Raw genomic sequence first — 69994 nt, 5'->3', positions numbered from 1 at the left:
GGAATCCACTGGACTAACGGATACCTTGGAACTTCTTTATCATTTACAACTACCCATGGCTTTCAGGAACAGAAAGATGAAAGGAAGGGAGGAGAGCAAATATTTTAAAGCTATGACCTGAGAGTTATTGTACATCCATCTGGAGTTACTTTACATCACTTGGTTAAATACACCATTACCTAAAAATCATGTATATATGTACTTGGTAAGAAGTATCAACTGAATAAACGCTATACATAAACAAGTTCTCATCTAATTATTTTTTGCTAGCCTCATGTTCTCTTCTTATTTAGTAAAATCAGGAAGAGAAACACTGCTGTTCTTTGAAAAATTAATCTGTTAAAATATTGACAACCCCGATGTTTGATGTAGGAGTCTACAAGCAATAATTTTAATTGTCACCAAAGAAGAACAAAAGGGACACATCATCTGTGGTAAACACCAGACATTGTTGCCAGTAGGGTTGAACAAACTATCTGTATGATGTTGTACAGCAGTTAACGTGAAGATCTCATCAATGATGGAGATAAGAGACACTGACCCTTGAGGATTCAAAGAAGCATTTGATAACAATAAGAAGAGCTTATCTTGCCCATCTTAGTTATACTTAAAATGTATTTTATAGGAATTTGATTTATACTGATTGAAAACTCATCACTTCTTGTATGTTGCTGAATAATTAATGCTGATTATTTTAGTCTCAGCCCACAGACTTCAAAGATAAACACATTGCTCCAGCTTGCAGTATGGAACCAGTATCACTTGATTTTGTCACTGAAGTATCAGGAAGTGTTGTAAATGACACAGACTGCCATGGCGAGGTATTCCCAGGATCCGGTCAGCACTGCAAGTAAACCTAGGTCTGATTTGCAGTCTGGCAGCAAATTTGCTGAGAGCAAACCAAATCTCTGAAATTGCCATGGCTATAAAGGAGAAAATGTGCCAGTAGAAAAAAGCTGGATAACAGATTTGGTAAGAAATCATAAAATGACAATTAAGCAACGCTATTGCAGAATTGTAAACACAAGTGGCCAGTATCATCATATCCTGTTTAGAAAGGCAGCAAAAGTCATAGTTAATCATTGCATAGTTAATTATTCTCCTCATTCATCTGGGGGTTGCTGAGGCAGCAGCAGCAATGCTGTTCCATATCAAAGATTTATTATTGTTCAGACCACATTCTAAAATCTCTTGATTATCCACGTGCAGCACGACTTATTCTTTCAGCTAATATTTGTGCTCTTGGTAATAGGATAGTGCAGCCATGGATCGGAAGAGGCATTTTAGATCACTGATTTTATGGTTTCCATCTAGGAAAAGTAATACTAAAAAAGCTTTAACATTCTTCACATTTCATTCTTTCAAGCCATCTAAACCAAGAATCACTTTTGCCTAAGTTTTTGTCTTTGCTCTTCTGGGTAGCCCCAAGATTTGCACATGAAGGCTTGCCAAGCCTCTGATAACCAGGTATCTAGAATTTACTCTTGTGGTCTCAGCACAGCCATCTAATACTGTTTTAAATGCAACATGTCCATAAAGAGCCTACAGATACCACCCAAGACCTGCAGAGCACACATGTCCTTTTGGACAGACAAATAAAAAATGGCATCTCCCCTTAAAATTGCTCTCTAACACTCTTAGGCAGCTCCATAAAGTTTCTGTAGTGGGACTGCATGTTCTTTGCGGTCCTTATTTCCTCCACTAAAAAGGAGGTGTATTATTGTTGGTATTTAATAATTTTGGGCTGTACTTTAGTTTCCATGTGCCTGTTCCTCCATAGGAGCTGGGTGTCCAAACTGCCTGTAGAGCTGGTGGAGATCTCATCCTCGGTTCAGGTGCCTTCAAGTGGGCATCTTGTTCAATTTAATCTACCCTGTGGAATATGTTGTGCCTCATTTGCTGCTCCAGAAGGAAAAAGGTCTCCCACACACACACACACACCCATGCACACCTCTACAGACATGGGGTTCAGGGCAGGGGTCTCACGTACAGGAGATGAGCTGCTGAGGCTCAAGGTACACTCATCTTCTTTAAACAGATAAATATTGATTAGATATAGATATAGATATAGATATAGATATAGATATAGATATAGATATAGATAGATAGATAGATAGATATAGATATAGATAGATAGATATAAATATAGATATATCGAAATAGATAGATAGATAGATAGATAGATAGATAGATAGATAGATAGATGACATAGATATATAAAGATATAGATAGATATATGAAAATTCAGCTCAGCTCAGAGGCATGAGGGGCTGCAGGAGATGTTGGCAGCTGCAGATCTGCTCAGCTGGCACTTCTGCTCTTGACTCCCAGGATAAACCCAAGAGGCTTTTTTGAGGAGGTCTCCATTGGTGGGAACACAGCTTCATGAATGGCACTGACTTTGGGAGTCTGACTTCTGAAACAAATGAATCCCTTTCCTGAATCACTGTGATATTTGGCAGGTATGAATGGTTATAGTGACACTCACTTAAGGAGAGGGTCACACATGGATGTGATGTAGCAATAAAAACAAAACAACCACACAAGTGGAATGCACTTTCTGACTCTTTCCGGTGAACTGTCAGCACTTTTGTCCCTACTCATGTGACTGCTAGAAGAATAGAAAGGAGAACAGCAAATTCAATCTGAAGAGTGGTGTGAAATACCAAAATAAGACTTCCAGAGAGCAGAGGAATGATTGTGATTTATAAGCATGTATCTCATTTTTACTGGAGGAAACAGAGACCGATTACAAAGGATATCCAGATCACTTTAATGTTCTCTCTGTCATCTTTTCACAAAGCATGCAATTTCCAACCCACTGCAATCAGTGAGAATCCTTTCACGGACCTGAACAGGACAAAAGTTTTTATCATAATAGAAGGCACTTATGCATGGATATTTAGAGATGATAGCCAGATGTGATAGCCAGTCTTGTCTTTCTTACATTTGTTCTGGTTTTCCTACCATTCCTTTTGGTCAGCAACTTACTAGCAGACTTCAGAGATTGCTTGACATAGTTTGACATTATTTGATTCTGCCTGTATTTAACAGCACTCTGCGGACAATATTAACTGTACTTCGTGCTTTTCCCTACTTTATTTGTACAGCCTTATTTAAAAATAAATGTGAAAAAAAATACATGAAAATTTGTACAACTTGGAATAAAAGTTACAGAGTCGTAGCCATTCAGTGTATCAAAAGGGTTAATGTTTGCAGTATGCGTTTCTGTGTTTTTATTCTCAACTCTACACTAAGTTTCCTTTTGATCCCTAGATTGCTTCCTTGTCTTCTCTGAAGTGCAACCTTCTCAGGCAGGTCTAGGGAATTCCTCAATGTAAACACTCTTTTTCTCTTTAGAAAACGGACATTTTTCCTTACCTGCAAATCACAGATCAAGTCAGGAGAGGATGTTTTTCCAGTATCCTCTAACTGCTTTATTAAACACCGCTCAGAGTATTTAAGGATTGCCATCTAACACGTGAAATGCAAGTTGGTCCGTCCAGGCTTTACTCATTATGCAGCTCTTGAGGCTTAGAGGGATTATCCACCAGTTCCTGAGGAAAGCAGCTCTTGACCACGCCAATTTCCAGACCAAACAGCACCGTGGAAAATTATGTTCTCCCGTGTGTTTGGTATGTCTGCTTCCCCTGGAAGACACAAAATAAAAACGGATCTTTCAAGAGTTAAGTTTTAATAGAAGTGAAGAGCTGTTCATGTTGGTTATTGCTAATTTTGTCCATCCGTTCAGGATGGTAAGAGGAAGGACTTGGAGCTCCTGAGAGCATTCAGCTGTTTATTGCAATTTGCAGAATGAGCCGTCAGATGGGAGAGCAAATGTTTACGTACGCAGACAGGTACAACAGGCCGTTGCTGCATTTTGTAACTTCATAACTCAGCTTACAACTATTTTCTGTTATATATATTTTTAGGCTGTGTTTAGTGGAACCTGCAAAAAACCCACGGATTATTAAATGTGGTAATATTACTTGTAAAGTGTTTCCCTATAGAGAAAAGACTTTTGTACTAGACTGGGAGAGGTTTGTCTCCCAAAAATTATAATGCCAGAATTCAATTGAGATATAGGTAGGTTGTCATAACATAATTGTTTTGACTTCGTACTCTAATTTCTTATTTTTGTAATCCTCGAAAAATATTGATTGATCGATCAATCTATTGACTGGTTGCAGAAACCTTTGAAATGCTTACCAGGCTGGCTGAGAATTCACAAGCACACCGCTCTGCAATGTGTGCACAACCACGGCTGCTGAGGCTGCTGTGAATGTGCAGGAGTTTTTCACAGGTGGTGGGCTCCTCCTGTCCGGCACAGCCCTGAGCACAGAGGAATTTGGGAAGGGATGTTGTGATGCCTGTTTGCAGCAGTCTCCAGCCCGGATTAACCCTGCTCTGACGGACAGGTCCCTGCAACGTGCTGGTGCCCGCAGGCGGCAGGAGAGACCCGGGCCCCTTTGGCATCGTTCCCAAAAAGGCCGCAGGACAACGGGAAGGTCGCTGTGCCCCGGGCGGCCTTTGCCGCGGGCTCTGAATTTGGGCATTGCAGGATCTCTCCAGCAGGTCCCCCGCCCTTCTCCGCAGCCGGCACGGAGCTTTGCTGAGAAGGCGGCGCTGCCCGGGGCTGAGCCGAGCCCTGCCCGCCCGCTGCCCCTGCAGCCCCGAGGCCGCCCGGCTGCCGCAGCAGGAGCCGCTCCCCGCGGGCCGGGCCTGCTCCGGCCCTGCAGCAGCTCTCAGGAGCGCCGAGCGCAGCACACGGCATCGAGCCCGAGCTGCTGAGCTTCCATCCCTGCACCTGACGCTCCGGGGCAGGCTGGGATCCGCGGGCCGGAATGAGCGCAGCAGCTGGGACGCCGCTTTTATCCGCGCTTGGGGCAAACGGGACCGTAGGAAAAGTGTCACTGGCAGCTGTCATTTGTTTGGCCGCTTGGACCGTGAGGAACGCATTTGTTTCTAAGCGCAACCTCATTTGGCTGCGCCATTTCTGGGAGATACAAAAAGTATTTTACATGAACCTAAGAAAATAGTTTGGGTGTTATCTGATGTGGACATGATGCTACATGTACACAGTCCTTATTTTACATACCAGTGGCCTGCCTCAAAGAACCTATGACTTTGCAGATATTGTTTCCATAATTTTGTATCTTTCAGAGGAAGCAGCACAGTTCATCTGAACTAAGTCCTTCCTTACACTTAAGAGAAAAAACAGGTTGTGTGAGAGCTCTGCTAGCTGGGAATGTGTGAAGGGAAGCATTTAAGACACTGCTATGGAAAGTGCAGGCTGTTTAAGCACACGTTAGGGAAAAGAGCTAGTATATATGCTCATTTATGAAGATAAGTACCAAAATCTGAATTTTTCCTGTATTATACTCAGCCCCCAATATGTTTTGGAATTGTACTTTTCTCTGTATCCTTTCATGCAGGCGTCACTGGCAGTGACATGTTCTGTGCTCAGTGCTGCTTTGGCTGGTTGGTTCGGGGAGATGCCTTTAGTTTTATGGCACACAGGGGTCTAAGGAGGGTGTGCGGGTGTCCCTGTGCTCTGGCACCAGCTGAGGTGCAGGAGCACTTCCAGGGCTGCCTCCAGGTGTGATGAGCTGGAGTTAAAGCTGTGCCTTCTGCTGAGCAGCTGATACGACCTCTGACCATGAACAGCTGGGCCTGATATAATAAATAGAGGTCTCTTCCTTTCTTACTAAGACCCAGAGTCTGATAAAATGGGTTCTTCATCCTTCTGAGACCAGTGAATACCAGGGTTCATTTCCACAAATTCCCTGCTTTATCTGCTTTATACCTGCCAGCTACATGAGCCGTAATATCCTGCTGCTCAGCTTCCTCCAGAGACATGGTTGCTGCTTTGTGTGAGGAGCTGCGAATCTTGACTCCATGTTTCAGAAGGTTGATTTACTATGTTATGATATATATTACATTAAAATGATATACTAAAACTATACGAAAAGAATAGAGAGAAAAGGATTCATCAGAAGGCTAGAACGGACAGCAATGGAATGAATAACAAAAGCTCACGACTCTCAGAGAGTACGAGCCAGCTGCACCTGTGACTGGCCATTAATTAGAAACAACCAACATGCACCAATCACAGATGCACCTGTTGGTAAACAATGTCCAGACCACATTCCACAGACATCAGATAGTTAATTGTTTACATTTCTTTTCTGAGGCTTCTCAGCTAGAAGAGGAGAAAAATCCTAGCAAAGGGTTTTTCATAAAATATCATGGCTACAGAGAGAAGCTCTCATTTCTTTGGAGAAGGGCTCTTCACTAACAGTTTGACTCACAAGTGGCTCACTGATGTCTCTCTAACTCCCAAGTCGTTTCACACCTACAGTTGCCTTTCGGGGATATACCCTGATGCTCCTTTGATTTCTGTGGGATCCTCTTTGCCTACCACTTTCAGGAATGAGTTAGAAGAGGCACATAAAAGATTCAAGGTAAGGACTTCTGTTTTCTACTTCATCCTGGGTCATTTCATTTGAAAAGTTTTCGACTTGGATTTTCAACAGTGAATTGCCATTGGCCCAGGCTTCAGGATCTCTCAGCACACTCCTGTTTTCAACATGGAAGTTTTTACACTCCAAAATAGTATCTTTCACTGAATTTTACTAAAAAATTGAATGGCTGAAGAACCCTCCACTTCATGGTTTGGCTTCATGAAAATTCCATATTGATCCAGAATAAAGTGGATTTATTTGGATACCCCTGAAAACTCCATGCCTTCCTTCTCCCCTTCCTTTGCTCAATGCAAGGAATATCACATTTCTTATGTCATGATATTTGCTGCCAAGGTCTTTGTTTGAAGATCACGCATTTAGTAATGTTATGTTAAAATCATCTGCTCTGGAATCCCTGCCCAACTTCAAAACCCACACACTCCATTTTTAACTCCAGCTGCACCAGACCTAGACAGCTCTTTCACCTGCTTTCTCGGTTCTAATTGACCAGTCCTTTCTCTCTTTGATCACCGATTTGGTCCAACAAGACTAAAATGCAATCATCCTTTGAAACATGGTGCCCTAGTCGGCATATTTCATGTTTTCCCATTTATTAGGTATCAAGACTTAATTCTGACATGGAATAAATACAGACCTTCAGCTTTAAGAGGCAGAGAACATGAATTCCATTCAAATTGGCTCATATTAATATTTATTTCATCTTCAGAGTGACTCATTAACTGTTTGGAGTTTGGATAAGCAATTAATGTGTCAGTGACTCTGACAGACAAGGAAGAGATGGTTGTGAGCACGCAAATAATGGCTTGCTTAGCCATGCAGCATTCTCTGCAGTTTTAAAGAGAATTTCATTACATTTTGTGAGCTTTAAAGAAGCAAACGGAGGACAAAAGTCTTTAGATGTTTGGAAGTATCATGTAATTTTGCAAGCGTTAATGTGAGAATCTACAGAGGATCCAGCTTAATGATACATGTAGTTGTGGATTTTTTTTATTTGTTCACAGGTATGTTTGTGTAAATAACCACATGTAAAGGAATGTTTCTAAGGCTTTACAGGAATATATAAATCTGATGTATATTCATGCTCTAAGTTCTACATGCTGTGGAAAGAACACAAATGCCTATACAGCATGATTTCCTTCTACAAAACTCTTTTCCCCTACTCATTTCCAACTTGTTCCCTGCTCTTCTTGGGTCAGTCATGGTCTCGATACCTGTGCATTATTTGCTGCCATTCTACAGAACCCAGTGGAGATGCGTGGGCTGCACAACGATGGGTGGATTTCTCTATTTCCACACCTACATATTGTCATGGATTTAATGCTGCTTCTGCTCCTGAAGTCTCTCTATGTCCATTTATCTACTGCTATTGCTCAGGGCGCAGCGTACCTGGATCTTTTCAGCTGCAACAGAATTGTCTTAGCAAACATCAGTGTGAATGCTGTGCAGGTACCCTGTAGTAGGGGTTTAAGAGAGCTGCATCATACAAAACAAGAACAGTGTGCATTTTTAGGAGAATCTGAGGAAGAGGGGAATGTAGTTCTTGCACACTGGACAGCAGCTCAAAGCGCCTATTGTTACAGAGCACTCTGTAGATCGTCCTGTGCTCCTTTGTGCTCGGCCTGAGGTGCCACGTGCTGGTCTCTGGGCTTGTACGTAGCCGAGAAGATTCCCATGGAGGGCACTCTACAGCTTCATGAATGCACAAGAACTTTGGGACACAGTTCAGCCTCACACACTTGCAAAACCCCCAAACTAAAGTAAAACACCACAACAAACCAAAAAGCCCCACGCAAAACAAGAACCCATGGAAATGTGTTTACAAGTTATAATCAATTGTCTCGTGAAACCTCCGTTCTGTAAGCTAAACCACTGCCAACGTTCAGACAGAAGGACAAAGGGAGGTTTTAGCAGGCCTGACGAAGTTTTGGTATGGATGGAGCCTACTGTCCCCCCATGAGAGCCTGCTGGCCCTGCCTTTCTGTGTGGATGGACGGCACACCCCGGCCGTGCGGAGCAGCCTCCTGTGCACCTGCAGTGGGCTCAGCAGCAGCTCAAGCCACCCTCCCCCTGCACTGCCCAAGGGCTGCTCTGGCAGCGTCCTCAGCTCTCTCTCGGCCCCTTTCCCTCCGTGCTGCCCTGGCAGCTGAAAGCCCAGCTGGCCGAGGGGGTGCCTGAGCTGCCAGCCTCAGCTGGGTTCTGCTGCTTGAAGACTGGAGCTGCCACGCTGGGGAACCCACAGCTGAGAGCTTCACTGGAGTGCAACAAACAGAGGGCCTGACAGGAGGGAAGGGGCCCTGAGGTCAGGCAAGAGATGAAGGAAAAAGGGAACGGAAAAGAGAGAAGAGAAAATTCACAGGGCTTGATACTTAAATCTACCCTGCAAACTTTGCACACAAGTATTGTCCTGGATTCCCAAAAGATCAATGGTGTCTGAGTTTATTATTAAACAAAAGAGATGAAAAAGAATATTGATTAGTTGTTCATTGGCTGTTCTGGGCACTGACCATGTTGGGATCTGAAGGAAAACGGAGTCTGTGACCATGATCCTAAAAAAAGATACATATGCATATAAAAATGTGGGAATCAGAAACACCACATAAAAAAGCAAAAGATCAAACAAATTCTGGCATTTCCTCATGTTGAAAGTAATGAATCTGTGCTACAAGTTTGCTAAAGTTCCTGTAGGTACGTGAATATGCAATGCAAGCATGAAAAACGTCAGAATGGCATTTTCAAAAACACTACACCTTCACCGTGTGCTAACAGTTTTCCAAACAGTTGGAGACAACAAAAATATCAAAATATCCAAAAATTCGGGAAGCTCTCAGATCCTTTCATCTCAGTCTAATCCTGAAAGAAAATCTAAGTTATGTGTCTCCTGAAAAATAGGCATATTTACATTCTAGTAAATGAGACTTTTTTTCTTTTTTTTCTTTTTTTTCTTTTTTTTTTTTTTTTTGCCTAACACTGGAAAGAAAGCAAGCTCTTTCTTGTGGCATAGAATGGTAGCAGAAAGAGGAATTTAGGGTATTAAGACTGTATTAAGAGCTTCATTTTTCTTACTTTTTGCTGGAATTGCCTAACTCGAAACAGCCAGAATTGCTCTAATACACTGAATGTCCTCAAAGAGAGTAAGAAGGACAGGAAAGTACAGGTCAGTCAGCCTTGCCTCCATCCCCTGGAAAGGTGAAGGAGTAACTAATCCTGGAAACTGTTCCATACAAATGGAGAAGTTGATTGGGAGTAATGGTTAACCTACCTGATGCCCATGCTAGGACAGGCAGATTGATGGAAATGGGTGGAGCAATGGATGATGCCCACCGCAGCTTTACCCAAGCCTTTGAGACACTCAAAGCCTACAGCATCCTTAAACACAAACTGCCAAAATGCCCAGACAGGAAGGCTGAAAAACGGATGAGGACTGTCATCAGTGGCACAAAGCAGAGCTGGAGGCAAGTCGCGTCTGCTCTGACGCCCAGGGGCTGCTCCTGGGGCAGATACTCTTTGATGTCTTCATTCACGGGGCCGGCCTGGAGGAGCAGTTTACCCTCAGCAAGCCTGCAAACAAAACAGAGCCGGCAGGAGCAGGGGATAGCCCAAATGCTTGTGACATTCAGAGGGACCTCGGCAGGCTGAAGAATTGGCCTGAGGGGAATCTGATGGAGTTCATGGAAGAGAAACGAGAAGTCTTGGAGCTGAGCAGGGATAACCGCAGGCATCAAGAGCTGCAGGAGGCTGACTGCCTGGGAAGCAGCTTCTTTATCTTCCTTGCCTTGCTGGTTCGGGGCGTGCTGCAAAGCAAAGGCAGGAGGACGATGGCAGCCAGAGGCAGAGGGGGTTTGCAGCTGGCCGTGCCGTGCGGAGCCCGGCCAGCGCCGGGAGCCGCCCCGCCCGCGCTGTGCCCGCGGCCCCGGCTCCGCCGCGCTCGTCCCCGCCAAGTCCGGCCCGCGCCGGGGCCGCTGAGAGATTCAGCTTCGAGTTGTATTAGAGTGGAATCCATTCACTGAAGGTTTCTGGTGCAAAGATTGAGGAAAAAAGGAGAAAAGTTTAATTTCTGAAAGCCATTTAGAGTCCTGGAAGCCTTGTCTAGAGATCTATAAAGCTAAAGCCTCAGAAAACCTGAACCTACAACATCCCCAAATGGATTGATAAGGTATGGTGGGCACACCTCTGCTGTTTTCAGAGTCAATGAAACTGACAATGAATGTCTGGGAATTAGGAATGCCAACCCAGATTTTATCTCCATTACTCTAAGAACACCTTAATGAGGCACTTCAGGAACTGAGCACTAACATTTTCACTCTGCTCTATTTACTTTGCATTTGAATACAGGCTGGTAGGAGAAGAGATCTGACTTTAATTTCTCCCCAAGTTACCTGTTGCACTTTCAGGTTAGGAGTACATGTAAAAAGCAGCTAATCACTCCATCTATCCATGAATGTTCCACTGCTGAACTGACACACAGAAACATCCTTTTTCCTCTTTGTACCTTCCCAAGTGGTGTCTTAACTAGCAGGAGATTTGTGTAAATCACACAGAAAATCACCAAAACTTTTGAAATTAACACTCAATTCCATGATAAAAGCTTCTGAGAAAACGCTTGACAGGATCACTGAACAAACTGAAACTCGGAAGAGAAACATGCATTTTAGCACTGATCAAGGGGAAAGAAAAAGAAATGCTGTAAAATTTCCAAGTGGAAGATAAGGAGAAAGACAGGAAGCACAGGAAGAACAAGGCCCTGTCAGATGAGCTGTGGAAGGTAACTTTGTGCCCCAGCTCTGTCAGAGGACGTTCCCTGTCATTGGTGCAAGCAGCTGGAGACAGAAATACTGCTTGATTTGGGGGCCACAGTCTTGGGAAGTGCAGAGGTGGTTCAATAACGTGACATGAGGGAGTTCCCCCAGAGCAACTGGGATGCCTGAAAGAAGTGAACAGCTCACCACAGCCCGGCCCCTCGGCTGCTTTTCCTTCTGACCCTCCTGGGGAGGCTCTGACATTTCCTCTTCCCTGATGGAAGTGCAGCTGCTGCCAAGGGAAACGTCCCCATACTGACTCAGTGTTCCCTTTGCTTCCCAATGTCCCATCTGCTGTCCCTGTCCAGGAGAGCTGCTCTGCCCGGGAGGAAGAGACCGAGGGAGAGCCTGGGAACATGGGGGGCTGCAATCCCTCCTGATCTAGTTCTGTTTGTGGATGGGTACAATTAGACTTGGATAGTTACAAGTGTAGGGATATTTACATACATTGACTGATATTTGTATAGACATCTGTCTATGTGTATTGTTATATTGATGCATGTAAGTTGATCTGTTTACATCTGTAGTTATATTTACATACTTGTACAGTTGTGTGGCTGTGTAGTTTTATTGCTGGGGTTGTATGGATTTTTTTATTGGTCCACTGATATTTGTATATTTATAGATAGGTTTGATATGTGTATATTATATATGTCATATATGTAATGAAATATGTAATACATATCTACATCTATATATTCTTATGGATAGATATGTATTTACTTCTACTTAAATATATATGGAGTTGCATAGTTCTAAAATTGTATTTATTTAGTTCTGGATCTGAAATTCTTTAGAGAGGGATATTGATGTTTCTGTATTTGTATATGGGTTGTACAATTGTAGTAATAGGTAAAAAATTTAATTGTTATACTTCAATTCATATTTGTGTACAGTGAGTTGTACAGAGTTGCAATAAAATATTTTTTTTAACTGAAGTTGGTATTTGTATATATTTACAAAGCACAATTCTCGCAAAAAAATTACATTTTAAACTTAAATTGATATTTGCATGTTTATACATTGGCAGCACAAGTGTAGCAATTTAAAACAAATTTCATTTTTAAACTTAAGGTTTTTTGCATATTTGTACATTACTAGTGCAGGTGTAACTATTTGCAAGAAATGCAGTGTTTCTATTGAAAGAAGTGTAGATTTGTGCTGCCCAAAGCCAGGAGCAGATGGAAATGCTGCAGGATTGGGCCATGGCCAGCACATGCCCCACCTGCACTCAGGCTGGGCACGGGCAGCGCAGGTTTGGGATGGCAGCAGAGCCACACGTTGGCTCAGCACTGGCTGCCAAGGCCTGCTGAGAAAACTCCGGGACTCCACTGAGAGAAGAACTCCAAGCAGGAGCCACCTGGAGAGGACAAATCCACCCCCCATCCCACGGGCAGCTCTTTAGGAAGAGCTCCAAGTGTCCCCCTGAAGCTCATCCCAGAGCCCAGAAGCCAACAGGGATCCTGAGCCAGCTCCGCTGCCTTTGGCAGCACTTGGGCAAATGAGCTGCAGCAAGGGGGAGGCAGCAGTGACTGGGACTGCTGCAGGCTGGGGATGAAGGAAGGGCCACGGACACAAGTGCTGAGATGCTCCAAAATCCAGAAGGAGGCTGGAGAACTGGGAAGGAACAAGTTCTGAAGGCACTGAAACGATGGAAACCCCTTGTGTGAAGTTCCCTGAAGGAACTCCCAAGGACACGGATGCTATAATGAGTAGTACCAGAAGACACAAATGCAGTAACACCAGGAGATGGTCTGTATGACCCACAGGCAATGGCTTAGAAAAAGACCAAGTCTATATTTTATATCTTCTGTTTATTATAGTATCTATATTAAAATATATAATATGTAGTATATAGATGATGAATTACATTTATCATAAATTCATATGTGTTGTGTGATACATTTTGATATGTTTTGATAAATATTTTTATTTCATATAGTTTTGATATATTCCTCCAGCCTGGAGAGTGAAGATGTACAGCAGTCCAAAACCTTCTGCCCACACAGCAGTCAGCCCCGGCTGTGTGCATGCACACCCACCCACTGTCCTTGCTCTCCTCAGCACTTCAGGGCTGCTGTTTGCACAGAACTGGGATGAATTTAACTCAACAGAGCCACAAGTGGGCTGTCCAGCTTGTCATGAACACTCATGTGGCAAGGAACAACACAGAGCTCTTAAATCACATTATCACATGTCCTTTCATTCCTGCTGGGCACTGAGGAACTCTCAAAAGCACCAAAGACACAGAAAAGAGGTGAAAAAACTGGTATCATGCTACTGCTGGTATCCTCATGGAGGAAAATCTGTTGGGTTTCTTAAGGTTTCCAAAAACTAGGAAAAAATCCTACTGCTCAGCACCAGTAGCTCAATTGTGAATGATTTTCTTGACTTGGCAAAGCTAGGATGTCAACAGTGGACTCCGTCCTTGGTTCAAATCACCTGCCCTCACCTGCAGACAAAAGCACCACCACCAGCAGAAGCTACATCACTCAATTTTCTCAAAAAGTTGGGTAACATTTTTGAGAAGAAAGAAAAACATGTCAGACTCTGTGGATTAATGACAGGACTCTGTGAAACAGTTGCAAAGCAAAGGGCAGCAGCTTCTCTCTGGGACACTCCTTGTGCTCCAGGGCAGCCGGGCTGTCCCAGCTGCCCAGGACCCGGCGCTGAGTGAGCTCTGCAGAGCTGCACAGCGGGGAGGCAGCTTCGGGCACCTCAGCCCCTGGCCAGGAGTGGCTTCTTGCTCTGGAGGGCTCCCTGGGGGCAAATGCAGGCTGCTGGCCTTCTGCTCTTGGCCCTAGCCTGGCCTTGCAGGGCTAATCCTGTTCCCTGTCTCAAATGTGCTAAAGACAGACTTGTTTGTTTCCAGCTCTGCACAGCATTGATTTGCACCACAAAATACTGAAGGACTGAAGGCCAAACTTCAGACCCTGGCTGAAGCCTCAACAACAGAACCTGAGCCAAAGCTGCCTTCTAGGTGACCCTTCCAACCAAATGTGCTGTGTATCTGCTCCTTAACCAAGTATTGCTATCAAAAGGATCAATGCATCCATTCACTGGGGAAACACGTCTGCACCTTTCTGCAGTAGGAAAATGGACAAGGCCACACCTGGCCCTGGCTCCTCCTTGAGCCCTGGGCAGGCTCGGGGAGAAAACCAAGAGGAGAATGAAATCAGATGTCCCCCAGCAGAAGCTGTCACGTTGCCTGTCCAGCACTGTCAAAGCCGGGCTGCTCTCACAGCGCAGTCGGAAGCCTCGTGGCTGGCAAAGGTGGAGGCTCCGCAGGATTTCCCAGTTCCCGGCCGTGGCTCTCCAGGGCTTGGCTGGGACAGCTTCCCCCAGCTGATGTGCGGCTCTGGATGAAGGGGAAAGCATTGGGGTATCTGCTGATCTATCTTTCTTAATCACTAGAGGCAACCTTTTGTAATAATGCTGGGGTGCATTGCTTGGCTTCTCCTCTTCTGACTTTCTTGCATTTTGCATTACAGTAAATGACACTATTCCTCCAGCTGGTGTCTGTGTCTGCATCTCTGACCCTCCCCACCATCAAAACAAACACACAGCCAGTTTAGGACCAGACCTGCCTCTCTGCCAGCCCATCTCTTGGAAAAATCCCTGATGGCCATCTCTGGAAAGGAAATTCTCACTTGGCAACTTCCTTTTCTGCAGGTGGGTGAGAAAAGGAGCCACTCCCAGCTCTGGACACCTCTGGAAACCAGCTGCTTTCAGCAGTCACAGCCCTGAAATATCAACCTCCTTCCTTAACCTGACACTGGGAGCTCCCACCAAGAGGCCTTTTGTCCAAGGATGCCCACAGAAGAGCTCGAGGAGGGAGCAGTTTGGAACACAACTCCTCCAGAGTTTAAACCTGCCTTTACCTAATGAGCACACACCAACCTGTCCCAAAGGGAAAGTAGGCAGGAAAGAGAAGTGCCTTTCCCACAACAGCAAACATTTTGATTTCTTTTGTTCCAGCTGGAGAGTGGAGAGCATGGCCTACACCTCAGTTTGGGAAGGAACCCTGGGAATTGGCCTGATCTGGGAGCCTAGCAGAGGGAATTTTCCTAAAGACGTAGAAAAGATTCTCTGGAAGCAAAAGATTATGACAATATTTCTGCAGGGAAAAAAAAAAAAAGGAATTGAAGCATTTCAAGAAGTTCCCAGACTGAAATTTGTGTCCCAACATGACAGCCCCAAAGTCTCTGTGGTGTGTCAGGAAGCTCAGGAATGAACCTGCAGGGCTTGGATAAACATCATTGGTGTGCGTCCCCCAGAGCACAGGCAGCTCCCCAACAAGACTTCAAGGCTGAGGGACAAAGCTTCCCCCTTCAGCTCTCCACAGCAGCTCTAGGGAGTCTCTCTCCATTGCAAGGTCTCCTTTGTCAGTCTACAGTGACAAGAGCTGGCTGCAGGAGGCATTTGCATTGGAACTCTCCCCAGATGGGGGGAAGAAGAGGTGATTCCTGAGGAAAGAAACATGCGACACCATCTGGGAAGACACCAGCATGAGTCCCCCACAACTCTAGGCCATTAATTGGTGCCCAAAAAGTAGGTAATAAAACAGTGCTCCATAGTGTGGGGCCCATAGGGTAGGTATTGGTTTGTTCATCACCAGTAGGGAGGGGGATAGCTCCACCACAAACTCACTCGCCTGTTCTTCACACAGTACTAGTTTTATACTTCTTTTTTTTTTTTTTTTTTCCTTCATGGGCACATTAAACTTTCCTAACCTTCATCTTGTAGCATATTTTCTAATTATAGGATTTAAAAGCCCTCGTGGCACACTTGCAGTTTCTGCACGAGGTGGTCATCACTCTCCTGCTGGTCGTTTTGGATGAAGGCTCAGAAGGCTTCCTCGGGCTTGAACTTCTCACCTCTCATTTCTGCACAGTCTACATGATTGTCTGCTCAAACACCAAGTGGTTACCATTTGCAGTTAGCTTGCTCTGCTAAATGTGCTGATTTCTAGAAAGCGCTTCATTCCCAATCCCTGTTACAAAGGAAATGCTTTTTTTGGCACAGCTACAGCTTTTAGCATAGCTCAAGCATTTCCTCATTGCCTCAGCACCAAAAAGAAGCAAAGTAGGAGGGGGCAAACCAGGGACGGTGATGGGGCAACATTGTCTTCTTGCCCAGGCATTATAATTCCTTGGGTAAAGCAGCATCCATCCATAGGCCAGCACTTTAGCTTGGATGACAATGCTGACAAACCTGCTGCCCATCCCTGCTGCTGTAGCTGACTCGAAATCATGAGAAATGTGCCAACTCTGCCAAAGACTGGCAGACACGGTGAGATTAAAAGGGCCAGTCTGCTGAAAAGGAGACCAAATGAATGTTTTCTAATGCCCCCTTCTCATCCTTTCCCCAGCCAAGCCAGAGCAATGTCCTTCCTCTCTGTCACCGATGGTGACCCAGGCACGGGATGCACAGTGGGGACAGAGCTCGCAACTGCTCCCAGTGCCTTCGCCACGGGCTTCCATTGCCCTGAAATGCCGTGCCGGGCGCTGCCCTTCCGTGCCGTGCCGTGCCGTGCCGTGCGGAGCCCGGCCAGCGCCGGGAGCCGCCCCGCCCGCGCTGTGCCCGCGGCCCCGGCTCTGCCGCGCTCGTCCCCGCCAAGTCCGGCCCGCGCCGGGGCCGCGCTGGGCGCGAGCGCAGCGCCCCCCTCCGGCCGCGCGCCGCCGGCGCAGCCGCGGCCGTTGCGCCGCGGGCGTTGCGGCCACAGGCGGCGATCGGAGCCATGGCGGAGCTGCCGCTGCCCGCCGGGCTCAGCGCCAGCGCCTTCCCCGCCAAGCTGTGGCGCCTGGTGAACAGCCCCCGCGTCCGCTCCGTGCGCTGGGACAGCCGGGCCCAGGGGCTGCTCGTCGACCGCTCCCTCTTCGAGCGGGAGCTGCTCGGCCCGGGCCCCGCCCCCGGGGGCGGTGGCGCTGGGGCGGGGCCGGTGCCGCGCCCCTTCAGGGCCACGCAGTTCAGCAGCTTCGTCCGGCAGCTCTACCGCTACGGCTTCCGCAGGGTGCCGGGCTGGCTCGGCGCGGCTGCGCCGGGCGATGCCGGGGGCTGGCTGCACTTCAGCAGCCCCTGCTTCCGCCGCGACCGCCCCGACCTTCTGCTCCGCCTCCGGCGCCGGAGCGCGGCCGACAGGCGGCGGCCGGCGGCGGGCCGGGAGGGCCGCAGGCGCCCGCCCTGCGGCTCCCGGCAGCTCCCCGGGGCGCGGCCGCCGCCGGACGGGCGGCACGGGCGCGGCCGCTTCCAGCCGCTGCCCCGGGAGCGGCCGCCGCTGCCGCCCGGGCGCCCGCCCAGCGGCTTCCTGCTGCTGCAGCGGGAGCGGACGCTGCCGGACGGGCGGGAGCTGCGCAGCCCCCGGCCCGGCCGCCTCCAGCAGCGCCCCGGGGAGCGGCCGCTGCTCGCCCGGCGCCCGCCCTGCAGCTTCCACCTGCTGCACCGCGACCGGCCGGTGCCGGCCCGGCGGGAGGGGCCGAGCCGCTTCCAGGAGCTGTACGGGGAGCGGCCGCCGCCCGCCCAGCGGGAGGTGCTGGCGATCCCGCCCTGCGACTTGCTCGGGCTCCACGGGGAGCCGCCGCTGCCGCTCGGGCGGGAGGGACCCCCCAGCCGCTTCCAGGAGCTGTACGGGGGGCAGCTGCCTCCTCTCGACCGGGAGGTGCTCCGGCTCCAGCCCTGCAGCTTCCAGCAGCTGCACAGGGAGCAGCAGCCCCAGCCCCCGGCTTTTGACCCACGAGGTAGGAAAAGAGTTGTAGCCTTGTTTTTCCCAAACGTACTTAAAAGTGACCGTTTGAAGTATTTTTCCACAAGGCTCTGTCATTCTCAGCCAGCAATTGTCAAGCCTATTAGGAAGGGGAACCTAGAAGGCCAAAAAATTCTCTGCCTTTTTTTTCCTGCTTGCTGCCTGTGATGTTTGATCGAAGGCAGCAATAGAGCTCTGTATCCCAGAGCCACATTATGGAGCCTGACCAATGGGTTTGGATTCTTGCAGCCACCCCAGGCACTTCAGCATCCAGTGCTCCACCTGGCACTGCTGGTGCAGCATTAACAGCCTCCAGCTCAGCCCGTAACACACCTGAGGAAGAGCAGTCACCAGCAGTGGATCTTGCCTTTGCTGTGGAGCAAATGATCCGGGAGATCAGGAGATCCCTATCTGAAAGGTCTCCCTCTGCCCAGGTAACTCCATTGGAGGGGAAAGGAAGAGGCTGGGCTTACATGGAGAAGAAGAGAAACTTGCATCCCTGATGTGATTCCAAGAAAATACCAAATGATCTTGAGTTTTCTTTCTTTCCATTGTTCTTTCAAGGGCAATATTAATGCTGTGCCTGAGTCTTCAGGAGGTGAGCCTGTGGACAGAGCTGCAGCAGAGGAAGCCTCATCTGGCACGGAGAGCTGCAGGAACAGTTCCCCAGAGCCCGAGGAGCCTGGTAAGGACAGAGCCCCCCTTGGTTTAGAGAGGTGTGAGATGGCTGCTCTGAGCCTGCCTCTGGCAGCAAGGGAGATGAGCAGAGTTGAGCTCCTGTCTGCAGGGCTGGTGCTTCCTGGTGCCTTTAGTTCAAATCCTGCACGGGCACAACCTCCCCGAGCCCTGCCCTCCACGCTTCTCCAGAGGCTCTGACACTGAGTCCTCTGCTGTGGCAAGGGAGCAGGGAATAAAGCTGACCTTGTGGGAGTTGTGTCACCAAGCTGGATGTCCCAGTTTGGTTCATAACTCAGCCCCACCAGCCTTCAGCTTCAGCCATTTCAGTGGGGACTGAGGTCTCTCTGTCACTGAGACTGTGTTTCAAGCTCAAGACTTTGCTGAGACTTTATCAGGATACTTAAACACTTTACACAGTTCAGTTTTGAACACTTGGAAGGATCCCTGTTCTTTAAAGAGCAGGCTTCAAATTGCCAAGTGAGAGTTTGCCTTTCAGGCCATCTTTTACAGTCCCTTGCAGAAGGACAATTGGTGCTCAAGGAACATTTGCACAAGGGCCAATATTGACTCAGTGTTCCCTTTGCTTTCCAGATCACATGTGACCGACCTCTCCAGGAGGGCTGGCCTGTGTGGCAGGAAGAGACAGAGGGAGAGCCTGGAACATCGGGCAAGTTGAATTCCTCTGTCTCTAGTTATATTTATAGATGTATATAGTTATCTTTGTTTATCTAGGTAGTCGTATTTATAGATTTATGTGATTATATTTATATATATAGATAGAGATCTGTACAGTTAATTTATTTTTGGTTTTACTGGTATATCGTTATAGCTTTAGATATGTTGTTGTAGTTATAGATGTGCACAGTTGCACTTATACCTGTGTATAGTTACATTTACATATATACATTTGTAAATGCCTATTTATATTTGTATATGGGGGTTTAGCTACGTAGATTGATATTTATATACACCTTTTTTTAACCTCTTGCCCTGTTCTGCTTCCTCGCTCACCTCTTGCTTTCCCCCTGTGCCCCCTGTGTCCCCTCTCCCTGGGCTGGGTCCGAGCTGGCGGCCGGGCCGGGCGCAGCAGCAGTTCCAGCCCCGGGTGTCCCTGGAGCGGTGGGAGCTGCCGGTGGCCCCAGGCACTGTCCCCTGAGGAGCTGCTGAAGGACGGTGAGACTGAGGGGGCTGAGGGGGCTGAGGGGGCGGTGGTGCTGAAGGGACAGTGACCCTGAGCTGCTGCTGGGGCTGAGGGCTGTGGGGCAGCCCAGGGCCATGGTGGCACTGAGGTGACAGGCAAGTGGCACAGGCTGAGGGGGTGGCGGGTCTAAGGGGACGGGATGGGTCAGAAGGGACTGAGAGGGGTGAGAGGACTGTGAGGGGCTGGAGAAGCTGAAGGGGGCTGGGGGTTTGGCGAGAGCATGGCGGGGCTGAGGGGATGGAGGGGCCAGCAGGGAGCACAGAGGGCTCCGGGACTGCAGCTCTGCCAGGCCTTGGAACCAATTCCAGAGCCTCCACTTTTGCCACAGCTGCAATGACCACAAGGACAGCTGGAGACTGCCAGGAGCCAGCAGGGAGAAGCCGAGGGCCAGCAGCAGGAGCAGTGAGCGGGGCCCTGCTGCTGCCAGCCTGGAGAGAGCCCGGGTGAGGCCCCAGGGCTGGGGAGGCAGGGTGGGGCTGAGGCTGGCGTGGGCTGTGGCCGTGGGCCCTGCCCGTGCTGGGGCTGCTCAGTGCAGCTGCCCCGGCTGGCACAGGGGCTGTCCTTGGGCAAGGCAGCTGTGCCGGCAGGGCCCGGGCGCTGTGCCGGCTCTGCCGGGCTGCCGGGGCTGCGGGACGGTCCCGCCGCGGCTGCGCTCACCACAGCCCGGCCCGTTCGGCTGCTTTCTCTTTCTGACCCTCCTGGGGAGGCTCTGACATTTCCTCTTCCCTGAAGGAAGTGCAGCTGCTGCCAAGGGAAATGTCCCCATACTGACTCAGTGTTTCCTTTCCTTCCCAGATGTGCCATCTGCTGTCCCTGGCCAGGAGATCTTCCAAACTTCATCTGCAGGCTCAGAAGAACCGGTGTCCTTTGGCCACCCTCAGTTCCCTCTGAAGATGGGATCACCTGCAGAGCAGAGGGGACCAGCTGCAGCTCCAGGCCCAGCTCTTACCGGTCACAGCTGAGCCTGTGGCAAGCTCCAGGAGCTGCTGCCATCTCCCTCCCTGTTGGTAGCTCACTCCCTCCAGTCCCCAGGCCCTGCCCATCCACCTTTTTCCCTCCCAGCTCACCCCTTCGCTTTACCTTCCCTTATTTATTAAACAGTTTGGCTTTTTCATTTGACTCGTGGATCTGTCCATGGAGCTGAAGCAGCACAAATTCTGAGCCTGGGGACACGCAGGGCCCTACTGCCGTTCTCTTCTACGCCGTCATCTGTGCACGGGCAGGAAGGAACAAGGGTAGCTCAGGCTACAAAGGTCCCTGTCCTGCTGCTCCAGTTGCACAGCACTGTGGAGTTAAAGGTGGTGCTGAGCACGCTGAGGGGAACAAGGACCCTGGGTTTTAGAAAAGCCAGCTTGAGTATGCTCTTCCATGGCAAGCATCCACCAAGGGCAGAGGAGCTTGCGATGCTGGAAGTTCTCACCAAGAGCTTCCTGAAAGTACAGCAATGCTCCATGCATACACAGGGACAGGAAGAGGGCAGAACCAGAGACCATGGTGGCCTAACAGTGAGCTCTGGGTGTGACTCAAAGCAAATGAAGCAGCAGCAGAGGCGCGAGCGTCCCAGTGGCCACAGCGCTGTCAGGCAGTGCCTGCAGGCTGGGTGCGCTTCTGGCAGCTCTGCTCTCCCCACAAGTGAGGAATTGCAGCCCCTGCCTCAGGCCCAGTCAGAAAGCCAACCAAGTGAGACCAGAGGCAGGGGACCTTCCCAGCTCTCTTGGGCATGGCTGCAAAACAGCCACTGCGTCTTCCTGTGCCCGTGTTTGGGGTGTGCTGAGCCCAGAGCCGGCCAGCTTGTGCTCTGCTGTGCCAGGAGCGCTCTGGGCGGGCAGAAGTGCTGTGTGCACAGCGCAGCGTCCTGCAAGGGGCTGACCAGAGCCTCCTGCGGGAACAGGGCTCCGCTCCCTGGCTGGGAACAGCCTGCTTTTGCTGCCCTGAGCGCAGGCAGGAGTTCAGGCACGTGCAGAGGCAGCGGGCAGCTCGTGTTTGTAGGGGCCCGGGGCTGCGCGCCCAAAGCGACGCGTGGGCGTGGGGAAGGAAGTGACACAGAGCTGGGGGAGGGAAGATGAGCTCGAGCTGGAGTGCCTGTGCTGCAAGGAGCAGAAGGAATTCAGCCTTGCCAGGGTTTCTGACATTTGTGTTGGTGTTCCCTGGGAAATGCTGACATTTGGGGAAGTGCCTTTGGAGGAGAGGAGCTTGATTCTCAAGGCAACTGCTTCCCCAGGAGCCCCCAGTGAGGTAGGTGCAATTACAATCTGCACCCCAGCTCATGCTCAGTATTTACTACAATCTTAAATAACAATAAAGTCAAACACAACAGATGACTGATGTTCCTACCTTCTGCTTCCCAAACACAGCCAAGGGTGGCAGCAGCTACAGCTCCATTCTCCTGAGCTCACAGCGCAGCGCAGCTGCTCCAGCCACACCAGCACGGGACTGGCCGCAGGTTGTACAGCCCGTGCCTGAGCCAGGATCAAAGCGCGTTTCCTCTCAGGTAATGGGAGCCCCGCGCTCTTCCACAGGAGAATGAATGTCAAGAATGCCAGAGCAAATTGAAGTCTCTTGAGCCTGGTGAAGGTGAAATCTGCTTCTGTCCTTGTATAGAGCTATGGGTTTGTTTACATGGCTTCTCCTTCCCTTTTCTGCCTGGCTTTCTCACCTGCAGTTTTCCATAGAAAAGTGAAGCCATAGGTGGAATAAATAGACTCCACAACCTGATGTAGTTATGAAGTGGGTCTGTATTGTCAGCACCGGGCACAAGTGAGATAGCTCTCCTGAAAACTTGTGCCCTGAGCCCTGGTTTGAGCCCCATCTTTTATTCACAAAGGTGCTCCATATACATGACATTCAACCCCTGGCCCTGCCTGTCCTCGCCTGGCATGATAATTAGATCCATGCCCTTCTGAGCATGCCTTGTTCATGGTGGGGGTGACATAGGAGTCTTTGGTGGTCTCTGAGGCTGAAGATTGTGGTCATCCGTATGGCTGAACTTTTCAACTTTTCTCCTTTGTGCGTGTGCTTTGGTCCCTTGGTGCTTATGTGAGTACGTCTCTCAGTCTTGATGAGCTTGGAGAGAGAGAGGAGCCCTTTATCTGGGTTTCTGCATCCTTGGTCTTCTCCCAGTATTGTTCTTTATGCAAGAAGCTTCTAAAATTGGCGTTTTTCTATTCTATAGAAAACCTCTATAGACAGAGGTTTCTTAAGTAAATGGTTAAAATTCAACACATAATTCTGCAAGCTAAAATTTAAATGCTTAATTCATATTGCTAACTCAAGGGAGTTCCAAAAATCTCTCTTTCAAAAGCAACAAACCTTTGAAAGGTTAAACCTCAACATAACTGTGATCCTCAATCAATACCTCCATCTTCCACTTGCTTAAACTCTCTTTGTCCTGGGCACTCTGTATGGCCTTTTTCCTGGAAGCTCTCTGGCTGTCTTGAATGCTTATGGAGTAAAACGTAATCCCTGATCTATTTTCAACTCTCTGCACAGACAGAGACTGCTGGAAGGGAGGTAGGACTGGTATTGGGGACCTGGCAGCTTGTCCAGGAAACAAAATGATTGAAATTATGGCAATGTGGACAAGGCATGCAAGTCCAGGTGGTAAGCTCAAACATGCAAGTACTTGCAGTTTCCCCTCAGTACTTGACAGTTTAGGGGTATGGTCTCTTCTTATTTCTGTCTCTTAATCCTCAATCCTTGCCACACTCCTTCAACATCTTTTGCATTGTGATCTTCCATGTTTTCTCCCTCCCTTCTTCTTTCTGTGACTTTCTGTACACGCCAGACAATCTGTCATACACTGTCAGCTTGCTCAGTCACCCGAGCAGTGATAATGATGGTGTAGAAATTGTAGTGGCACAGTAGGCAAACGCGTCATGCTTCTGTGTGCCCTCTGCAGGCAAAGCTGCTTCCCAAAGCTTCAGTCAAACTTGGAACAAAGGCTTGTCACCACTGCTTTGTTGTGGTTTATGCATTGATGGAGCAACACTTCTGTCTCAGCCCGCTTAAGCCACTGCAAAGCTGGAATTGTTGCTTTAGCAGCAGATGTGATGGCAGGGTTCTTACTGCTCCATAGTAAGAACTCTGCAGTTCTTCTAGAAGAGGTTTGTGATCTTTGTGCAATAAGAACGATGCCTTAAACTGCTGCAGTGCAAGTCATGCACTCATGAGATGTGTTTTCAGACACAGGTATTTCTAGATATGCCTAGTGAGTGGCCTCCTGGGGAGCAGGGACAAACGAGGAAGGAAAGTGGGCTGATAAAACATGCTTCTGCTTCAAAAAAAAGCCATGACTTCCCTTCACAGAGAAGGATATAAAATTTTTCTTGATTGGCCTGAAGGGAATAAACAAGTCTCTCTATGTCCTGATCTTTTACTAGTCTGAAATTGTTCAGAAAGGTTGTAATTTTTTTTTTTTTTTTTTTTTTGGGTTGGGGGTTGGGGTCTGCATTTCAAGCCTGTTCTCCCAGCAGTCAGGGCCCTGCACAGCTGCTGTGGGTGGGGCAGGTGCTCAGGTAATTACCAACAGGTGCTTGGTAATTACTAACAGCCAGGTGAGAAGTTGGCTTGTGCCTGGTTGAGGGCTTGAGGACTGTGGTGAGAGAAGGGCCAGGGAGTGGAGTGGAAAATACTATTTACACAAGCAGGTATAGGTGGATGTCTGGGGTGTAGGTGGGATTTAACTGGTTTTGGTACTGCATTTATGAAGAATTGAACATTTAACTCTGAGATAGGACTATTTAGTTGCTACTCTAAATGCTGGGTTTACTGACATGGAATGTAGTTTCTTTGTATTTTGCTCTGAGAGTGTCTCAACAACATTGAAGTCCAATTACAGTCATCATAAACACAAGTTAATATCTTCCTTTTTGTTGCAAACAGAAGCTGAAAGGCCCAATGGATCTTGCATTCAGTAATGTACACATTTCTAAAAGAAGTGGCTCTCTCCTGTTCCTGTGGCTGGCTGGTCTCTTCAGGCTAGAAAAACATTTCTGGGAGCATTTTCTTGCTGCTCCAATATCTCTATGCCCTTGGAACCTGATGCAAATACTGCATGTTTCTAAAATTATCTCTAGGCCCTTCCATTTTCTACTTTGCACCTGTCACCTAGGGGAGAAACCAGTCTGATAAGGTTTTATTTTTTGTAGGCCTCTCAAATTGCAGCCCATTGTATTTAGCTGCAAAATCCTAAATCATGCTATCAGGATACCTGAAATGGACACTGGTAGAGAGTAAAAAAACAATGCCTGATACAGATGCTATCAACTATTTTTAGTTCCTGACAGTCCAGTATTGCCCTTACCCAAGGACTGTTCTTGTTTTTTTCTCTTTTTCTCAGTTCTCAGTTCTGTGATGGCTGAGAAACAAAAATCCCAAGTAAGGGTATCCAGAGTAGATGGACATGATGAGAATTCGGGGCAAATTTGACCATACACTTGCCCTCCTCCATGGAAGATTGTAGTGGTGTGATTGCAATCATTTCTGCTGGTCAGTGTTTTTAGTGTTAACACAGCTCCCCAGGGAGCCAGCCAGATTTTATGACTCTCTTTGGAACTGAAGGAAAAAGAGAAGAAAATGTGTCTGTGGTGTTTTCCTGCAGCAGTTCCACATGCTATTTGTGGCATGTAACAATTAGCTTCCACACCTAGGAACTGCTTGTGCTGCAGTCTTAAGTGTGCTAGCTGTGAGAGCTGCTTCTGGAGAAAGGTGATTTCTATTACTGCTGTGTAAATTCTTCCTCCAGAATGAGAACAACCCAACAACTTCCTAGTTGCTTCCAGATGGTTGCATAAGGGTTTGTATTTGTACCCCTGTTCTTGGATGTTTGAATTCTGTAGTCAAGCTACCCAAAAGGTCCAAGAGCTGTATCCAAGCAAGGGTGTGTTTGGATGGTGGTCTGGGACAGGGAGTATTCTCCTCTGTAGTTAAAACTGGCCAAGTTTAAGCTTTTTAATTGACAGGCATTTTTAACTGGAAAAATAACAGTTTTTGAAAGAGAGAGTTTTGAAATCCCCATAGTACATAATGCAAACCTAGAGCATATTTTACAAGCTCACTTTGGGAACTGCTTGCAATTCAATGTTGCCTCCTGAGGTCTCTCAAGTTGTGGGTGTCTTAAAGAAGAAGAGAAATAGGAATTTACGAGAGTGGAAACAGAACTCCAGAACTTTTCACTACACCCGTCCTGTACCGAAGTGGCTGTTGTGAAAAATACAGCCAGCCCTATGAAACTTAGCAGTGTGAAGAGACTGCTGCACAGCATCAGCTGAACTTCAGTGTGTCTGAGCCAGTACTGCTGGCACAAATGCCGCCAGCATTATCTCTGCACCCTGGGACACTTCCCAGTTCCTGTGCCTTGACACTGCTTTCCCATGGGGCTGGGGAAGGAGTTTGGCTCTATGAACTGGCTGGTGCTGTGAAACAGGTCCATTTTTGCAGATGAGGTGATGGTGTGCACGTGTCCACATGTCTCCCTGCCTTAGTGCCCTTTGTGAGCTTCTTACTTGAGCTGGGATTTGTGGAGCGGTTAAAGCTTGCTGCCTTTTATTTCTTTGCTCCTATTCAGAGAAATGAGTTGTTGAAGTCCCTGAAATGTTCTGTTTTCATCCTTATGCAAGACAGTGAGGAATGCGTTCTTTTCATCCCTTAGGTAATTCTTTGCTTTATTACTGCATGCAGTGAGATAGGATTAGTGTGGGTTACAAGCAGTAAGAGAATATGGAATCAGACAACAATAAGCACAAGTGCAAAAGGTAAAAATAGTCTCAGGAATTAACCTAGTAGTTTGAGATTTCTATGAATATATAAAACACTTGCAACAATGCTTAAATCTCTTTTTCTTTCTGATAAAAAATGTATTTTCAAGTATTTTGCATACGGGATTCCCCTGGGATGTAAGAACTCGAAGCATTTCAAGTCTGCAGCTTCAGGAATGAAATAAACTTTTGACTCAAGTTGTCAACCTGAATAAACTCTGAACTACCCCACAGCAATTGCAAGTTATAGCTAATAATGATGGAATAAAACCACAATTGCTCTTTTTCCTCTTAGCATTTTCTCCCTGGTCCTATAAAGATTGGGTTTGTGCCTTGTTCCTTAGTTTGGTTTCCAAACCATTCCATGTCCTCAATAGATCTGGAGAACTGCCTCATGCGTAGGTCTGAAGAATCAGTTTTGAATCTAGGAAATTAAAGGAAGAATTGCACTTCATAAGCTTGGGCTTCTGGATTGAAAGCTTTAGATCATTCAAGTAGACATTGCTGAGTGTTCAACCTGGTCTGGCAGGCTCCTCTCTCTGAAAGGTGGGCAACTGAAACCTCTGTGTTTGCACAGAAAGGCAAGTTATAGGATAGCTGGGAATTGGCTCTGGCCAGCTGGTGTCCCAGGTGTCATCTTTAATAGTTGTTTTCTTATGTTATTAGTAACCAGGCCATTAGGCCAAGCACCTGTATTGTTTGGGTTTTTGGTTGTTTGTTTTTTTTTTTTTTTTTTTTGTTTTTTTTTATAATTTTTAAAAATTATTTGAGGGTTGGTCTGTTTGGTTTTGCTTCTGTTTGCTTGTTTTAGTTTTGGCTAGCTGCGTTGGCAGGTGGCTGTGAGTGCACTGTAGTACCCCCAGCGGCTGCCCAGCTCTGCTCTATTATGTTTCTTTTTCTTAGCCAGGTCTCATAAGCCCTCAAAAGAAATATAATACAGCCAAGGACAGCTTATGTATTACTTTGGGGGCATAAAATTAGCAGGATGACTTCTGCAGCAGTGTTAGAAACAAAAAGGTTTAATAAAAGGCATAATAACAAAGAGAAAAACTCGAGCCAGGTGCAGAGGTCTGCTCCTGGTAAAAACACCTCACAAAAGCACTTAGCTCTTTTCTCTTCTTTTTCTCCCTGATGGATCAAGCAGGACTTTTTGGCTTCTATCCAATTAGATGTCCTCAAGTATTTGGTGAAGTCCCTGAGGTCCCATGAGGTGGCTTTTCACCTAATCCTTGAGAGAAACTTTTGGCCTTCTTTCCTTTTTTCGGGGACAAAGGCTAGTTTTGCCACTCTGCCATTAGGGTGCACACTCCTACAGACATGGCTCTGTTTTCTTTCTTGCTCTCTTACCTCTGTGGCACTCAAAGCCATACTTGCTATTGTAGTCATTAGCTACAAGGTCCTGCTAGGATGGTTGACTAATTCAGGAACAAACAGCCATGCTGCCATACCAGGGACACTGCTCTGGAAATGGGCAGAAAGAGAAACCATTCAATGTTTTTCACTTTAGAAATGTTCCATTGCAGCTTTATCTGCAGCAGAGTTACATTTACTGTACTGTCCAATACAATTCCATGTGTCCAGAGCTAACTTTAATCACATAATTTAGGAGTGTCCAGCTGTAAATCTCACAGCCATGGGATCAAAAGTCCTTTCCATTTCTGGTTAAGTGGCTCTCCTTTCTGGGTCTGGATGTACACCCAGTCTCCTGAGTAGTGAGGACATTCTTGAACATTCAGGCTTATTAGTGAGACCAAAACAACAAACTTGCATGATGATAAAAGCATTTTCTCCTAAGGGTTACAGATGCTCTAGCAGCAGCATTTCGGCCTCCAGCCTCTGGTGGCAGACAAGGCTCAATAGCCAGGGCTGCCAGAAGGAGGCAGGGCAGGAGCAGTTTGCAAAGCTTCCTTAAGAATCCGGGGAAACCGAATCCCCATTTAATCCCCATTTTCTTTCCAGAGAGCCTCTTGGGATATTTCAATCCACCACCTTCTATCAACAACCATAACTTTTTGGAGGTGGTGCCAAGATTTTGTTTTCTCAGTTTTGATCCTTAAATGTTGAAATAACTTACAACAACACAGACGAAGGTCAACGGGCTTCAGCTCTTTCTCATGCATTGCTTGGGGTTCTCTCCCCTGCAAGGGGTCCAAACTTGTCACATCACAGGTTGTTCCCCGGGCAAAAGACTAGGAATTTTCACCATGTGCTTCCTTCTCCAAAAGTTCTATTTCATTCCCCCAAATCCAAATTCGCAAAACATTCTCCATTTCCCTTTCTTTGCAATCATTGCTTATTTTCCCGTGTAGTTCAACCACTTCTGTTGCAGAATGAGGTAGCACTGCCAGACACTGCATCCTGATAAGGGAATTCCTTCTTTATCAGTGAGCAGGGCTTGGGATGAGGAGGGAAGAAGATTGGCTTTGCAGAGCCGAACCTCTCCTCCAGGGAGCAGAGGAAGGTGACATCATCTTCGGGGCATCCTACCTCTGTATTTTATAGGGGCTGGCGGAGTTTAGAGTGAGGGGCGGGGTTGGACTTTGAGGCATTAAAGCCCTCCCAAGGGCTGCAGGGCTGACCTTGCAGTCAGGAACACCCTGCTGTTCCTGGAGTCTGGAAAACACTGCTTCCAGACCTTCCCCAGCACTGTTAAATTGCAACTCTAAACCTCTCTGGCTTTGGAGGAACATGTTTAACTGATTTCTCATGGTGTGGGGGCTGGCTTCACCCTGGCATTCAATTCCTGCTCTGGCCTCAGGCTGGCTATTGTTTCAGGCTCTGAGGCACTTTGCAGCTGATGGGCACCATACAGCTCTGAGTCAAACCTCCATGCATATGGATACCATGCATGGTCCTTTACTGGGAGTTTTTAATTTTCTTCTACCAAATTTCATGTTTCTCCACAAGTAACTGTGGATGGTGCTAGTTCCTCTCCATCCCCATCTCTCTTTAGGGCTGGACAAGCTTTCTATATAAGCTTTTAGCAAGTGCGTCAGTGGAGAGCAGTTCAGATCAGTTTCTGCGTGGGATTCTATTACTTTTCTGCCAGAAAAGAGCAGCTTTGACTGAAAATTTATTTCTCCTTTGTTATGTCATGAACAGTTAATGCTGTATAAAAGGCCCAAGTCACCTCAAGAGTACCTGGCTTGCTGTGCCAATTAAAATGCAAGCATCCAAAAATGTTGCTCTGTGAGATACTTTAAAAGGACTTCAACTTGTTCATGTACTCTAAGTTAGAAAAGCAGGAGAAATACCGACGAGATGTTCTCAAGAGTTCGGAATAACATAAAAACCCTTGACTGGCAACGTTTGAAAATCAGAGAACTTTAAAGGCAAAAATAATTTAGAGCAGGATTCAATCAACATAAAACATTCCATGAAGGATTAACTTAGCCCATTCAACTTATAATCTCTGCAAGTTAATTTACATTTAGATTATTAAACCTGTTAGATTTTAAATTATTCAAAACTCTGAGAGGAGGGAAAAGGGAGAAGAAAGAGAAAGAGAGAATGACAGAAAAGAACCAACATAGCTATCACTCCAGGTTCCAGTGGTGTTCAGCTGATAGAAATTCCAAGAGGAGGTAGGGTCAAGACATGTGGTGGCCACATATCCCAAGGTAAATAGCCTTTGGCTCTCCTGGGGCCTTCCCCCACATGGGGCTCCCACTCACTTGGCCATTTAGGCGCTGGGTTAGGGGCTCCAGACACAGGTGTGGAGCATTGCCTCTGGTGTGCCAGGGATCAGCAGCCACTGCTGGGCTGGGATACAGGCCTGGGGGTGTGGGGTGTGCCGAGTGGGGCATCGCCTCACCAGAGCAAGGCTTGATCTGCCCCTTTCCCTACATACAAGCCCCTGAAAAGTGTTGAGCCAGCACTCTCTTCTAGTCCCTCACAGCAAGGTGTCTAGGTTCCTGTGCTTCTTGGCTGTCAAGACTCCACAGATTTGCAACTGGATCTTAAGAAACTTGGACATCTATTCCTTCCAAAAGCGGCTGCATGAGGGTTGTTTATACTTTCTAAGGCATTCCCTCCATTCTATGTCCTCTTCTTGAGGTGGTCCTTGTAAAGCCTCTCCTCTCTCCCCTTCTCCATGACAATGGAAAGGGACAATGGAGAAAACAATCGATGAGAGGTTAAAACTATTAGAGTTACAGTGTAGTGAGGAAATAAAAAGCAGTGCACAACAATAAGAAGAAAATTGTGCAAAAGGGGTACTGGCTTATGCAACAAAGGTGAAGTGTCACATGGGGCTGCTGAAACAAAGACAGGATGGCGAGGGCTTACAGAATGGTTCTGATGGTAGATGGGGGCTGCTGGTGCTGCCTGGAGCAGCTGTGCACCTGCAGTGGCAGTTTCCCGCTCCCTCTCTGCAGCAGGGATGGTGGCAGTGGTGATGGTGATGGGTGTCTCTCTGTCCCTGCAGAGCTCTGTTTGGCACTGCCGCTGCCATCAGTCTGCCACGCTGGGCATGTGTGTGGGAATGGGATCTGCCGCTTCGCTGCCTCTTCCTACCACCCTGCTGGGCTCCACTTGGCTTGGCTGGACTCACTTGGGATCAGTGTCACCACTCTGGCTTGCCTTGTTCTGCTGGAGCAGAAAAACAGTCCCACATGCCACCCTGGCCCTGATGGTTTCAGCTGTGTGTCAGAGCTGTCATTTCCATGCCACCCATCTCAGCCCCATCTCCTAACAAATACTGTGGAAGGACAAAAATGGGGGAAAAAATGGGGTGGTGCTTTGGTCCCAAGGCCTCCCTGCTAGAGTGAGTCAGACAGAACAATCCTCCTTGCATTTTCTGTCATGGCATTTCCCTGCTGAAATCACACCCATGGCTATGATGTAAAATGTTTTGAATATATAGTATTCAATAATATAATATACATACATACATACATACATATATATATATATTTATGTATAGAAAGATCCATGACCATGTCTCTGTACCTAGGAGAAACCTCTAAATGTAATTAAAGCAGTGCTTCTTCTCCTTGTTTTCTGATTTCTAGAACAAAGGAATAAGCCTTCTGGCTTTTGCTCATCAGCAATAGTGGCCAAAGACCACTAATGTGGTTCCTCACATCCTGGTCCCTTCTCAGTGCTCAGCTTCTCAGTGTGGGCTCCAGGGGCTCAGTGTGTTTCTACTCTTAGATGCCCTGAGCAACAGGTGATGGACTAGGAGGGCTTTGTGTGTTGCTTTGTAACAGAGGAGAACTTTGCAGGCTTTTTTTGGCATTAGGTGTAGAGAAGGTCTGGTTCTGTGCATGAATTCACAATCCAGCCTAGGGCGGCCGCTATTGTGATGTCAGCGGCCGCATCCCGGCGTTGTCAAGGCAAAGTTGCTGTGCCGAGGCCCAGAAGGGCTCAGTGTGCAGAGCACCTCTGTGGCACTCTCACTGCGGGCAGAACCTGCTGATCGACGAGGTCTCTGCCAGCAGGACTCAGTATTTTTGCTTTTCCCCACAGGCATTGTCTGCTGCAGACTTGAGCAGCGCTGCTCAAGCCATGGAGGGAGTGTGTGCTGCAGTTTGCACAGCTTTTTCCGTGGCTTATTCTGGGTACTTTCTCACCCACCTGGCACGTAAGTAGATATTGCAGCATATGGAAACCAAAGTGCCACCAGGAGGCCTTTGGCTGGGTAAAGCCACTGTCAACAGCTCCAGCCAAGAAGGGGGTGTCTCTAGCCAGCGGGGAGTGGGCAGCATTTGTAATGTGGCCTGCAGGGGTTCCGCTTCTCCCGTGGCACAGCCTGTGGCAATGGAGTCTGGAGTCCCCTCAGTTTGCTGGCTCAAGGAAGACAACTTCCAAGATAGGAAGAGTGGGAGAGCTTGTCAGGAGTCCTTGTAAAAGCTGTGCACTGCTCTCCAGGACTGAGGGGAAGTCCCTCAGTTCAAGCCTTCCTATATGCATTCCCTCATCCCAGCATGTGCCTGTGGAACTTGACACTTCCTGCACATTAAAAGAGCCATTTGTTCTGTAAAGAAATTACAGAATCAGCTCGGAAAAGGCCTCTGAGATAGACATTTCAGAGGAGTTCTTGTATGCTCCTGAACACAGGAGCTGTTCCCTTGCTGTGTCACGATAGAACTGCCACCATGGCTAAAGGGCACTTGGGTGAAGCTTTTCTGGGGAAAGGTTTTCAGTGAGCTCATGGCAATTGCTACATGCAATCTCTTGAGAAAACTGAAGCACAGGAAAAGGAGGAGCTGTAGCTCCTGCTGGGTGGGGTGGGGCAGAAGCAATGGGACTTTCTCAGTCCCAGGTTTCTATGGGTTGAGTGGCCAAAGAGGACAAAAGGTAGACATCAGGCAGTATTTTGTGCTGTTGATGTGCTTGCTGTGTGACACAGGGGTTGCAGCTGGAGTGATGTAGTGAAAGCAGAATGCTCTGTCTTTGGGTTGACTTTTTGGTGGGCTTGCCCAGCACAGGCAGTTTTCTTTCAGCATCTGGTTGTTTTTCCCTTGTGTGTTGCAGGTCACATCACCCATGCCTGGAGAGAATCCGGTCTTTGGGTGAGTGGGAAAGGAGCCTCTGGCCTTGGGAGCATTTGACAATTGTGGAGCAAGCTGTGAGCTGGGCCTGTTGCAGTCCAGTGCCAGCCTGGTTGCATGAATGAAAGTACAGTCCAGACTCTTTGCAGCAAGAGCAGCAGCAGCAGGAGGAGCCTGGGCTGTTTTCTGCAGTTCCTTTTCAGAGCTTTTAAGCAGCTGGAAGTGGGGTTGCCTGGTGCTTTAAGCCATGAGAGAATTTCACCTGCACAAGAGAGTGCAGTCCCATCTAATTGTCCCATTTTACTTGAGTTGGAGCAACTTAGAATCCCATTTCCCTACAGATGATTTCTCCTTAGTGCATCTGGGTCTAGAGCTGAATATAAAGAAGGTCATGTGTCCCTCATGCTGCTGTCTGTCTGCAGAGCCCAACACCAACCTCGGAGGCTCCTCTGGCTATGTGTCTTCCTGCGGAAAAGGCCAAAGAGGAGGAAGATGCTCCCCAAACTGCACCTGCTGCCACTGCAGGGCCTGAGCATCCAGCATCAGTAAGTGGCAGCTCTGGGTAGTGCTGTGGCTACAGCAAAGCATAGCTGCAAGTTTCTGATCAGACAGCACCTCCCGTGCCTGGCTGAAGATGCTGAGGGCTGGAATCATTCCAGCCCTTCCCCCAGTCAGTTAGGCTTGGAAAAGGGGAGTGGAACTTGGATTGTTCAGACATCTGAACAGTAGGCAGTAGGCACCTTCCTACTGTTCTGAAAGGGGCTGTGAATTTGTCTTAGCAAGAGACAAGAGGTAGCATTAAGATGTCTTTGGATGCTCCTGGGGTACAAGTGAGGCCCGTGGTGGCCAGTGGCTGTGCAGGCTCCCTGTCCCCTGTGAGGAGAGCAGTGCAAATATGCAGTTCAAAAGCTTGCAGGATATGAGGTGGCACTGTCCCCAGGAGGGACCTGGCCCTCCCCACAGAGCAGCTGTCAGTAGCTAAAGGAAGAGCTGAGCTGCAGCAGGGCCTGTAGCTGAATATAGGTAAGGTTGTGAATGACAGGTTCTTTCCTGTCCCTCGTGCTGCTGACTGTCCACAGAGCACAAGGGCAGCGTCAGCACCTGCTCTGGCTGCCTCTGTACCCGAGGAAGAGGCTGAAGAGGAGGAAGGTGCCAATGAACCTGGCCCTGCTGTCAGCCCAGGGCTGGAGCAAACAACACCAGTAAGTGCCCCCTTTGAGTAGCAGTGTCTTTGGTGTCATTTTGTCCGTCATGTAAAAGCAGCCTTGGGATTTTGTGCCTTGAGCTGTTGAAGCAAGCTGCACAAGCTGGGAGGTGAAGAGCCCTGGGTGTGGCCAGCAGTATCTTCCTAGGGGTGTGCATTTGAAATGAGATGGGAGGGGCATCTCTGCCAGGCACATTTGTGACCCAAATTCATTTCTTGTCCCAGAGCTCCACCTCCTCTGTCCTGGCAGCTGCAGGAGCTGCAGCTGAAGGCTGGGAAGAAGGCTCCAGTGCCCAGGCTGGAAGCTCAAGCACGAGCAGCTCGTGCACCTGGAGCACGACTAGCTCCTCTGGCAGCAGAGAGCAGCAGCGAGAGAGCACAGAGGACAAGTGCCTGGCCGTGCTGAGTAGGTCCTTTGTGATCCTTGTGTGCCGGAGCGGTGCCTTGTGTGTGCGTGTGTCGGCATGAGCTGTCCCACCTCCTGCTCCTGCTCAGCTGAGTGCCAGGTCCTGAGGCCTCCACACAGGACCTGTTGTTGTGCCCTGAGGTGGTGAGGGATCAGCGGGGTGTTGCTCCTGCCTCTGAGAGCAGCTCGGCCTGGTTTGGCTTTGCCTGAGCTTCCCTGTAGGCAAAAGGCCAAGCAGAGCTTGCTTCTGGCTGAGCAGGAGGCTGTGACCTCGCGAATGAGTAGGCCTCAAGGAGCTCCTGCGGGGCCCAGCTGCTGTGGGCACGGCCAAGGTCATCTTCAGCACTCAGCCTGTCCTAAAGGCTGAGGGGCCTCATTCCTGAGGCCATCACAGTAGCTTATAACATGAGCTGCTGCTCCTGAAAGGCTGAAGGGCATTGTTTAGGCAAAGTCCTGCTTAAAGCTGGACATCTGGGCTCTGCTGGAAGCACACTATTCTTCCTGTTCTGGAGAGAGCAGCTGATGATAAAAATTGATGCCAGAACCCAAGATGCCTTTGATGTTTGCAAGGATGAAAGCTTGTGTTGAATGTCACGGAGTGTTCATTGCCAAGAACAGGAAGGTTTTGTTTTTCCTGCTGCCCTTAATGTTTCTAGAAAACAATCATTTCTCTTGGTTAGAGTTTTCTGATCCCTGTCTCCTCTGACTGTTTCTCCATGTGCTTAGATTGCAGTTTAGACTTTTAGTTTAGTGCAGGCCATCTGCGCTGCAGGGCTGCTTGTCTTGCTGCTGCTGTTTTTGAGGTGGTGCTGGTGCGGTGGTGTTGTTGTTTCCCGACTGACTGAGTTGAGAGGGCCCAGTGTCCCAGAGAGTGGGGCTGCCTTTGTGATCTGCTGCAGGGTGTGATCTCTTTTGAAGTGAGCATCTTTCCTTGGGCTTTTTACAGAGATGCTGGTGAGCAAGGGAGATCCTGAGGCGAAATACACAGAAGTGGAAACTCTTGGCAAAGGGTGAGTGCAGCCACAGTTCCTTCTTCAAAGGGAGGAGCTGTGCATTTTGCTGGTGTCACATCTCCCTGGAGTGACAATCTCCAAAGCTGCTCAGACACTGCGTTAAGATGATGCCTGGTGATCTCTCAGTGCTGGCCAGCATTTATAGCTGTGGTCTAAAGGCACAGCAGAGACACCGGGATGCTGGCAATGTCTTTCCTGCAGCAAAGAGCAGCACCTGGCAGATCTCCTGTCCCTCAAGTGTGTTTGCACCTGTTTGCCGCTTTTTGTAGGAGAAATAATTTTTGAGTGTCTCAAAATAATACAAAATACGTGGGAATGAAAGGAGGAGAAACCCCATTGCCTCAAAGGTCAAGTTAGCTATCAGGAAGCAGCTCTCGGTAACATTTCTTTCCTGTATTTTGCTGAAAACAAGATTCAGTGGTCAGGATGACCACCACCTAGTCTAGAAGCCAAAAGCAGAAATGAAAGCAGCACCTCTCTTTTGTGACTGAGGTGGCAAAAGACAAAGCTTCAGGGGAATGCCCAGTGCCAATGCACTCTAGAGGAAAAGGCATCATTTGCCTGATGGCAGACCCCTCGTGGATCCTGTGGGGTTTAGGCCTTTGCTGCAAAGAATCCACCAAGCTGTTCCCCTTGAAAGCCAGCTCTGCTGACTGTAGATGGGATTGATTTGCGACATTTTCTCTGTACCATGTGTCCTGGTTTAGGGCAATTTTGGGAGGAAACCTCCCGACAGGGCCCCTCCCAAAAGGAAACCCACATGGCCACTGCCCCCAGCCGGTGTGGGAACAATTTCCTTGGAGATAAGTGGAAAGAAGTTGTTTATTTAACAGGCAAAGCACTCCCCAGCACACAAAATGAACAATACTGGATGTCAAAACTCATTTGCTGCTCTGAAGAGATGGCAAGTTCAGAAAGTCTCTCCTGGGGTTTGTCACTGTGTTATCTGTCCCTCCAGTGCTGGGAAAGGCTGCAGAGTAGGCCCTGGTGGGCTACAAAGTGTGAGCTCTCGATGTTTTGCCGGGTCCCAGTCTGGAGCAGGTTCGAATGGTTCCAAGAAAGGGGAAAGAAAAACAGTAAAGGGAAAACTCAGACTGCCTTAGCCAGCTAAACTAACTAACTAACTAAAAAGCAAAAGGAGTGTGGTGCTCTACCCCAACTGTGCCTAGACAACAACACTGGAGTTCCGTGTTCCAGCAGACTGCGGGGCAGAGTGCAGTTGATAACAAAACTCTGTGCTCCCTCTTCTCCTGACACCTACTGTCTGATCCAATCTTGGAGGCACAGAATATAACATCCAGCATAAACAGAACATGTGACTGGGGGTGCAAGCATCATAATGTCACCCCAGAACAGAAGCCAAATGTACAAGAAGTCACCAGAAAAGTAGAGTCCTTCCAGTGTCAGGTGCACTGAAGAGAAGCAGCTGCCAACGGCTCTGGACCCAGAGCACAGCTGTCTAAGGATCCTGTGTTTTGAGGACTTCTCCATTTGTGTGTGCAGCAAGGGAAGCCTTTGCCTGCTCTGGCTGTGGCTGGACACTATTTTCCTTGCAAGCTGGAAAAGGAATCTGTGTCTAGAGGATTTCCTCCAATGGCTGTTACAGGGCTTCAGGCTTCTCAGAAGGCCTGAGTGGTGGTGCTTGAGTTTGGCAAACAGACTCCAAGGAGAGATGTGAGAAGACCCAACTGGTAAATTCCTGGAAGAATCAGACACATGCACAGATAGAGAAAAGAAAAAGGAGAAAAGACCCAGAGAAGAATCTGTCGTGTTCCACTTACTGTTTGCCCAAGGACTTTTTTCCCGTTGGACTGCAGTGTTTTGCACTTGCAGGGACTAAAGGATATCTTTCTCTGCTGCTGTTTTGTTTCTAGGGGTTTCGGCACTGTGTGCATGGCAGTGGAGTCTGCCACAGGAGAAGAGGTAAGCGTCAAGCAGCGCCGCAGCTTCTGCAGCTCTCGAGTGCCCTCCCCTCTGCTGTGAGCTGTGGCTGAGCTTTGGGTCGCCAGCAGAGCTTTGCTGCAAAGGCAAATGGAATGCAGAGCAATGTCTGCCTGCCAAATACAGTGGGGACAGATTTTGTCCTTCCCAGCTGCCCCAGGGGATGCAAGGAGGCCAAGCGGTATCGTTCAGAGGAGGCCACGCTGGCTGGGTCTAAGTGCCCAGGTGGTGTCTCAGAGCATGGCACTGCTCTTTGGGGCTGCAGGGTTCCTGAATTCTCATTTCTGGCTGTTAGCCAATACATGGGAATCGTGCTGGTAGTTCTGTAGCCACCTGCAGTGCTGCCCTTGGGATCTGTACTTAGAGAGAGAGAGGTCTGCAAGGAGTCTGTCAAGGGCCTAAGCCCTGCTCAGAGCCTGGTGTACATCCCTAGAGGATCCAGGCTTGGGTTATTTCTTTTTACAGTCAGGCAGTAATTGCAAATATCAGTGGTGTGAAGTAAAGTATTTTAGTGGAATGAAATGCAAATTCATGAAGTGAGGAAGTGCTAGGATTGTCTATTTTGTCCTTAATGATGGTTTCATCATCATGGCATTTTTTCTGTGAAATATGTAGGGTTGTATTTCTTAGGGGGAATAACGCTCCGGATGATTTTAGGACAGCATTGTATCTGTCCTGTCTGTAAGAGTTTGCTTTGTAGTTGTGCAATGGAGAATGCCAGTGGTTGCTGGAGGAATGATCAAGCCCCCTAGAAGTGCCCAAGGTTTCCCAGCACTTTTGCTCCATTTTTACTGGCACAAAATGGCTTCCTGCTTGCAAGAGGTGTGTCAATGACAATGGGAATGATAAAGTAAGGCCCTGGTGGAAGACGGTGGGCACAGTGAGTGTTGTTAGAGGTTTGAGGTGGAGAGCTTAGACCCTGTTTACAAGGCAAAGGGTATCTGTCTCTCTGTCCAGGGAGGTGCCCAAGCAAGCAGTCTGATGTCCAGTCACAGGGCAGTTTGGCCCAGCCCAGCTGGGCTACGGTCATCCCATAATCACTGTCTCCATCTTCGCCTTGTGGACGTGTGCCACACACTTCTTTGGTTCATGGTTTTCCATGTTGTTTTAGGTGGCCATCAAGAAAATTAGTCTCCTGCAAGAGAGCAGCAGTGAGCTGTGCCTGAATGAAATCCAGGTCATGCGTGGCACTAAGAATGCCAACCTTGTGAACTATGTAGACAGGTGAGTGGTTCTGCTGTCCTGCCATGAAAGGTCATTCACATCCTGCAAGCCAGAGGTTCAACCACTCCTTTGGGCGCTGGCAAAAGAGGATGGAGCTGTTAATTCCTGTTTCTGGGCTGATTTACAGCATCTTGGAAGGAGATTGCATTGGGGCTGCATTAATCTTTCCTGGCATACCTAGTGTGAAGGGCGCTTTCAAAGACAGGACTGGGCCCTGTCTTACTGAGCCAACAGCCTCCAAGTTCCTGTCCTCTCTCCACATTGTTTTGTTGGGTTTGGGGTTTGATTTTTCCCCTGGGTTTGAAGTGCTAACAAAGCACTGTCTATTGTATTTCCCTTGGCCTGTTGCGTTGGTGTGGATACCGAGCTGTCTTTTACACTGCACAGAGTTCAAACCCTGTAGAGCATAGTGAATGACTACTCACTTCCTCCTGTGTTCCTCTGAGAGAGACACAGAAAACAAGAATCCACCAGGTCATGTAAGTGCATGCCTTATTCTGCATGCTGTTGTTTCCTCCTTTCAGCTACCTGGTGGACGAGGAACTCTGGCTCGTGATGGAATACATGGACGGAGGTTCTTTACATGATGTCATCAGGGAGACTCACATGGCAGAAGGAGAGACAGCAGCTGTCTCTCGGGAGGTAAGGGATGGCGCTTCTGCTTCCCATGGCTTGGTCGGGATGGTCCTTCCAAATGGGTGATAAGGAGAGGAGAGATTTCATCTTCCAAGCCTTTCTCTTATGTCCTTGGCAGTAGCAAGACCATCTGAAGTGCCTGCCAGTGTCCCTGCCCTTCTTCTAGCGTGTTTGTGTTTGCCTCTCTAAACACTTCCCTGGTGCCTGTGTGTGCTGCATTCCTTCCCTGTAAGGGCAAATGTGATGGTGGCGCAAAGTGAAGCAAGGGGCAAAGACAAAGAGATACTCACAGGACTCTCCCAGAGCTCAGCCTCAAAGGAGAGCCTTGCACCCAAAGTGGTGTTTGCAAAGGCATCCACTGCTGTCTGGCTGGAGAGAGCACAGCCACTGCAGCAGGGCTCCTTCAGCCTGTGTTTGCCGGGCACTGGCCAGAGGAACAACTGCCCCTTCTCTCTCAGAAGCAAACACACCCTCACTTAGAAAGGCACTGCTGTCCTCGTGGTGGAGCAGCAGGCTCTTGCCCTTGCCAGCAGCCTGTCCTGCCATGGCTCACCATCCCCCAGGAAGTCAGTGTTTCAGATGTGCCACTTCCCTGCCTGTGGGATGAAATCCACTTAGGCTCGTGTTTCTTTTTCCTCTCTCAGTGCCTGCAAGGCCTGGATTTCCTGCACTCCAAGCAAGTGATCCACCGCGATATCAAAAGCCACAACATTCTCCTGGGCTTGGATGGATCTGTCAAGTTGGGTGGGTGTTGCTGGCCAGGCTCAGCCGTGGCGGGCTGCGGTGTGGGGCTGCCTTTGGGTGGCTGCCAGTTCCCTGCAGAGGGGCCTGTGGCAGTGCAGGCTGCCCTGCTGCAAGCACAGAGCACAGCCACAAGGTGCAGAGAGGTGTTGCTGGGAAGAAGGGCCCAGGAGTGGCTTTGGGTTGTGTGTGTCCCTTCCCAAGCAAGGCAGTTTCAGTCTAATAGCTTCAGGGACTAAAAGCCACTGCCTGAAACTGGGGACTTTTGCTAAGTGGCCAATTCCTTATTTCCTCGGCTGCAGGCTGAGGAATGGCTGTATGGCCCCTTTACAGCTGGGTTCCACACTGCCTTCTTGGACGTTGGTACAGTGGGGATTTCTTTTGTTTGCTTTCCTAATTCACGCTGGCTTGATCAGAGTGGTTTTTCCTCCTCAGCTGATTTTGGCCTTGCTGCTCAGCTCACTGCTGAGCAGAGCAAACGGAGATCAGCTGTTGGGACTACTTACTGGATGGCGCCAGAAATTTTCACCAGGAAGCCCTATGGCCCCAAAGTGGACATCTGGTCCTTTGGAATTGTGGGGATCGAGATGGTGGAAGGAGCGCCTCCGTACCTGATGAAAACCTCCCGCACGGTACGCTGCAGCTGCTCTCAGATACTGCTGTCACCCTGACAAAATCTGCTCCCATCCTTCTGCCTGGGAAGCTTGCCAACACCTGAAAATGATAGGTTCCAGGCTGCACAGTCTCTTGTGCTTCTTGGCCAGATCATCCCCTTGCCATTTTTGTGCATGAACAACACCAAAAAATCGTGATGCCTTTTGCTTGGCAGAAGCTTTGCCTCAGGGAGCAGGGAGCAGTGCTGAGCTGCATTTTGTGAAATAATCCTTGGAAATAGTAGAATAAGATGGAAGTCCTTCTTTTAAAATGCCTGAAGAGGTGGTGTCAGTGCTCAGAGAAGCAAAGTGTGCTGTTGCTGATGGAGCTGCTGCTAATTCCAGCAGCCAGTGAAATCAGGGGTCAAGGGAAGAGCCTTTGCATACTGGACTGGCTATGGCTGCCTCTGGCTTTGGGTTGTTTTAGTAGGGCTAGGGAGTAAAGTGCCACTGGAGAGTGGAGCTTGTCCAGTGGGGTCTGTGTGAGCAGTTTGGGGTGCGAAGGAGACAGGTAGAGTGTGGCATTTCCTTCTTCTCTAGGTTCAACAGCTGATAAGCACCGGGGCCCCCCCGAAGCTGCAGAAGCCCAGGCAGCAGTCGGCGTGGCTGCGAGACTTCCTGCACTGCTGCCTGGAGAGGGACGAGGACAGGCGCTGGTCTGCCCAGGAACTTCTGCAGGTAAAAGGCAAAGCGGCTGCACGTCCTGGATGTGGAGACAGCATTGCACAGAATGCCCTCCTTTCTGTATCTTTCTGGTAGCCAGAGAAAGCCTGTTTCAGCCTGTGGGGAAAGTAGAAGTTCATTGCTTCTTTTTCTCTTTGGGCAGCATCCGTTTGTTACATCAGCCAAGCCGACCTCCACCCTGGTGCCTCTGATCATGGCCACACAGCAGTTTATGTCTGGCAGGAGATACTAGCCCTGGAAGAGGCCTTTGTTGTTGTTTGTAGTTTCTAGTTTGTAGCTTATAGCTTGTAGTTTGTAGTTTGTTTAGAGTGAATAAATACTATAATAAATAAAATCTTCTCTGTGTTGGAACTTCCCTTTGTTCTCACCTTGTGAATAGGCTCTAAATTTCTTCTGAATGGTCAGGTGTTTCTCCAATGTGGGAAGACCCATGGATGGGGTTTGTGACATGGTTTGTTTGTGAGCAAAGGTCATCTTCCTTCATCGCCTCCAGGCCACAACCTCTTGTGGAGATACAGGCTTGCAGCTGTGACTAGAGGAGCAGAGCAGGACAGAATGGAGCCGAGCAGTGGTGTCACTGCTGGGGATGCTCCTGTGCCTGTGGTTGTGTTGCAGCTCTTGGGAAAGGTTGGGAGTGTCTGTGTTGCTGTGGGCAGAGGGGGAGGGAGCCAGGCTTCTCCACAGTATCAGGCACAGGTGAGTGTCCAGTGGGAAGGCAAGTTCTGCCACGGGAACTGAAGCCAACATGAGGGAGTGAAAACTTGTTCAGTTTGGATCTGTGTGAGCCACTGTGGACACTGCTAGGGGACTTCCTGGGGCTATGCCCTGGAACAATGTTCCCTAGAACTTTAACCTCTCCCATGGAGTCCTGTTTTTCATTTCAATATACAGTGATTATTGAAAATTATTGAAAATCATTTACTGTGTGATGTTCGGTGGTATCGGACAGTATATTTGATGACATTTAAATTCAAATTTAGTTGCACAATATTTAACAAACTTCCTTTCCCAGTTTTCCTGTTGTACCCCTCACTTCCCTGAACCCACTATCCCTGAGAAGGAGAGGATGGGAGATGGAACCTGCTCAAGAGCACAGGTGAGCCACCAGTCATCTGCCATCTCCCCTCCTTTTCTGTCCTCTTGCCAGGACAGCACTGGCCATGCCAACCTGGAGTCTACCCTAACCCACTTTCTGACAGCCCTCAGCCCTACTCTTGCCTTCCTACTGTATTAGCCATTCCCCATTTTTGTTGGAATTCATGTTTTAGAGATCAAACTTACAATGAGATTTCACAATAAAACAGCCAGAGGACCGACTCTGTTGCCCCCACAGGAGACCTGTTCCTGGCCCTGCCAGAAGCTCCCCGACAGGCCAGTCTGCCGGGGTCGGCTGCCAGTGGTCTCTGCCCCAGCACGGGAAAAAGTGGTTCTGGGCAGGCCGCACTCTCGAAGAAGGAGTCTGGACTCTTGCTTTTCGGTCTTCAGTTGAGTTTATTGTTCCTTATCTACAAAGTTTTTCTGTCTGTCCAGCCGAGGTCTGATCAGCAAGACAGCCAAGGGCACTCTCTCCCGCCCATGGGGCGGTTGTCTCTTTTCTAGTAAAAACTACGTAGAAGATATTTACCTTTAATTTCCAATACTTTTCGCCCTTGTTGGCAAGTGCACTTTCCCTATGAACCAATCCACACATGCCAACATCATCCTGAACGTGGATGCCAAGGAGAAGAAAGAAGAAGGACAGGACATGCCCAAATTCCTCCATCTTAGTACCCCTGACCCCCATGTACAGAATTTCAAAACCCCCCTGTACAACATATAAAACCCCCCTGTACAGTGTGTTATAATTCAAGTTTTATCAAGTGAGTATCTTCCCCTCACCATTCAGGCCTGAATTTCTCTCATTTTCTCACATTCAGGTGTCTTTGGCTTCCTGCCAGGGTCTCTGAGCCCCTGCCAGGGCTCTGAGACATCCAGGGCATCCAGAGAGATGCTCTGGGTTCCGACACTAGTCCTCCATCAAAGCTTTTCTTTTGATTTGTGTGTTTGGTGAAGGGCACAGGGGAAGGTGCCACCACAAGTCCTTTTGATTTTCTGTTCTCTTGTTTTGTGGGTGAGTGAGGGGGAATGGAGTGGCAGGGAGCAACCTGGGTCTCAGGGCTTTAGAAGCAAGGGGGAATGGAAATCAAATTCTCTTATTGTTTAGCTGTGCTCTGCAATATGAACCCACCTGTTAATTTAAATTGTCAAGTTTAGTTAAAGTCTATTAAGTGTTGTGTTGTTTTTAGTTAAGACAAAATTATTATTTTTACTATGATTGTTATACATTTAATTATAAATCAAACAAAAAAGGGGGAGTCGTGGGAGCTTGTGCTGGAGGGCAGGGGCCAGGAACTGACCATACAGCCACAGATCAGACAAACAACGACCAACACCAAGCCTCAGGAGAAGAGAAGCCACAAGGGATGACACCCAGACAACTTATGGGGAGCTTCTCATGAAGAGCAGAGGACTCTGGATTGGGAGTGGCCATGCAGATCAACAGCCTGCCTGGACCCATCAGGGCAGAGGGAAAACAGGTGATGGCTTTGGGATGGGCACCCAAATCTGCCTACACTATCCCTCAATGCACCATCCAGCACCAGGAGAAGCCTTGCTTAATTTTTTCAGTATTTTATCCAATTACTTTTGATTTTTTCTTCTTGCTACCTTCAACGTCTGTACATAGTCCTCTCATTCCTTTGATGTTTCTACCTCTTCCTTTCTTTGCACCTTCCCCTCCCTAATTGTCAGCTGAACTATTGACAGATGGCTTTTTTCACCCACTGGTACCTGATGTGCCAGCAGCAAAATAATTCTCATTATTTTGCCCCTAACTGCCTTCTCATTGGGGCACTGTCACAGCTGGCAAAGCTTTGGTCTTTCATGTGTTTTTTGGGCAGGAGGTGGGTGAGGGCAGACCAAGTGACTTCCTAAGGCCTACAGAGCAATGCCCTGCAAGCCAGACCTGTTCTCTTTCAGGCAAATCTTCTTGGAAAGGACTTCAGAATTCCATCATGGAAATGAAGCACTGTTGACAGAGCACTAGACTCTGAAAGGATTTGAAAGGGGAGAGGAAGCTCAGCTTGCACATGAGCCACAAGAAGCTTTCTCCCCACCAGAATTTTGGCATCACAATAGCAGTGCTCCATGCTGGCCATCTCTCCCCAGGATATCCCCCACGTGCACGCCCCTCCTGCTGGCAATGGGCTCACTTTGGCTGTCTTGTGGGGCAGAGAAGGGAACAGGCACCCAGAGAGGGAGCATTTCACTGTGTTTCAGAAAATGACAGCAGAGCAGCCTTCCTCAGCAAAGTCATCTGAAATGACTTAAGAGTCCTAATAGTCTGGAACGCCTCAAGGGTAGGGGTCAAAGATACAACAAAACTGTGCCCCGGCTGGCACAGGGGCTGTCCTTGGGCAAGGCAGCTGTGCCGGCAGGGCCCCGGCGCTGTGCCGGCTCTGCCGGGCTGCCGGGGCTGCGGGACGGTCCCGCCGCGGCTGCGCTCACCACAGCCCGGCCCGCTCGGCTGCAGCTGGCCCAGCCGTGCGCCGTGGCTGGCGCTGCTCCTTGCCTGGCCCAGAGCCCTGTCCCGGTCAAGCGCAGCTGGAGGGAGCCTCCTGTCCCTGTAGAGCAGAGGAGAAAGCACCGGGCAGTTGGGTTTCTGGCAGTTGCCTTCTGCCAAGGAGCAGCAGTGGGACAGTTTTCCCAGACAGTTGAACGAATAGGGCAGAGCTAATTAGACAAGGAATTGTTAGTTGAATAGCCCCAGAACATGTGGGGATTTTTTTCTTTCTCACCCTGTTTGGGAGGATGGGAGCTTTTGTCTTTCCTGATAGAAGTACAGTTGCTGCCAAAGGAAACACACCCAAAGACCAATAGTGACCCGGCCTTCTCTTTGCTTCCTTTCTTCTTCCCTCACTGCTACACAGTGCTCTCATACCAGGACCTCACTGCTGCCTCACCTGAGGGTTTACAGCTGCCTCCAGGCCCTTCCAGGCTAAGCGCAGGTGCTCAGGAGTCTGACTTCTTCCTGACATCTCCCAAGAAAGTCTTTGCCTCATCTGGATTTCTTGGGGTTTCATCAGAGGAACCAGGCACCAGCAAATTTCATCTCAAGCGTCAGCTCATCATTCCGCTGGTTCCCATAGACCGCAGATGCCGCCCTGAGCTCATGGTTTCTCTGCGTCCCATAGACCATCACAGCCCTTCCATGGCCTCTCCAGAGGGAAGCAGCTGCACATCTTCAGAGCAGTATTTGCCAGCCTGCAGTTCATCAGGTAGGGAAAGAGTTTCTACCCTTGCTTTCCAAGCAGGTCCTGGTTAGTGACCCTTTAAAGAGTTTTCCTGCAGTGCTCTATCATGGGTAGATCTCAAGCGAGAATCGGGTAGAAAGTGTCAAGTCGCCTAGGAAGAGGGATCTTGAAAACAGAAGGATTTTCTGCCAGCTTTTCCTGTCCTTGGTGCAGATTTGGAGGGTGTTCTGGGCATTTTCCAAACAGCCCTTCTGTAGGGGTACAAGGGCAAGGCAAAAGATATTGCCTAACAAGTCATCAGTGTTAGGTGCACTCCCCTCTTTCTTTGAATGAAGCCAGACTAGGATGGTGAGAGGATATTGCAGAGCTTTAAGACTGTCTGCCCTGAAAATCAAGCCAAACCACTGAAATGAGCTCTGCCTGCCCCAGAAGAGTTGGAGCTGCAGAATACAGCCTCACCCACAAGGCTGGTTTTAGAAAAAACTCACGGTTTAATTTCAGCATGTGTGTCTGAAGATCTGGGCTCTTCCTGGGTGAATCCACTTTCTGTGGTCTTTTGTGATGAGAAACCAAATGTAGCCAAATCCCAAAGCTGCTGGGAAGATGCAAAAGGCTGTGGTTATAAAATGTGTGTGTGTGTCTATATCCCTTTTACAATCCATGCTTTAATCTGTGTACATGTGAATTAGGATAAATATTTTTTAAGAGGAGAACTCACTCCCCCAATCCCCTGGCAAGTCTGAATACATTTCTGGAACTGAGGTTGCTCTGTGCTTCCTGTGATGTTTGATCCAAGGCAGCACTAGAGCTCTGTGTCCCAAAGCCACATTGTGGAGCCTGACCAATGTGTTTGGATTCTTGCAGCCACCCCAGGCACTTCAGGCCCCAGCGCTCCAGCTGGCAGTGCTGGTTTTGCACCATGGACAGCCCCCAGCTGGCTGTGGAATACTCCTGGGGAAGAGGAATTGCCACCACCAGATCTGGACATGGTGCTTGAGACGCTGGAGGAGATGTTTTCTCCCTCTGCTCAGGTAACTGCATTGGACAGGGAAGAAAAGGGCTGGGAGCTGAGAGCTTGTGAATGTTGTTGCATGGCTGAGAAGCAAAGGCTTCTTGAGTTCAGCTCCGTGAATGGACAGGAAAAGATTTGCTTGGTGAAACAAGACTTCCTAAAGAAGAGGGAATGAAAAAGTCTCCCCCTGAATAAGGATGAAGAGGTGTGAGCCTGTGTTGGCCAGGTTTGGGTGCCTGTTTTCCTGGGAAGAATCCCTCGTGCAGGGGTGTTTGTGGTGAGGAAGTGGAAGCTTTGCAGGTTCTAAGAGGCTTTGTTTGGTGGGAAAGAAGAGAAGAGTGTTTGGAGAATTGCCAAGTGTCCCGTGCAGGGAGGGACATGGCAGAGGCTGTGCCTCTTTTGGGTGGGAAGGCCAAGGCAAAGCAGGGCTGGGCTGCAGCTGCTGCTGCTGCTGTGTGAGCCCTGCCGGGCGTGTGGGCGCTCCCAGAGCCGTGTGTGGGGCTGGGCTGGAGCTGCAGCTTTCTTGTCCTCTGGGTAACCTGGTGCCTGCAGCCCAGTCTCCATCTGGGAAATCCTCAGCTGGGCAAACTGGCCAGTCTTGCTGTCCATGTTGCAGAGCTCAGTCACCTTGCTCTTGGGCAGCTCTGTGGGAAGAGATGTGTGTTCCCACGCAGTCCCTGCCAAGCTGCAGCCTGGATGAGACTGCTTTGCTCAGGGTTGTGGAGGAGGAGCAAATCTCTGTGCCAGGACTCCTTCCTTAGCAGCCATTCCATGTGTTCAGTGTCACCCCCACGTTCAACACTGTCAGCTTTGACAGCTTTTGGACTGTGTTTGAGAAGTGAAATTGTTTTGACTCTTGAAGGGCTTTGGGGCCCAGAGTTCTTGTTAGGAACAAGGGATTAAGAGTGTGAGCCATGGAGTTGTTGGACCAGGTGTTTGGTGTAACTGGTGAGAAGGGTTTCTTCCTTTCTGTTTCTCTTTCAAGGGGAATATTAATGTTGCCCCTGAGTCTTCAGGAGGGCAGCCTGTGGACAGAGCTGCAGCAGAAGGAGCTTTGCCTGGCACCAGGAGGTGCGGGAACAATTCCCAGGAGCCCGAAGAGCTTGGTAAGGACAGAGTCCCCCTTGGTTTAGAGAGGTGTGAGATGGCTGCTCCGAGCCTGCCTCTGGCAGCAAGGGAGATGAGCAGAGTTGAGCTCCTGTCTGCAGGGCTGGTGCTTCCTGGTGCCTTTAGTTCAAATCCTGCACGGGCACAATCTCCCCGAGCCCTGCCCTCCACGCTTCTCCAGAGGCTCTGACACTGAGTCCTCTGCTGTGGCAAGGGAGGAGGGAATAAAGCTGACCTTGTGGAGTTGTGTCACCAACTCGGGTGTCCCAGTTTTGTGCTGAAGTCTGTGGATAAATTTGCTGTAGGGTGTCAGTGCTCTGGAGGCAACACTGAGTGACTCTTGAAGTGAGAGAAAAAAACCACAAGAAAAGGTCAGTGTAGAAGTCTGAGCTGTTTGTCTCCAAGCATTAAATCAATGTTGTACCAGTCTGCTGGTAGGTGTAGTGAGATACATTAAAAATACAAGCAGCAGAAGCTCTGAGGCCAAGCAAATCATCAGTCACAAATCCAGTAGCTCAAGGAAAACCTGAAATTACCCCAAATTAGTGAGAACTAAAGGAGAGATAGAGCACTTTGGATCTGCATGCTTGAGCAAAGCTGCTGCAGCCTGCAGGCCTGCTAGGAAGTTCTTTCCCTCCCAGCTGTTCATCCCAGAGCTGGTGGTTGTTTTGGAGGAGCTGTTGCTCACTGCAGAGGGCAGGTTGCAGACGGCAGGGAACGGTGCTGATTCATAGCTCAGCTTCCAGCAGCCCTGAGCTTCAGCCATTTCAGTGGGGACTGAGGTCTCTCTGTCAGCACAGAGAAAGAACAAGGCTGGGCTTCTTTGTGGCAGCTGGGGCTGCCTGTGTTTCCAGCTCTCATGGGTGCCCTTTGCACTGCAAGGGTTTTGACTTAATTGGGATTCTTCAAAACTTCAGAAATTTTCAATGCTTGGATGGATTCTGACTCTTTAAAGAGCAGGCTTCAAATTGCCAAGTGAGACTCTGCCTTTCAGGCCATCTTTTACAGTCTTTGACACAAGGACAGTGACTTCCAAGAGGAAAGATGCACAGAGGCCAATATTGACCCAGTGTTCCCTTTGCTTCTCAGATTTCCACCTAATCTACCTTGCCAGGAGGGCTGCCCTGCGTGAGAAAAAGGATCGGAGGGAGAGCCTGTGACCATCGGGCAGGTGGAATCCCTCCATTTATACATAGATTTATAGATTTCCATAGTTCTATTTATATATCCATGTAGTTACATTTATTGATTTATACAATCCTATTTATATATCCACATAGTTATATTTGTAGGTTTATAGAGGACATATATATATATATATATATATACATCTATACAGTTAAATCTATATATAGTTTTTGATGTGATAGAATTATATTTATGTGCATGCAGTTACATTTATAGATTTTAAAATTTACATTTATATACATATAGAGTAATAATATATTTTTAATATTTTTATATTTATAAATCTGCATCTATATGTAGTTAGAGTTATATGGATTTTTAGATGGATAGATTGATGTTAGTGTAGGTCTAGGCAGTATTTTTACCTCTTTCCCCCTCGGCTGCCTTTTTCACCTCTGGCTTTTCCCCCTGTGCCCCCTGTGTCCCCTCTCCCTGGGCTGGGTCCGAGCTGGTGGCCGGGCCGGGCGCAGCAGCAGTTCCAGCCCCGGATGTCCCTGGAGCGCTGGGAGCTGCCGGTGGCCCCAGGCACTGTCCCCTGAGGAGCTGCTGAAGGACGGTGAGACTGAGGGGGCTGAGGGGGCTGAGGGGGCGGTGGCGCTGAAGGGACGGTGACCCTGAGCTGCTGCTGGGGCTGAGGGCTATGGGGCAGCCCAGGGCCATGGTGGCACTGAGGTGACAGGCAAGTGGCACAGGCTGAGGGGGTGGCGGGTCTAAGGGGACGGGATGGGTCAGAAGGGACTGAGGGAGGTGAGAGGACTGTGAGGGGCTGGAGAAGCTGAAGGGGGCTGGGGGTTTGGCGAGAGCATGGCGGGGCTGAGGGGATGGAGGGGCCAGCAGGGAGCACAGAGGGCTCCGGGACTGCAGCTCTGCCAGGCCTTGGAACCAATTCCAGAACCTCCACTTTTGCCACAGCTGCAATGAAGACCACGAGGACCGCCGGAGACTGCCGGGAGCCAGCAGGGAGAAGCCGAGGGCCAGCAGCAGGAGCAGTGAGCGAGGCCCTGCTGCTGCCAGCCTGGAGAGGGCTTGGGTGAGGCCCCAGGGCTGGGGAGGCAGGGTGGGGCTGAGGCTGGCGTGGGCTGTGGCCGTGGGCCCTGCCCGTGCTGGGGCTGCTCAGTGCAGCTGCCCCGGCTGGCACAGGGGCTGTCCTTGGGCAAGGCAGCTTTACCGGCAGGGCCCGGGATCTGTGCCGGCTCTGCCGGGCTGCCGGGGCTGCGGGACGGTCCCGCCGCGGCTGTGCTCACCACAGCCCGGCCCGCTCGGCTGCTTTCTCTTTCTGACCCTCCTGGGGAGGCTCTGACATTTCCTCTTCCCTGATGGAAGTGCAGCTGCTGCCAAGGGAAACGTGCCCCTACTGACTGAGTGTTCCCTTTGCTTCCCAGATGTCCCATCTGCTGTCCCTGTGCAGGAGAGCTGCTCTGCCCGGGAGGAAGAGGCCGCAGGAGAGGCTTTGAAGATGGGGCAGCTGGGGTCCCTTTTCTTTCTGTTATATATCTGTTCATATATATAGTGTATATTATGTAATATTTAATTTCTGTTTACATATGTAGATTGTTATATAGGTATTTATATATGTAACAATATATATTTTTTATATATATAAATATTTCTGTGTGTGTGTGTTTAGTACTATTTAAACATGTATGGAGTCATATAGTTGTACAGTTGTATCGATAAGGTTCTTGGTACAAGGTTCCTTGGGGAGGGAATGCAGTGGCGACAGCTAGCCTCGAAGACTCTGACTCCCCGGCACGCTCCGGCCGCGCCGCCGGCAGCACTGAGGGGGGAAGGGCACTCTCCCCCTGGGAGACTTCCTAGGGAGAGTGCTTAAGGCTGAATGCCTTCAGAAGGGCGAGAACCCCCAGAGCCGTTGGAAGAGGAGCTGGGCTGCGACCCACAGGAGAAAGACCGGACCGCGCCGACAGGGAAAACGGGAGGGTTTATTGAAAGTGCGTCGGGCGCGGACAAAAATGCTTGCCCGGCAGGGCCTTATAAACAGAATACAATGACCAATCTAAATTTTTGAGAGGAGGGAATAACGCGTAACAAACATCTCGGATCTCCAGTGGGAATAAACTGAGGGTTGAACCCTGACCTCTGGTCCAATCACTCAGTGTCCAAGACAGAAGGTTCTGGATGGAAGGGTATGGACACTGAATAACAGACAGGCAGCCAGGGAGGGATTAGGAGAGATAACTCGTAACTGACGGGACAATCAAGGAGAGGGAGAGAGAGAGAGCCCGGGCAAAACCATAAACAGGAATGGGGGGCACAGGAATAAACCAACTTAAAACTAATGCACCCCTACAAGGGAATGCATATTTTTGTATTTCTATATGGGCTGTACACTTGTAGTAATATGTAATAAATTAGGTTGTTAAAGTCCTAATTGATCTTTGTATCTAGTGAGTTGTAGAGGCTGGCAATAAATTAGGTTTTGTTAACTGAAGTTGGTATTTTTATATTTTTACATAGACTGGTTGTAGTAATCTAATAAATTCTTGTTCTTAATCCAAATGGAGATTTGTGTAGTTCTGTATTGTCAGCACGGGTGCAGCAATTTGAAATAAATGATGTTTTTCAATGGAAATTGATTCTCGTGAGTTGTAGCCGCAGCTCTCTTCACAGAGAGCAGCAGCTACATCGTGTGTTTGTCCATCAGCAGCGTGGCAATCTGCAAGAAATGCCATTTGTCAGCTGCGATGGGGGTTTTGTGATTTGTGCTACCCCAAGCCATGAGCAGATGGAAATGCTGCAGGATTTGGGCCATGGAAATCTCCGGCCATGGCCAGCACATGCCCCACCTGCACTCAGGCTGGGCACGGGAAGCGCAGATTGGGGATGGCAGCAGAGCCACACGTTGGCTCAGCACTGGCTGCCAAGGCCTGCTGAGAAAACTCCGGGACTCCACTGGGAGCAGAGCTCCTGCTCTGTGGATATGCAGATAATTCAGTCCATGTTTGGTTCTTTACAGACATACACACACAGAGAGCTGTAGGCAGCGCTCAGTAACCCGTGACATACTCGATTGTGGGAACTGAAATGGATATATTTCTCTGTTTAGAGATAGGGGCAGCAGAGTGGTGCCATTCTGCAGCCATCTTGTATCAGGCAGTGGTCGCTCTGTCTAAGCAGTGCAGTTGCAGCAGTCTGTAATGAATTTCCCTTTTCAACTGACATTGGCTTTGGGGCACTTCTCGTTTCCGTGATGAGCGACCACATCAATGTTTGTCCCTATTTCTTCACTGATCCTGAAGCTTTGACAAGTGTGTGACAGGCCATGGCACCCAATTCCTCACAGGTGTGTCCAGCTGTGGGTAAGAGACCTGTCTTGTCTGTGAAACATCCGTCTGAGGGTATTTGTCTGAGAGTTGTGGTCCATCTCCAGAACCCCCTCAGGCAGCACCCTGGCTAGGGAGGGGAAAAATGTAAGGGGATTTATGGCATTTCTTCTCTCTTATCATGTATTTGCATGAAGCTGTAGCCTAAACTTAGTAAAGCAAAGGATAGACTTTGTTTGGTCATGCCGTGTGGAGCAAATGGTGTAGGAACAGCCACAAGCCAAACTGCAGGAGCAGCTTCTTTTTGGGCCTAACAGGACATTGTGTACAAGAAAGCACCACAATCTTATTGATTCGATGTTGGGAAGGATGAAAATGTGACAAGAAAGTCTCACAGATACGTATGCTTAGCAGAAAGATTTTTGAATGTAGAAGCTGAGGAAGGAATAGAGATGGAAGCAAGTTTTGATATAGAAGAAAAGAATTGCTGAGCCAGTCTTACTGGATAACCAAGGAGGCAAAGGATATGTTAGTTAGAAGGGGTTTTTATGACTTAGAACAAAGGATAAGCCCACCTCAAACAAGAAGATGTTTTTACTAAGCAGAAAGATAGCACAGGCAAACAAGTCAGCAAATGTTGCAAGTAGAAAAAAGGTGTCGGAATTTTCCACTGCAAGAAAACTGAAAAACAACTTCTGGCTTAAACTGTAAACACATTTAGTGATTGGAGAATACTAACATGAATATGGTAATTGTAGTAGTTATGATAGGCTATAGATAAAAGTTAAGGTATAGATTGGTTCTACTGTATTAAGATGCTCAGCAAAGAAAAGTATATAATGCATTTGTAACCTAAAGGAAGGGTCTCCAGGCCTGCCTGCAGATGCAGCTGACAGCTCTAGGCACAGGCTCTGTCGCCCACGACCCTGGACTGCTCTAACGTCTTGCATGTGATAAACTGCGTTTTGGAAGAGCCGCCTGGAGTCCCGCATCTCTCATTTAGGCTCTTACAATTCACCTCTTAGGTAAAACCACAGTGATTCACCGTGTCAAACTAGCTGGGGATGGAAATAACAAACATCCCTGGGCTGGGGCAGAAGCCTGGGAGTCACACGCTTGGAAAAAGAGAGCTGGCAAAGCCAGCCCAAGGCGCAGGCATGCATTTGGCTCCAGGCAAGAGGGAGCTTGTACTGCACAGCTCGGAGGGACTCCAGGCAGAGGAGCCGGCCGGCGGCAGGGAGCAGCTCCCGCTGTCACTGCCAGGGAAGGACTCGCAGGACGCAGGAGGAGCGGGCACATCGCGGATGGACAGCGGAGCCCCTCCTGAGCCCCGAGGTGACCCCTCCTGCTGCTGCAGTCACAGCACAGCCACCTGCCCTGCAGGCTCTCTTTGCCTTCCTAAGCCTCAAGCTGTGTCGGTGTTTTTCCTTTTCATGAACGGGCCGGGGCTGCTCGGGTACAAGACTTGAGCGTTATTGGCGGGATCAGCCTCATTACATGGTTGAGACAATAGGCAGAGGGCAAAGCTCACGTACAGCCAGCAGCAGCCAAAGATTTCTTTCTTACAGAGCATCTTAAAAACTTTTTAGCCAATAGCATGTTGCTAAAGCTTACAGACAGTTGTTTTAACCGATTACTAAAAGTACACGTACACCTGCTTCACACAGTGCTTGCGTGTCTTCTTTTTATTAACAATACACAATGTTCCATTAGTAAGCTTAAAACTTTCTAGTATTTTGCTAAGCATATTTTCCTGCCATCTAAAAGTCTATCTTAGCCAAGCCTAAGACTCAAGCTCTTGTTTAATATCCTCACTTGCTCTACTATTGTAACATTTGCTACTTTCAGACTTTGCAGCTGCAGATAGCTCTAAGTGTCTTGGCTCTTTCTGTTTCTAAGGCCTGCTTTCCCAGCTTTCTAAAAATCTTCTTAGCTTTACTAATTCCTCCACAACCCACTGCAGGAAGCAAATCTGATTACAAATGATAGCAATTATACCAGATCAAAACTTGTTGGCCCACTGCTAATACTGGATGTTTAATTTTTTAGACTGCATTAAGTACCATCTGTGTTTCCAAAGGTGGTGCTCCAAATTTAGAACCGTGCATTCTCTCCTTCAGCTGATACACACACACACACACACACACACACACACATATATATATTTATACACACATATATGTTTGTAATTTTCTGTGTTTGTAACATCTGTGTGAAGAAAGGGTAAACTTAAGAAAGTGTACTTTTTTCACAGCAGCACAGTTCCATAGAAATTTATTTGAATTTTTTTTCTGAGGTACCCATATTATAAAGACACTTTGCTAAAACTAGTAAGGATGAGAGTTGCAGGGCTGGTTTAAAATCGAATCCAAATTTGATTTCATTCTGTGCAATATTTCCATTAAATCTGAATAATGCCCAAGACTAAAATACTAGAGTTCTATTTTTTTTTCCCATAGGAAACAAGGCATAGGTATACTTTTGATTTTTCATTTAAATAGAGGAATCCACTGGACTAACGGATACCTTGGAACTTCTTTATCATTTACAACTACCCATGGCTTTCAGGAACAGAAAGATGAAAGGAAGGGAGGAGAGCAAATATTTTAAAGCTATGACCTGAGAGTTATTGTACATCCATCTGGAGTTACTTTACATCACTTGGTTAAATACACCATTACCTAAAAATCATGTATATATGTACTTGGTAAGAAGTATCAACTGAATAAACGCTATACATAAACAAGTTCTCATCTAATTATTTTTTGCTAGCCTCATGTTCTCTTCTTATTTAGTAAAATCAGGAAGAGAAACACTGCTGTTCTTTGAAAAATTAATCTGTTAAAATATTGACAACCCCGATGTTTGATGTAGGAGTCTACAAGCAATAATTTTAATTGTCACCAAAGAAGAACAAAAGGGACACATCATCTGTGGTAAACACCAGACATTGTTGCCAGTAGGGTTGAACAAACTATCTGTATGATGTTGTACAGCAGTTAACGTGAAGATCTCATCAATGATGGAGATAAGAGACACTGACCCTTGAGGATTCAAAGAAGCATTTGATAACAATAAGAAGAGCTTATCTTGCCCATCTTAGTTATACTTAAAATGTATTTTATAGGAATTTGATTTATACTGATTGAAAACTCATCACTTCTTGTATGTTGCTGAATAATTAATGCTGATTATTTTAGTCTCAGCCCACAGACTTCAAAGATAAACACATTGCTCCAGCTTGCAGTATGGAACCAGTATCACTTGATTTTGTCACTGAAGTATCAGGAAGTGTTGTAAATGACACAGACTGCCATGGCGAGGTATTCCCACGATCCGGTCAGCACTGCAAGTAAACCTAGGTCTGATTTGCAGTCTGGCAGCAAATTTGCTGAGAGCAAACCAAATCTCTGAAATTGCCATGGCTATAAAGGAGAAAATGTGCCAGTAGAAAAAAGCTGGATAACAGATTTGGTAAGAAATCATAAAATGACAATTAAGCAACGCTATTGCAGAATTGTAAACACAAGTGGCCAGTATCATCATATCCTGTTTAGAAAGGCAGCAAAAGTCATAGTTAATCATTGCATAGTTAATTATTCTCCTCATTCATCTGGGGGTTGCTGAGGCAGCAGCAGCAATGCTGTTCCATATCAAAGATTTATTATTGTTCAGACCACATTCTAAAATCTCTTGATTATCCACGTGCAGCACGACTTATTCTTTCAGCTAATATTTGTGCTCTTGGTAATAGGATAGTGCAGCCATGGATCGGAAGAGGCATTTTAGATCACTGATTTTATGGTTTCCATCTAGGAAAAGTAATACTAAAAAAGCTTTAACATTCTTCACATTTCATTCTTTCAAGCCATCTAAACCAAGAATCACTTTTGCCTAAGTTTTTGTCTTTGCTCTTCTGGGTAGCCCCAAGATTTGCACATGAAGGCTTGCCAAGCCTCTGATAACCAGGTATCTAGAATTTACTCTTGTGGTCTCAGCACAGCCATCTAATACTGTTTTAAATGCAACATGTCCATAAAGAGCCTACAGATACCACCCAAGACCTGCAGAGCACACATGTCCTTTTGGACAGACAAATAAAAAATGGCATCTCCCCTTAAAATTGCTCTCTAACACTCTTAGGCAGCTCCATAAAGTTTCTGTAGTGGGACTGCATGTTCTTTGCGGTCCTTATTTCCTCCACTAAAAAGGAGGTGTATTATTGTTGGTATTTAATAATTTTGGGCTGTACTTTAGTTTCCATGTGCCTGTTCCTCCATAGGAGCTGGGTGTCCAAACTGCCTGTAGAGCTGGTGGAGATCTCATCCTCGGTTCAGGTGCCTTCAAGTGGGCATCTTGTTCAATTTAATCTACCCTGTGGGATATGTTGTGCCTCATTTGCTGCTCCAGAAGGAAAAAGGTCTCCCACACACACACACACCCATGCACACCTCTACAGACATGGGGTTCAGGGCAGGGGTCTCACGTACAGGAGATGAGCTGCTGAGGCTCAAGGTACACTCATCTTCTTTAAACAGATAAATATTGATTAGATATAGATATAGATATAGATATAGATATAGATATAGATATAGATATAGATATAGATAGATAGATAGATAGATATAGATATAGATAGATAGATATAAATATAGATATATCGAAATAGATAGATAGATAGATAGATAGATAGATAGATAGATAGATGACATAGATATATAAAGATATAGATAGATATATGAAAATTCAGCTCAGCTCAGAGGCATGAGGGGCTGCAGGAGATGTTGGCAGCTGCAGATCTGCTCAGCTGGCACTTCTGCTCTTGACTCCCAGGATAAACCCAAGAGGCTTTTTTGAGGAGGTCTCCATTGGTGGGAACACAGCTTCATGAATGGCACTGACTTTGGGAGTCTGACTTCTGAAACAAATGAATCCCTTTCCTGAATCACTGTGATATTTGGCAGGTATGAATGGTTATAGTGACACTCACTTAAGGAGAGGGTCACACATGGATGTGATGTAGCAATAAAAACAAAACAACCACACAAGTGGAATGCACTTTCTGACTCTTTCCGGTGAACTGTCAGCACTTTTGTCCCTACTCATGTGACTGCTAGAAGAATAGAAAGGAGAACAGCAAATTCAATCTGAAGAGTGGTGTGAAATACCAAAATAAGACTTCCAGAGAGCAGAGGAATGATTGTGATTTATAAGCATGTATCTCATTTTTACTGGAGGAAACAGAGACCGATTACAAAGGATATCCAGATCACTTTAATGTTCTCTCTGTCATCTTTTCACAAAGCATGCAATTTCCAACCCACTGCAATCAGTGAGAATCCTTTCACGGACCTGAACAGGACAAAAGTTTTTATCATAATAGAAGGCACTTATGCATGGATATTTAGAGATGATAGCCAGATGTGATAGCCAGTCTTGTCTTTCTTACATTTGTTCTGGTTTTCCTACCATTCCTTTTGGTCAGCAACTTACTAGCAGACTTCAGAGATTGCTTGACATAGTTTGACACTATTTGATTCTGCCTGTATTTAACAGCACTCTGTGGACAATATTAACTGTACTTCGTGCTTTTCCCTACTTTATTTGTACAGCCTTATTTAAAAATAAATGTGAAAAAAAATACATGAAAATTTGTACAACTTGGAATAAAAGTTACAGAGTCGTAGCCATTCAGTGTATCAAAAGGGTTAATGTTTGCAGTATGCGTTTCTGTGTTTTTATTCTCAACTCTACACTAAGTTTCCTTTTGATCCCTAGATTGCTTCCTTGTCTTCTCTGAAGTGCAACCTTCTCAGGCAGGTCTAGGGAATTCCTCAATGTAAACACTCTTTTTCTCTTTAGAAAACGGACATTTTTCCTTACCTGCAAATCACAGATCAAGTCAGGAGAGGATGTTTTTCCAGTATCCTCTAACTGCTTTATTAAACACCGCTCAGAGTATTTAAGGATTGCCATCTAACACGTGAAATGCAAGTTGGTCCGTCCAGGCTTTACTCATTATGCAGCTCTTGAGGCTTAGAGGGATTATCCACCAGTTCCTGAGGAAAGCAGCTCTTGACCACGCCAATTTCCAGACCAAACAGCACCGTGGAAAATTATGTTCTCCCGTGTGTTTGGTATGTCTGCTTCCCCTGGAAGACACAAAATAAAAACGGATCTTTCAAGAGTTAAGTTTTAATAGAAGTGAAGAGCTGTTCATGTTGGTTATTGCTAATTTTGTCCATCCGTTCAGGATGGTAAGAGGAAGGACTTGGAGCTCCTGAGAGCATTCAGCTGTTTATTGCAATTTGCAGAATGAGCCGTCAGATGGGAGAGCAAATGTTTACGTACGCAGACAGGTACAACAAGCCGTTGCTGCATTTTGTAACTTCATAACTCAGCTTACAACTATTTTCTGTTATATATATTTTTAGGCTGTGTTTAGTGGAACCTGCAAAAAACCCACGGATTATTAAATGTGGTAATATTACTTGTAAAGTGTTTCCCTATAGAGAAAAGACTTTTGTACTAGACTGGGAGAGGTTTGTCTCCCAAAAATTATAATGCCAGAATTCAATTGAGATATAGGTAGGTTGTCATAACATAATTGTTTTGACTTCGTACTCTAATTTCTTATTTTTGTAATCCTCGAAAAATATTGATTGATCGATCAATCTATTGACTGGTTGCAGAAACCTTTGAAATGCTTACCAGGCTGGCTGAGAATTCACAAGCACACCGCTCTGCAATGTGTGCACAACCACGGCTGCTGAGGCTGCTGTGAATGTGCAGGAGTTTTTCACAGGTGGTGGGCTCCTCCTGTCCGGCACAGCCCTGAGCACAGAGGAATTTGGGAAGGGATGTTGTGATGCCTGTTTGCAGCAGTCTCCAGCCCGGATTAACCCTGCTCTGACGGACAGGTCCCTGCAACGTGCTGGTGCCCGCAGGCGGCAGGAGAGACCCGGGCCCCTTTGGCATCGTTCCCAAAAAGGCCGCAGGACAACGGGAAGGTCACTGTGCCCTGGGCGGCCTTTGCCGCGGGCTCTGAATTTGGGCATTGCAGGATCTCTCCAGCAGGTCCCCCGCCCTTCTCCGCAGCCGGCACGGAGCTTTGCTGAGTAGGCGGCGCCGCCCGGGGCTGAGCCGAGCCCTGCCCGGCCGCTGCCCCTGCAGCCCCGAGGCCGCCCGGCTGCTGCAGCAGGAGCCGCTCCCCGCGGGCCGGGCCTGCTCCGGCCCTGCAGCAGCTCTCAGGAGCGCCGAGCGCAGCACACGGCATCGAGCCCGAGCTGCTGAGCTTCCATCCCTGCACCTGACGCTCCGGGGCAGGCTGGGATCCGCGGGCCGGAATGAGCGCAGCAGCTGGGACGCCGCTTTTATCCGCGCTTGGGGCAAACGGGACCGTAGGAAAAGTGTCACTGGCAGCTGTCATTTGTTTGGCCGCTTGGACCGTGAGGAACGCATTTGTTTCTAAGCGCAACCTCATTTGGCTGCGCCATTTCTGGGAGATACAAAAAGTATTTTACATGAACCTAAGAAAATAGTTTGGGTGTTATCTGATGTGGACATGATGCTACATGTACACAGTCCTTATTTTACATACCAGTGGCCTGCCTCAAAGAACCTATGACTTTGCAGATATTGTTTCCATAATTTTGTATCTTTCAGAGGAAGCAGCACAGTTCATCTGAACTAAGTCCTTCCTTACACTTAAGAGAAAAAACAGGTTGTGTGAGAGCTCTGCTAGCTGGGAATGTGTGAAGGGAAGCATTTAAGACACTGCTATGGAAAGTGCAGGCTGTTTAAGCACACGTTAGGGAAAAGAGCTAGTATATATGCTCATTTATGAAGATAAGTACCAAAATCTGAATTTTTCCTGTATTATACTCAGCCCCCAATATGTTTTGGAATTGTACTTTTCTCTGTATCCTTTCATGCAGGCGTCACTGGCAGTGACATGTTCTGTGCTCAGTGCTGCTTTGGCTGGTTGGTTCGGGGAGATGCCTTTAGTTTTATGGCACACAGGGGTCTAAGGAGGGTGTGCGGGTGTCCCTGTGCTCTGGCACCAGCTGAGGTGCAGGAGCACTTCCAGGGCTGCCTCCAGGTGTGATGAGCTGGAGTTAAAGCTGTGCCTTCTGCTGAGCAGCTGATACGACCTCTGACCATGAACAGCTGGGCCTGATATAATAAATAGAGGTCTCTTCCTTTCTTACTAAGACCCAGAGTCTGATAAAATGGGTTCTTCATCCTTCTGAGACCAGTGAATACCAGGGTTCATTTCCACAAATTCCCTGCTTTATCTGCTTTATACCTGCCAGCTACATGAGCCGTAATATCCTGCTGCTCAGCTTCCTCCAGAGACATGGTTGCTGCTTTGTGTGAGGAGCTGCGAATCTTGACTCCATGTTTCAGAAGGTTGATTTACTATGTTATGATATATATTACATTAAAATGATATACTAAAACTATACGAAAAGAATAGAGAGAAAAGGATTCATCAGAAGGCTAGAACGGACAGCAATGGAATGAATAACAAAAGCTCACGACTCTCAGAGAGTACGAGCCAGCTGCACCTGTGACTGGCCATTAATTAGAAACAACCAACATGCACCAATCACAGATGCACCTGTTGGTAAACAATGTCCAGACCACATTCCACAGACATCAGATAGTTAATTGTTTACATTTCTTTTCTGAGGCTTCTCAGCTAGAAGAGGAGAAAAATCCTAGCAAAGGGTTTTTCATAAAATATCATGGCTACAGAGAGAAGCTCTCATTTCTTTGGAGAAGGGCTCTTCACTAACAGTTTGACTCACAAGTGGCTCACTGATGTCTCTCTAACTCCCAAGTCGTTTCACACCTACAGTTGCCTTTCGGGGATATACCCTGATGCTCCTTTGATTTCTGTGGGATCCTCTTTGCCTACCACTTTCAGGAATGACTTAGAAGAGGCACATAAAAGATTCAAGGTAAGGACTTCTGTTTTCTACTTCATCCTGGGTCATTTCATTTGAAAAGTTTTCGACTTGGATTTTCAACAGTGAATTGCCATTGGCCCAGGCTTCAGGATCTCTCAGCACACTCCTGTTTTCAACATGAAAGTTTTTACACTCCAAAATAGTATCTTTCACTGAATTTTACTAAAAAATTGAATGGCTGAAGAACCCTCCACTTCATGGTTTGGCTTCATGAAAATTCCATATTGATCCAGAATAAAGTGGATTTATTTGGATACCCCTGAAAACTCCATGCCTTCCTTCTCCCCTTCCTTTGCTCAATGCAAGGAATATCACATTTCTTATGTCATGATATTTGCTGCCAAGGTCTTTGTTTGAAGATCACGCATTTAGTAATGTTATGTTAAAATCATCTGCTCTGGAATCCCTGCCCAACTTCAAAACCCACACACTCCATTTTTAACTCCAGCTGCACCAGACCTAGACAGCTCTTTCACCTGCTTTCTCGGTTCTAATTGACCAGTCCTTTCTCTCTTTGATCACCGATTTGGTCCAACAAGACTAAAATGCAATCATCCTTTGAAACATGGTGCCCTAGTCGGCATATTTCATGTTTTCCCATTTATTAGGTATCAAGACTTAATTCTGACATGGAATAAATACAGACCTTCAGCTTTAAGAGGCAGAGAACATGAATTCCATTCAAATTGGCTCATATTAATATTTATTTCATCTTCAGAGTGACTCATTAACTGTTTGGAGTTTGGATAAGCAATTAATGTGTCAATGACTCTGACAGACAAGGAAGAGATAGTTGTGAGCACGCAAATAATGGCTTGCTTAGCCATGCAGCATTCTCTGCAGTTTTAAAGAGAATTTCATTACATTTTGTGAGCTTTAAAGAAGCAAACGGAGGACAAAAGTCTTTAGATGTTTGGAAGTATCATGTAATTTTGCAAGCGTTAATGTGAGAATCTACAGAGGATCCAGCTTAATGATACATGTAGTTGTGGATTTTTTTTATTTGTTCACAGGTATGTTTGTGTAAATAACCACATGTAAAGGAATGTTTCTAAGGCTTTACAGGAATATTTAAATCTGATGTATATTCATGCTCTAAGTTCTACATGCTGTGGAAAGAACACAAATGCCTATACAGCATGATTTCCTTCTACAAAACTCTTTTCCCCTACTCATTTCCAACTTGTTCCCTGCTCTTCTTGGGTCAGTCATGGTCTCGATACCTGTGCATTATTTGCTGCCATTCTACAGAACCCAGTGGAGATGTGTGGGCTGCACAACGATGGGTGGATTTCTCTATTTCCACACCTACATATTGTCATGGATTTAATGCTGCTTCTGCTCCTCAAGTCTCTCTATGTCCATTTATCTACTGCTATTGCTCAGGGCGCAGCGTACCTGGATCTTTTCAGCTGCAACAGAATTGTCTTAGCAAACATCTGTGTGAATGCTGTGCAGATACCCTGTAGTAGGGGTTTAAGAGAGCTGCATCATACAAAACAAGAACAGTGTGCATTTTTAGGAGAATCTGAGGAAGAGGGGATGTAGTTCTTGCACACTGGACAGCAGCTCAAAGCGCCTATTGTTACAGAGCACTCTGTAGATCGTCCTGTGCTCCTTTGTGCTCGGCCTGAGGTGCCACGTGCTGGTCTCTGGGCTTGTACGTAGCCGAGAAGATTCCCATGGAGGGCACTCTACAGCTTCATGAATGCACAAGAACTTTGGGACACAGTTCAGCCTCACACACTTGCAAAACCCCCAAACTAAAGTAAAACACCACAACAAACCAAAAAGCCCCACGCAAAACAAGAACCCATGGAAATGTGTTTACAAGTTATAATCAATTGTCTCGTGAAACCTCCGTTCTGTAAGCTAAACCACTGCCAACGTTCAGACAGAAGGACAAAGGGAGGGTTTAGCAGGCCTGACGAAGTTTTGGTATGGATGGAGCCTACTGTCCCCCCATGAGAGCCTGCTGGCCCTGCCTTTCTGTGTGGATGGACGGCACACCCTGGCCGTGCGGAGCAGCCTCCTGTGCACCTGCAGTGGGCTCAGCAGCAGCTCAAGCCACCCTCCCCCTGCACTGCCCAAGGGCTGCTCTGGCAGCGTCCTCAGCTCTCTCTCGGCCCCTTTCCCTCCGTGCTGCCCTGGCAGCTGAAAGCCCAGCTGGCCGAGGGGGTGCCTGAGCTGCCAGCCTCAGCTGGGTTCTGCTGCTTGAAGACTGGAGCTGCCACGCTGGGGAACCCACAGCTGAGAGCTTCACTGGAGTGCAACAAACAGAGGGCCTGACAGGAGGGAAGGGGCCCTGAGGTCAGGCAAGAGATGAAGGAAAAAGGGAACGGAAAAGAGAGAAGAGAAAATTCACAGGGCTTGATACTTAAATCTTCCCTGCAAACTTTGCACACAAGTATTGTCCTGGATTCCCAAAAGATCAATGGTGTCTGAGTTTATTATTAAACAAAAGAGATGAAAAAGAATATTGATTAGTTGTTCATTGGCTGTTCTGGGCACTGACCATGTTGGGATCTGAAGGAAAACGGAGTCTGTGACCATGATCCTAAAAAAAGATACATATGCATATAAAAATGTGGGAATCAGAAACACCACATAAAAAAGCAAAAGATCAAACAAATTCTGGCATTTCCTGATGTTGAAAGTAATGAATCTGTGCTACAAGTTTGCTAAAGTTCCTGTAGGTACGTGAATATGCAATGCAAGCATGAAAAACGTCAGAATGGCATTTTCAAAAACACTACACCTTCACCGTGTGCTAACAGTTTTCCAAACAGTTGGAGACAACAAAAATATCAAAATATCCAAAAATTCGGGAAGCTCTCAGATCCTTTCATCTCAGTCTAATCCTGAAAGAAAATCTAAGTTATGTGTCTCCTGAAAAATAGGCATATTTACATTCTAGTAAATGAGACTTTTTTTCTTTTTTTTCTTTTTTTTTTTTTTTTTTTTTTTTTTTGCCTAACACTGGAAAGAAAGCAAGCTCTTTCTTGTGGCATAGAATGGTAGCAGAAAGAGGAATTTAGGGTATTAAGACTGTATTAAGAGCTTCATTTTTCTTACTTTTTGCTGGAATTGCCTAACTCGAAACAGCCAGAATTGCTCTAATACACTGAATGTCCTCAAAGAGAGTAAGAAGGACAGGAAAGTACAGGTCAGTCAGCCTTGCCTCCATCCCCTGGAAAGGTGAAGGAGTAACTAATCCTGGAAACTGTTCCATACAAATGGAGAAGTTGATTGGGAGTAATGGTTAACCTACCTGATGCCCATGCTAGGACAGGCAGATTGATGGAAATGGGTGGAGCAATGGATGATGCCCACCGCAGCTTTACCCAAGCCTTTGAGACACTCAAAGCCTACAGCATCCTTAAACACAAACTGCCAAAATGCCCAGGCAGGAAGGCTGAAAAACGGATGAGGACTGTCATCAGTGGCACAAAGCAGAGCTGGAGGCAAGTCGCGTCTGCTCTGACGCCCAGGGGCTGCTCCTGGGGCAGATACTCTTTGATGTCTTCATTCACGGCCGGCCTGGAGGAGCAGTTTACCCTCAGCAAGCCTGCAAACAAAACAGAGCCGGCAGGAGCAGGGGATAGCCCAAATGCTTGTGACATTCAGAGGGACCTCGGCAGGCTGAAGAATTGGCCTGAGGGGAATCTGATGGAGTTCATGGAAGAGAAACGAGAAGTCTTGGAGCTGAGCAGGGATAACCGCAGGCATCAAGAGCTGCAGGAGGCTGACTGCCTGGGAAGCAGCTTCTTTATCTTCCTTGCCTTGCTGGTTCGGGGCGTGCTGCAAAGCAAAGGCAGGAGGACGATCGCAGCCAGAGGAAGAGGGGGTTTGCAGCTGGCCGTGCCGTGCGGAGCCCGGCCAGCGCCGGGAGCCGCCCCGCCCGCGCTGTGCCCGCGGCCCCGGCTCCGCCGCGCTCGTCCCCGCCAAGTCCGGCCCGCGCCGGGGCCGCTGAGAGATTCAGCTTCGAGTTGTATTAGAGTGGAATCCATTCACTGAAGGTTTCTGGTGCAAAGATTGAGGAAAAAAGGAGAAAAGTTTAATTTCTGAAAGCCATTTAGAGTCCTGGAAGCCTTGTCTAGAGATCTATAAAGCTAAAGCCTCAGAAAACCTGAACCTACAACATCCCCAAATGGATTGATAAGGTATGGTGGGCACACCTCTGCTGTTTTCAGAGTCAATGAAACTGACAATGAATGTCTGGGAATTAGGAATGCCAGCCCAGATTTTATCTCCATTACTCTAAGAACACCTTAATGAGGCACTTCAGGAACTGAGCACTAACATTTTCACTCTGCTCTATTTACTTTGCATTTGAATACAGCATGGTAGGAGAAGAGATCTGACTTTAATTTCTCCCCAAGTTACCTGTTGCACTTTCAGGTTAGGAGTACATGTAAAATGCAGCTAATCACTCCATCTATCCATGAATGTTCCACTGCTGAACTGACACACAGAAACATCCTTTTTCCTCTTTGTACCTTCCCAAGTGGTGTCTTAACTAGCAGGAGATTTGTGTAAATCACACAGAAAATCACCAAAACTTTTGAAATTAACACTCAATTCCATGATAAAAGCTTCTGAGAAAACGCTTGACAGGATCACTGAACAAACTGAAACTCGGAAGAGAAACATGCATTTTAGCACTGATCAAGGGGAAAGAAAAAGAAATGCTGTAAAATTTCCAAGTGGAAGATAAGGAGAAAGACAGGAAGCACAGGAAGAACAAGGCCCTGTCAGATGAGCTGTGGAAGGTAACTTTGTGCCCCAGCTCTGTCAGAGGACGTTCCCTGTCATTGGTGCAAGCAGCTGGAGACAGAAATACTGCTTGATTTGGGGGCCACAGTCTTGGTAAGTGCAGAGGTGGTTCAATAACGTGACATGAGGGAGTTCCCCCAGAGCAACTGGGATGCCTGAAAGAAGTGAACAGCTCACCACAGCCCGGCCCCTCGGCTGCTTTTCCTTCTGACCCTCCTGGGGAGGCTCTGACATTTCCTCTTCCCTGATGGAAGTGCAGCTGCTGCCAAGGGAAACGTCCCCATACTGACTCAGTGTTCCCTTTGCTTCCCAATGTCCCATCTGCTGTCCCTGTCCAGGAGAGCTGCTCTGCCCGGGAGGAAGAGACCGAGGGAGAGCCTGGGAACATGGGGGGCTGCAATCCCTCCTGATCTAGTTCTGTTTGTGGATGGGTACAATTAGACTTGGATAGTTACAAGTGTAGGGATATTTACATACATTGACTGATATTTGTATAGACATCTGTCTATGTGTATTGTTATATTGATGCATGTAAGTTGATCTGTTTACATCTGTAGTTATATTTACATACTTGTACAGTTGTGTGGCTGTGTAGTTTTATTGCTGGGGTTGTATGGATTTTTTTATTGGTCCACTGATATTTGTATATTTATAGATAGGTTTGATATGTGTATATTATATATGTCATATATGTAATGAAATATGTAATACATATCTACATCTATATATTCTTATGGATAGATATGTATTTACTTCTACTTAAATATATATGGAGTTGCATAGTTCTAAAATTGTATTTATTTAGTTCTGGATCTGAAATTCTTTAGAGAGGGATATTGATGTTTCTGTATTTGTATATGGGTTGTACAATTGTAGTAATAGGTAAAAAATTTAATTGTTATACTTCAATTCATATTTGTGTACAGTGAGTTGTACAGAGTTGCAATAAAATATTTTTTTTAACTGAAGTTGGTATTTGTATATATTTACAAAGCACAATTCTCGCAAAAAAATTACATTTTAAACTTAAATTGATATTTGCATGTTTATACATTGGCAGCACAAGTGTAGCAATTTAAAACAAATTTCATTTTTAAACTTAAGGTTTTTTGCATATTTGTACATTACTAGTGCAGGTGTAACTATTTGCAAGAAATGCAGTGTTTCTATTGAAAGAAGTGTAGATTTGTGCTGCCCAAAGCCAGGAGCAGATGGAAATGCTGCAGGATTGGGCCATGGCCAGCACATGCCCCACCTGCACTCAGGCTGGGCACGGGCAGCGCAGGTTTGGGATGGCAGCAGAGCCACACGTTGGCTCAGCACTGGCTGCCAAGGCCTGCTGAGAAAACTCCGGGACTCCACTGAGAGAAGAACTCCAAGCAGGAGCCACCTGGAGAGGACAAATCCACCCCCCATCCCACGGGCAGCTCTTTAGGAAGAGCTCCAAGTGTCCCCCTGAAGCTCATCCCAGAGCCCAGAAGCCAACAGGGATCCTGAGCCAGCTCCGCTGCCTTTGGCAGCACTTGGGCAAATGAGCTGCAGCAAGGGGGAGGCAGCAGTGACTGTGACTGCTGCAGGCTGGGGATGAAGGAAGGGCCATGGACACAAGTGCTGAGATGCTCCAAAATCCAGAAGGAGGCTGGAGAACTGGGAAGGAACAAGTTCTGAAGGCACTGAAACGATGGAAACCCCTTGTGTGAAGTTCCCTGAAGGAACTCCCAAGGACATGGATGCTATAATAAGTAGTACCAGAAGACACAAATGCAGTAACACCAGGAGATGGTCTGTATGACCCACAGGCAATGGCTTAGAAAAAGACCAAGTCTATATTTTATATCTTCTGTTTATTATAGTATCTATATTAAAATATATAATATGTAGTATATAGATGATGAATTACATTTATCATAAATTCATATGTGTTGTGTGATACATTTTGATATGTTTTGATAAATATTTTTATTTCATATAGTTTTGATATATTCCTCCAGCCTGGAGAGTGAAGATGTACAGCAGTCCAAAACCTTCTGCCCACACAGCAGTCAGCCCCGGCTGTGTGCATGCACACCCACCCACTGTCCTTGCTCTCCTCAGCACCTCAGGGCTGCTGTTTGCACAGAACTGGGATGAATTTAACTCGACAGAGCCACAAGTGGGCTGTCCAGCTTGTCATGAACACTCATGTGGCAAGGAACAACACAGAGCTCTTAAACCACATTATCACATGTCCTTTCATTCCTGCTGGGCACTGAGGAACTCTCAAAAGCACCAAAGACACAGAAAAGAGGTGAAAAAACTGGTATCATGCTACTGCTGGTATCCTCATGGAGGAAAATCTGTTGGGTTTCTTAAGGTTGTAGTTTTCCAAAAACTAGGAAAAAATCCTACTGCTCAGCATCAGTAGCTCAATTGTGAATGATTTTCTTGACTTGGCAAAGCTAGGATGTCAACAGTGGACTCCGTCCTTGGTTCAAATCACCTGCCCTCACCTGCAGACAAAAGCACCACCACCAGCAGAAGCTACATCACTCAATTTTCTCAAAAAGCTGGGTAACATTTTTGAGAAGAAAGAAAAACATGTCAGACTCTGTGGATTAATGACAGGACTCTGTGAAACAGTTGCAAAGCAAAGGGCAGCAGCTTCTCTCTGGGACACTCCTTGTGCTCCAGGGCAGCCGGGCTGTCCCAGCTGCCCAGGACCCGGCGCTGAGTGAGCTCTGCAGAGCTGCACAGCGGGGAGGCAGCTTCGGGCACCTCAGCCCCTGGCCAGGAGTGGCTTCTTGCTCTGGAGGGCTCCCTGGGGGCAAATGCAGACTGCTGGCCTTCTGCTCTTGGCCCTAGCCTGGCCTTGCAGGGCTAATCCTGTTCCCTGTGTCACAAAAGTTCCCAGACTGAAATTTGTGCTCCAACATGACAGCCCCAAAGTCTGTGGCGTGTCAGGAAGCTCAGGAATGAACCTGCAGGGCTCGGAAAAGCTGTGCGTCCCCCAGAGCACAAGCAGTTCTCCAACAAGACTTCAAGGCTGAGGGACAAAGCTTCCCCCTTCAGCTCTCCACAGCAGCTCTAGGGAGTCTCTCTCCATTGTGAAATCTCCTTTGTCAGTCTACAGTGACAAGAGCTGGCTGCAGGAGGCATTTGCATTGGAACTCTCCCCAGATGGGGGGAAGAAGAGGCGATTCCTGAGGAAAGAAAAAGGCAACACTGTTTGGGAAAACACCAGCATGAGTTCACTACAACTCCAGGCCAGAAATCCCTTGAATAAAGCAGCATCCATCCATGGGGCAGCACTTTAGCTTTGAAATCAATCTGACAAACCTGCTGCCCCTTCCTGCTGCTGTAGCTGACTCTAAATCACGAGAAATGTGCCAACTCTGCCAAAGACAGGCAGACATGGTGAGATAAAAAGAGCCAGTCTGCTGAAAAGGAGACCAAATGAATGTTTTCTAATGCCCCCTTTTCATCCTTTCCCCAGCCAAGCCAGAGCAATGTCCTTCCTCTCTGTCACCGATGGTGACCCAGGCACGGGATGCACAGTGGGGACAGAGCTCGCAACTGCTCCCAGTGCCTTCGCCACGGGCTTCCATTGCCCTGAAATGCCGTGCCGGGCGCTGCCCTTCCGTGCCGTGCCGTGCCGTGCCGTGCGGAGCCCGGCCAGCGCCGGGAGCCGCCCCGCCCGCGCTGTGCCCGCGGCCCCGGCTCTGCCGCGCTCG

At 47.7% G+C, this 69994-nt stretch overlaps 1 protein-coding gene and 2 long non-coding RNA genes across 8 annotated transcripts; 2 read left to right on the top strand and 1 right to left on the bottom strand.

Annotated features, from left to right (window-relative positions):
• Positions 1-18024: 18024 nt before the first annotated feature.
• Positions 18025-20956, top strand: LOC135289815 (uncharacterized). The gene is made up of 5 exons (XR_010352558.1): positions 18025-18457; positions 18588-18708; positions 19293-19874; positions 20231-20345; positions 20698-20956. It is a non-coding gene; the product is annotated as an uncharacterized LOC135289815 (long non-coding RNA).
• A 5775-nt stretch (positions 20957-26731) lies between these two features.
• LOC135291120 (uncharacterized) lies at positions 26732-31944 on the bottom strand. Of its 3 annotated transcripts, XR_010353986.1 has the most exons (3): positions 31558-31944; positions 28005-28118; positions 26732-27081 (listed from the first exon to the last, which is right to left on the bottom strand). It is a non-coding gene; the product is annotated as an uncharacterized LOC135291120 (long non-coding RNA). The 3 variants fall into 3 exon arrangements; XR_010353984.1 differs by lacking the exon at positions 26732-27081 and having other exon boundaries at positions 27656-28118; XR_010353985.1 differs by lacking the exon at positions 26732-27081 and having other exon boundaries at positions 27656-28118; positions 31608-31944.
• A 98-nt stretch (positions 31945-32042) lies between these two features.
• Positions 32043-47353, top strand: LOC135290575 (serine/threonine-protein kinase PAK 3-like). Of its 4 annotated transcripts, XR_010353339.1 has the most exons (13): positions 32043-32241; positions 33135-33172; positions 33574-34761; positions 35708-35771; positions 37649-37697; positions 38827-38939; positions 39464-39581; positions 40220-40319; positions 40752-40948; positions 41510-41647; positions 42666-45051; positions 45622-45969; positions 46810-47353. XR_010353339.1 is itself a non-coding variant. In XM_064404498.1 (9 exons), the coding sequence occupies exons 1-9, from the start codon at positions 34524-34526 to the stop codon at positions 41883-41885; spliced, it is 1107 nt and encodes a 368-aa protein (XP_064260568.1). In that variant the 5' UTR covers positions 32372-34523; the 3' UTR covers positions 41886-42790. The 4 variants fall into 4 exon arrangements, 1 of the variants encoding a protein (XP_064260568.1); XR_010353340.1 differs by lacking the exon at positions 32043-32241 and having other exon boundaries at positions 32372-34761; positions 42666-44229; positions 44672-45051; XR_010353341.1 differs by lacking the exon at positions 32043-32241 and having other exon boundaries at positions 32372-34761; positions 42666-42749.
• Positions 47354-69994: the final 22641 nt, after the last annotated feature.

Source organism: Passer domesticus, chromosome Z, assembly GCF_036417665.1.
Source record: "Passer domesticus isolate bPasDom1 chromosome Z, bPasDom1.hap1, whole genome shotgun sequence".
Classification (NCBI taxonomy): Eukaryota; Metazoa; Chordata; class Aves; order Passeriformes; family Passeridae; genus Passer; species Passer domesticus.
This window is presented reverse-complemented; position numbering and strand designations above follow the sequence as displayed.

Excerpts from the sequence above, each read along its gene's own strand:
- LOC135290575 (XM_064404498.1), top strand. The coding sequence starts at position 34,524 with ATGGGAGGGGCATCTCTGCCAGGCACATTTGTGACCCAAATTCATTTC. Across the intron at positions 37,698-38,826 it reads AGTCTGCCACAGGAGAAGAG|GTGGCCATCAAGAAAATTAG; the intron begins GTAAGCGTCAAG and ends ATGTTGTTTTAG. Across the intron at positions 41,648-41,795 it reads CTGCCCAGGAACTTCTGCAG|CATCCGTTTGTTACATCAGC; the intron begins GTAAAAGGCAAA and ends CTCTTTGGGCAG.